The 72,089-nt window shown below is 44.4% G+C and overlaps 1 protein-coding gene across 1 annotated transcript; it reads left to right on the top strand.

Annotated features, from left to right (window-relative positions):
* The first annotated feature begins 2,754 nt into the window (after positions 1 to 2,754).
* LOC133111662 (synaptotagmin-9-like) lies at positions 2,755 to 59,156 on the top strand. The gene is made up of 7 exons (XM_061222184.1): positions 2,755 to 3,288; positions 29,841 to 30,207; positions 31,235 to 31,787; positions 52,913 to 53,033; positions 54,363 to 54,534; positions 55,696 to 55,825; positions 58,563 to 59,156. The coding sequence occupies exons 1-7, from the start codon at positions 3,141 to 3,143 to the stop codon at positions 58,635 to 58,637; spliced, it is 1,566 nt and encodes a 521-aa protein (XP_061078168.1). The 5' UTR covers positions 2,755 to 3,140; the 3' UTR covers positions 58,638 to 59,156.
* Positions 59,157 to 72,089: the final 12,933 nt, after the last annotated feature.

Here is a 72,089-nt window from a genome sequence, read left to right on the forward strand (position 1 = left end):
GCATTTGCTTTAGATGCAGTTAATTAGGCCCATGTGAATGAGAGTGGGGTGGGGAGGAGGAGGCCATGCAAATAGGCCTACTTCATATGTACTCTATGCTGCATATACACGTATTTGTTGGACTGTAATTAAATGAAATGCAAGCTTGTGATTGATGAAAAACGATTGAAGACATCCTGGGGAGACCCCTTGCTGTGGCCCATGTTGCCCATTGGTTTAACACCCTTGCTGATCAATGCGCTAACAAGCGGTGATGTTCCATGTTGTGTCTCATATCTGAATGTTGCAGCTATTGGGTAGTTCACACTCTCTTAGCAACCGTCCGCCATGTTTTCCACAGGCAAATGTGCATAATTATGTGGCTGCTGTATGGCTACTTCATCATTAGTAGCACCTTTTCATTCTGGTTTTAAATGCTGCTGTAGTATTATTCATGCAACAATAAAATAACTACATACCATTGCTATGGCGTCTAATGCTTGTTTATAGTTCAATTTCAACTATCACTCCGCTGCGAAGCAGTCATTCAATTCAAAATGAAAAGCTTTAACATGCACGATGCACGTCAATCACCTTGCTAAAATTTTGCCCAGGCTTTGTAAGCGAGAACAGAGTTATTTGTATTTGTATACAGAGCAACAGACTGCCTCCGCTTCCACATAATTCAGAAACTATCCGATGTGGGTCTTGATTTGCGAGAGATTTGTGTCCGTTCGAGAGTTCTGTCGGGGGAATGAAACTTGCACAATGGGAACTTACAAGTAAACATAAAAAATGCATCAACTCGTTTGCTCACTAGCTAGCGAGTTTGGCAGAACGACGTTAGTTTACTGTTGCATAGCAACTGCCCAGCACTATCTGAAGCCACAGGGAACTACTTACGATCTTGTAAATAATTCTTGTAATAATAAGAACAATAAGAATTTGTTAATAAAATACGCTTGTAATTGGATTGGGTCTATACTATCTACATCTTCATATTTGGTAACCGTTTTATAAAAGCAATAACTCACTACAGGACATGATAATGGTTGCTACAGGGGTTGCTATGATAAAATGAAAATATACGACTGCCTGTCATGAGTTATTGCTTAAATATAAGTTCAAATCAGAGTTCCAATCGTATGTACCGGCGAATTATACTGGTGAGCCATCTCAGAGTGGGCGGAGACTTTAATCTTCGGGCGTAGCCTACCAATCAAACACCAGGGCCACGTTCAGTCCCGACAAAACGTTTATTCAAACAGAAACGGTGGCGCGTTGAACATCCTGTTGCAAACCGTGGGCGGACTGACTGACATACTACGGTTTGCTCCTATGGCGTCTGAGAAGGCGTTCTCTGGGCTTTAAAGCATAGGCCTACGTCATTACTGATTCGAGCTACACTTCCGACACACCCACCAAACAGGAACAAACATACCTCAAAGCCTGTTGCAAAACGTTGCACACCGTTGGGAGAAAACTTATCGTTCAACACTCAAAACGTTTTCAGATGCCTGTGTCTAGGACACCCAGCGCACAGCATGCCGCTGCCAGTGAGGATTGCAAATGGTATGCCTTAGCCTTATTTTATATATCACACAATATTTTTGTTTTAATTTTGTCATTTCCCAGGGGGTATTGCTGTCTCATGTCCAGGTCACCACTGCAAAAAGGGATCACTGTTAAAATCACACGAGTGAGCTGCATTTCATTCGTAATGGAGTAATTATCTAGGTTCGCGGTACTTGCAGTTTAGAATCATGTAATCATAGCCTACATAAATTATGGTTATAACATCCATTATTTAGTCAACTTGTGAACCTAATGTAATTGCGGTCCAAGGTCTACAGGGTTGCTTTCGTTGTAGCAAGCACTCAAAGTTATGATGATGCTGCGTATGGGTGGCCAACACCTCTGTAATATAAAAATGCAAAAGAAAATTGTGACCTCATGATTTATTAATATAGCACTTCAGCTCAGGCCAGGAGGCCGACGGCTTCTGTTTTCACCTCCGGTTACATGACACATATATGGGGAGCTTTAGACGGGGGACTACAAAAGAGGGCTTTGAATGAATTCAGGTGCAATCGACTGCATAGGCCTACCTAATGCGATAACTTTATTCACCGCTTAACTTCAAACCTTAAACATAAGCATCGGTAGCGAGCGGGCTATAAAGTTAATCTAACACCGAAATCATCGAAGTGAGTGGGCTACTGTAGACGTGTGGTGAGTTAACGGTGCGATTAAACTGTAGCCTATTCGAAAGCAAAAGCATTTTGCTGACGAAAAGAAAAGCCCGGTTTGCAGCCGAATTAACACAACCGCTTTAAAAAACCGTTTTGTTTAATACACAAATTTCCCGTATTCAACCTTAGATAAATAAATATAGCCATTTTGCCAGACCAGAAAATCGCAGCCATTAAAAGATCATTTAATTTATCAGTAGATTCAACATCAAATGTCTTCATCTGATCTTTCTCCGATTGTAATGTTGTTTGTTGATGTCGTCATCGACCTTAGCCTACTGAAAATTAACTTATTTTAAAGGTCATGTCCGTGGCACATTAATAGTACATGTCTGGAAACCAGCGCTGCGGCACTTGCAGAACTACGGGTCCAAGAGAGACACTGGGAGAAGGAGCAGGCTCGATAATGAGATGAATTGTTTGTACTAGAAATCCCCGGGCGCTCACATTGAGAAGTAAAGCGAGTGACGAGCCAGCGCCATTCATGTAAGCACGGCGCGAGCGCTGCAGTTCAGCACCGGAGGCTCGTGGACAGCGCACCGAGATTCCGGGGTCGCACGTTTTCGTGAATTCAACCTGTGGCACTGTTTACATTTTGTGTTCCTTATTTTGAACTGGAGAGAAGAAAATACGATCTGGAGTTTTAAACAAATTTTAAAAAACTTGTTCGTTTGAGAGCCACGGCTTCGGCGTGAAAACTTGTATGCGTGAGAGGGGCAATTCGAAATCAGATTTGGTTGTGGGCTATAGGATTTAAGAACGCATTCTGGTCCTTCACTTTGGCTTTTCTGCGATGAAGTGCTTTTCGTGGTGAGCAGGTGTGCCGGGCGGCGCAGTTGTCTGACACGGCGGTCGGAGAGCAGTGGAGCTACCGAAAAGCCCGTCCATTCAGAAGGATGCTGGTGGGAAATGCCTGGAGACAGAGAGGACGAGATTTGTCAGAGAGCACTGGAACTCTTGTCGGATCTCTGCTCTAAGGGCGAAGTGCAAAGCGACAACTGTTTGGATTTCATATATTACTTTCGAGATCTTGCTAGACCGAGATATTCGGACTCAGGTAATGTCCGGGGTTTAATGAGGCTATTTAGCCTACTTTTTTACTTGCCTGTGATTGTGATTATGTTCATTCTTTTTCATTGAATACAAAATTGGCGATATCAATTAATTATGGGATGATTTATCATTCGCCCAGGTTAAAAGGAAGCCTTCCTTTCTTTCCTTGCTTTCCAAGACTTGGAATTAATAAACTCGCGAAGAAGCATCAGCATTTTCTCCCCTCTGGAGGTGCTGGCGCGTGTCCTCTGCACGAGAGCTGTAAAGTCTGTAAAGTCGAAGAGGGCGGAAGGGATATGCTAGGGACCCCACCCTTTCACAATAGGATTACAAATCAAAGTAGCCCACGGTGTACATGGGAAAGTAATTTGAGAATATGAAATAACGGTGGAAAATAACTCTAAAACACGCTTCTCAATTCCTACATAAAAAAACAAGAACTTAGAATCGTATTATAGGAAACAAATGAGTAGTTATGTATATGTATAGATCGTTTATGATGAGATTAAGCTCTTGCCAAATTACGCAGTGCACCCGGGCGACATAATGTGCCGTAATGTGTCTGGTTCACCTGAGATATTACGGCGAAGACAGCCATAAGTCAGCGGGACCTTAATCGGGGCGCAATTACGACAGCTCGGGTAATTTATTAAACCTCATTAGAAATGTCATAAAACATGCATGATCCTATGCAAGTTACAAAGATACAGTAGACCTCTCAGTTTCCCAGAAGACAATATGACCTATTTACAGGTCCGTTGACGCACACCATTGAAAGATTGTTATGCACTCATGAGCTTGCTTTTCAAACACGGCGGAGACACTTGACAATTGATGAGGAGGTCTAAAAAGCCAGGATACACTACTGAGTACACCTGTAAGAATACCAGTTTACTGTGACAACTCAAAGTTTTTTTTAAGCTAGGGGCCTCAAACTCCAGTTGGGCAAGTTTAACTCCAGTCCTGGAGGGCCGCAGTGCCTGCAGGTTTAACTCCAGTCCTGGAGGGCTGCAGTGCCTGCAGGTTTAACTCCAGTCCTGGAGGGCCACAGTATCTGCAAGTTTAACTCCAGTCCTGGAGGGCCACAGCATCTGCAAGTTTAACTCCAGTCCTGGAGGGCTGCAGTGCCTGCAGGTTTAACTCCAGTCCTGAAGGGCTTCAGTGTCTGCAGGTTTAACTCCAGTCCTGAAGGGCTTCAGTGTCTGCAGGTTTAACTCCAGTCCTGGTGAGCTGCAGTGCCTGCAGGTTTAACTCCAGTCCTGGAGGGCCGCAGTATCTGCAGGTTTAACTCCAGTCCTGGAGGGCTGGTTTAACTCCAGTCCTGGAGGGCCGGTTTAACTCCAGTCCTGGAGGGCCACAGTGTCTGCAGGTTTAACTCCAGTCCTGGAGGGCCGCAGTGTCTGCAGGTTTAACTCCAGTCTTGGTGGGCCACAGCATCTGCAAGTTTAACTTAAGTTAAAGTATTTTTTACTTCCTTTTGATTAGCAGCCAAGGTTGTCGAAACAAAGTGTGTCGACTCTCTCAATGGCATAAATTAAGCGATGAAGCACCAAAGCCAATGAGCCCTCCTGGATTTGAGTTTTGAGATCCCAGCTTGTGCTTGGACCCACAGAATGTCCTTTTGACACAGAGCAGGAGCGACCACAGCCCACAGATACAGTGTTATGACAGGGCCGTGCTTCACTGTCGCAGGCCTGCTGGAGGCCATCGTTCACAGGGCAGTTTGTTTACTGGGCCCGACCACAGGCTGGCTATTCGCATACTAGACAGAGCAGTGCCGTTTCCCGACTGGGAGGCAGAGTAGTGCCGCAGGTAGGGAAGCCGGCTCGTGATTTAGAGGTGGCTCCTTCTACTTCTGCTGCTGTCGTATCCTAGGCAACATTCTTTACATGAAATACTGAAGCTGGAAAAATAGTAACGTTCAGGAAAGTTAAAGTGACAGCACTTCGCAAGGAAATTATATCATTGAATTCAATTCAGAGCAATGGTCTAAATGTCCAACATTACATTCAGCTTCATGTAAAAGCAATAACTGATTGCATTGTATGTAAAAGTTTTACATTCGGCTAAATGCTACCCAAGTAGTCCCCTGTGGTCAGCACAGCACCATATTGCTTGGAGTATTGAGAAGGAACAACGCTGCCATTTGGCGTTTGTGTGATTATAGCATTTCATTCTTATGAAACCTGAGCAAACAGACTACTCTCACCTTTAGCTGACCCAGTAGCTTTTATCTTCTGCCCACACTCCCCAGCCCAAGGCATAGCATGCTATTTTCAGCGCTGCTGCTAATACTGATGCTTCGTTTATGACAGCCGAAGGCTGAGGGGGTCTGCCCCAGAAAAGCTCCCAGCCCTCTGATTAGTAGGATGCAGTTATGATGTCATTCACTATGATCTTACCAGATCTTTTGGATGGGGGTGGTGGTGGTGGTGGGGGGGGGGGGTTGTGTGGAAGCCAGTAAGGTTGCCATTGGACAAGTAAGATTTAGTCGAAATTTATTGTAGAGCGGCTCTGTCTGCTATTAATTTCCCCCCTCTGAAATATAACCCGAAAGGAACAAGCGATGGAAGACTCAATCACTCAAATGTTTAAAAATATTAACAATGAATTATTAACACAAATGAAAATCTCAAACAGATTGACAGGTTAGTCGATCAGTAAATTGGTGAAATCAGCCAAAGGTTGTTTGGATTTGGTTTGGTGCTTATTTCTGCTATTTATTGTCACCTGACTCACTCCCTTACATATGGGCTGATTTGATTCATCTGACAACGGAATATATAAAAAAAACATGCACTATAACAAGTTACACTTACGTAGGAACAATAATCAGCTTACATAGTCAAACAAAAGTAGGAAAAAATGACATCCTAGTGAACATAAGTTATTACAAGTAGTGACACACTATTGAAAACTGAGAAACAACAACTACCAACAACTACCAACCAATTATACCCCCACTGCCCCCACTCTCTGGAGAATGGAGAATGCAGGCAGTAATCAGGCTTCTGTGGGTCACATATTCCCCCTCCCTGTCTTTGTTCCTCTGTCAGAGTATGAGTAACCCTGAGCTGTAGAGTGAGTCTCTTTATATTGGAGGTTATTGTGGGGGCCATCACAGTCCTACTGAACCATTATTCTCAGGCATATCCCGGGCAGCCTTAATCCGTGCATTAATAAAGACCCACGGCTGAGACCTGCCCTCTCCCTGGACGAGCCGTCTCTATAAAAACACAAACGGTCAGACACACACCACACACACACACCTCCCCGTCTGCCGGCGGGAGGGCTTTGTGTTTCTCACGTTAATGAGTCCCCGGGGAGGGGGCAGCGCTTTATTGACACGTTTCTCCGGCCAATAAAAGCAGCTCCCGTTATTGGGCACGGGGGTTAAACGGCGCTCTCCCCGGAGCGAGGACACAGCCGCGCGCATTAATAAATCGCTCTGAGCGGCCCGCGTGCTTGGGTTTCATTTTTTGTTAAAAAAAAAAAAAGCCTGGCTGCACCCGGAGGAGTTTCTGTATGAATTAGAAACATTACATGCTCACACGCGTCCCATTTCTATTTCAGAGTGTTTATCGCTGAATTATTTAGCGCGAGCCGCACGTGTTTTCCCCCGGAAACCTCAAAGGCAGACGTTGGTGTGCTTTTAAATTCAGACCCCGTGAGCGCCTGAAATGGGGTCTGATCCCCCAGCTTTCACTGATGAGTACCGGGGATCAGTGTCAGAAGAGAAACAGGGGGGAGTAAGAGGTGAGAGAATGAGAGAGGGAGAGGGAGAGAGAGAGAGAGAGAGGTAGGTGTATGCGAGAAAGGATGAGTGGAAAGAAACATGAGATAAAAGAGAGGGCAGGGAGATTGGAGAGTTAAAGAGAGAGCGGAGAGAAATTTCCCAGAAGTCTCCATTGCGGCTCTAAGTGCTCGTGTTTCCTGAGTCTAAGCCAGATCCTGCTAGAGGCTATGAAGCATGAAAACATGGAGAGCTCCACTACTCACACTGCTGCAGCGTCTACACATATTACTGTGTCAATTACATTTGCCTATGACCCACACACATCCATTCAAACAGACACACACAGGCAAACACACACACACACACACACACACACGCACACACACACACAAGTGCACAGGCAAAGACATACACAAAAATCCACACACACACACACACACACACAATAATGCGCACAATCACACAAACACGAAACATTGCAATTAGCAATATTGTGAGCATTAGCCTGTCAGGTTATGTCTAAGCATAGTTGTCTTCATTTAGTTATATGTTCAATTATATAACAGATTGTTTTCATCGACAGTTGAGTCCCCGCCGGCCCGTTCTTCCTGTATATAAAAATAAACAGCCCAGCGCGGGTTTAACGGCAAACAGCTGAGATCTGACGCACCGCGCAGCCTCGTTTCAGATGTGCAGTGTGAGACCGGCCCCTCCTCCCCCCACCCTCCCTCACTCCCCTCCTCCTCCAGCCTCCTCCCACCCTCCCCCCCCCTCCTCCTCCCGCCTCCCCCCCCCCTCCCTCGACCTTTGGGACCAAAGTAATTTTTCCGCTGACGGGAAGCGGGGCATTTAGGTCACCGGCTCCAGGCGCACAGCAGAAGGGCTCCACGGACCAGGCCTGAAAGAGGGCCGGCGCACGACCAACAGCTCTGTGCCCAGAGACCCCTTCCCCTCTCTCACTCTCTCTCCCTCTCTCCCTCACTCTCTCTCTCGCTCCCTCTCGCTCTCACTCTCTCCCTCACTATCTCTCTCGCTCCCTCTTGCTCTCTCTCACTCTCTCCCTCTCCCTCTCCTCCTCTCTCCATCTCACTCTCTCTCCCTCTCTCCCTCACTCTCTCTCTCTCTCACTCTCTCTCTCGCTCCCTCTCACTCTCACTCTCTCTCCCTCTCTCCCTCACTCTCCCTCCCTCTCTCCCTCACTCTCTCTCCCTCTCTCCCTCACTCTCTCTCTCTCTCTCTCTGTCGCTCTCTCTCCCTCTCTCCCTCTCTATCTCTCTCGCTCCCTCTTGCTCTCTTTCACTCTCTCCCTCTCCCTCTCCCCCTCTCTCTCTCACTCTCTCTCTCGCTCCCTCTCACTCTCTCTCTCTCCCTCTCCCCCTCTTTCTCTCTCCATCTCTCACTCTCTCCCTCTCTCTCTCTCACTCTCTCCTTCTCTCTCTCCCTCTCGCCCTCTCTCTCTCACTCCCTCTCTCTCCCTCTCTCTCTCACTCTCTCTCTTTCTCTCGCTCCCTCTCTCTCTCTCTCTCTTTCTCTCGCTCCCTCTGTCTCCACCTCTGTGCTGGAAGATGATTGAAAGGGGAGTCAGTAAAGATATTCACAGCTTTCCCTCACCCGGAGAAGTAGGGGGTGCATACGTTGACTTCTGACTCAACGCCGGTGCACCCAGGGTTTAGTCATATGACCCTATGGGGCTGCACCCAGGGTTTAGTCGTATGGCCAGCGTAATCAGTCTGATGAGAGATTTTCCCCTTCCCCCACACACCACACAGGCCAGATTTCACGTCCTGCTATGAGTTCCTGTGATGGGCCAGGTTCCGGGAGGGCAGGGCTGTGAAACTGAATTCCCAGGGGGCCACAGTGTCTGCAGGTTTTTGGGGTTTCCTTCCAATCAGCTGTCAATGAAGGCCTTGATAACAAGGTGTGTGGATTCTTTAGCCAATCAATGACTTGAATGAACCACGGGCGAGAACATCCCAAAAACCAGCAGACACTGCGACTCTCCAGGACTGGAGTTTGACACCTGTGTCGTAGAGGGTCCTTCAATGGGCCTATATTTCTTCAGGGTGTCCTGTAATGAGGCTGTGTTCCTGTAGGGGGTCCTTCAATGAGCCTGTTTACCTGTAGGGAGTCCTTCAATGAGGCTGTGTTCCTGTAGGGGGTCCATTAATGAGGCTGTGTTCCTGTAGGGGGTCTTTCAATGAGGCTGTGTTCCTGTAGGGGGTCCTTCAATGAGGCTGATTTCCTGTAGGGGGTCCTTCAATGAGGCTGATTTCCTGTAGGGGGTCCTTCAATGAGGCTGATTTCCTGTAGAGGGTCATTCAATGAGGCTGAGTTCCTGTAGGGGGTCCTTCAATGAGGCTGAGTTCCTGTAGGGGGTCCTTAGGCTGTGTTCCTTGCGTGCAAAGTTCCCCGCTCACCACAGGACAGAGTTCTGATCCGGCAGGTGCAGCCATCGGTTTCCCGAGCACAGCTTCTATCGGAGCGAAAAAATAACGCATTTATTTTTGTTCAGCAGCATCACCAGATTTTGTAGGTGTTACATTGCCTGACTCCAAGTCCCCAAAGCTTTGAAATAATGAATTTCAAGAAGCTATTCCTTGCCTGACACAAGGACCACAGTAAAATATAATTCCTGGATTCCTGTGCTCGTTATCCTGAATACTTATTAATGTATTTTTAATACAGTAATATATTTAATGGTTCTTGCTTTGATGGATTGTAGCGTAGTGGTTAAGGTACATGACTGGGACCCGCAAGGTCGGTGATTTAAATCCCGGTGTAGCCATAATAAGATCCGCACAGCCGTTGGGCCCTTGAGCAAGGCCCTTAACCCTGCATTGCTCCAGGGAAGGATTGTCTCCTGCTTAGTCTAATCAACTGTACGTCACTCTGGATAAGAGCGTCTGCCAAATGCCATTAATGTAATGTAATATTATTTATGTTATGCGCTTCACAGGGTTCTAACAGAACATTCTAACACTGAGGTAACGGTCACTGCTGGTAGATAGCAAAGCAGTTCTAGAACACTGAAAAAAAAACAGCTTTTCAAAAGGTTACGTTTGCTTTTGATGAAAACTGTGTCATTCACAAAGAGGAGAGCTGTAGCTCTGATGCAGAGGTCTGTTCAGTAATGGCTATTTATGATTGACAGCCCAGTAAATGGGTACAGCATGGATGTTTAGAAGCAGATTGCTGTGTTACTCACTCCCTCCACCTGGCCTGTTCACGCTGCTCGTTGCTGGCCTGTGTTTTCGCTCTCTGGGTCCCAGTCGTGGCTGTGTCACATGCAGTCACTGCAGCGGCTAATCTGCCTCACCAGGGAGCAGTTAATCCAGCCGGTCTGAGGGAGCGATGCAGCGGTTAATCTGCCTCCACCAGGGAGCCGTTAATCCAGCCGGTCTGAGGGAGCGATGCAGCGGTTAATCTGCCTCCACCAGGGAGCCGCTAATCCAGCCGGTCTGAGGGAGCGATGCAGCGGCTAATCTGCCTCCACCAGGGAGCCGTTAATCCAGCCGGTCTGAGGGAGCGATGCAGCGGCTAATCTGCCTCCACCAGGGAGCCGCTAATCCAGCCGGTCTGAGGGAGCGATGCAGCAGCTAATCTGCCTCACCAGAGAGCCGTTAATCCAGCCGGTCTGAGGGAGCGATGCAGCAGCTAATCTGCCTCACCAGAGAGCCGTTAATCCAGCCAGTCTGAGGGAGCGATGCAGCGGTTAATCTGCCTCCACCAGGGAGCCGTTAATCCAGCCGGTCTGAGGGAGCGATGGCAGCAGACACACCCTCTCATATGCTCAGAGGCATGAGTGTTACAAGACTGTGTAAAATGTTCCTCTGTCACTCCCCACGCAGGGACAGCATGCATACACACACACACACACACACACAAACAAATACACACATGCACACACACACACACATGCACACACACACAAATATGCACATGCACACATACACACACAAATACACACACACACAAATACGCACATGCACACATACACACAAATACACACATGCGCACACACACTAATACGCAAATGCACACACACACACACACACACACACACACTAATACGCACATGCACACATACACACACAAATATACACATGGACACATACACACAAATACACACATGCACACAAATACGCACATGCACACACCCACACACAAATACGCACATGCACACATACACACACAAATACACCAACCTGACTGAACTACCATTGTGTATGCATACACAATTATTATTATTCAGTTTGTTTGTGTATGTCATTTACTCAAGTGATTCAGAAAAAGTGCCTTGCTCAAAGGATACAACAAGCCCTCCCATGGCACTGAAACCCACATGCCCATCCACATATCAATGTTTACTGTCTCTTAAAGGCTGCCGAGTCATCAAGGTAACCTATAGTACAAGTCACCAGGGTAACCTTCGTGCCACTTGGGTAATCCACACGTGACTGGGGTAACCTATGAGATCCTGTGGCGACCCACACGTCCGCGTAGTAACCGTGACTGAGACGCTTTAAAGATCCGTTACATGAGCACTGTGCGCGTGAGGCGGCCATGTTGTTTTTCCAGCTCCTGCTTTTCCCTCAAGGGCCTGGCTAAAAGCATCTTACAGTGGCCTGCTGCTTTCACCCTCTGGAGAGCGGAGGTGTTTTTCCATCTTAATCAGATTTGAGCCCCGTTCCTACTTGTTGCATGATTTTGACATGTGTTGCTCAACAAAAAATGAAGGGTTTGCTCGGTGTTTGGCATTTGTACTTCCAGGATGGTTCTGCGGTAATGGTAATGAAACAATTCAGTACAATTCTAGAGGTGTGTGACATTGAGATAAAGTGTTGGAATTGCTGATTGACAGGTGTCATCAGATTAAATTATATATAAATTAGGCTACACATCTAGCATACTCCTGCGTCTTACTTGGGGCCGCCTTGAGAAGCAATATGATTACTGTACTCTAACCCGTAGCCCAGCTCCTTGGTCTATACTGTAGTTTTTATCACATTCGTCTCATCCTGTTCCATTCGTCTAATCCTGTTTCTCAGTGTGAGGATTGGCTAGCTAGGGCCGCATTTCAAACCCCATTGCAGACTTACCTCACACAAAAAATTACATTGAAATAGCATTGAAATCTGAAAAAAATGCAGAAGACTGTAGGTGTTTCTAATCTTAGGCATTAGACAGTCTCAAGTCTAATTAATTCTGACTGTAGAATGGTGGAAGACCGAGTGACCAGGTTACAGCAGAAATGTCAGACCGTTTTAAAAAATACACATCATCTTTCTCCTAAACCACGAACATGGACATCAGGACACTCTTACAGAGCAAAGAAAAGTGTAAAACTGAAATGGGTAAGATGGATTTCACAGGGCCCCCATGGTGCGGTCTGCTGAATGTCTGTCATCTGTGTGAAGCAGATGACCAAGGGTGTGTCTGTCTGTCTGCCTGTCTGTGCATCTGCTTTAAATGCCAAAAGCCCACAAAGGCTGGCAGTCCCATTTGCTTTATATCAAAACACATGACCCCATGTCCAGCGCCTTTTCATTGCTTCATTGCTTCATTCCATCTTGCATGACACCAGCACCGTACACCACCATAACCAGTAAAGAAAAAAAAACACTAACCCAGTGATTTACTTGCAACATGTAATTACAGCGTTTTTACCCCAGTGGCTTTGTTAAAGGTTGCGTTTGTTTGCACAACTGTGGCTGAACTGTATGCTCACCGGAGTTCACCTGAGTAGTTTTATTCAGTAAGGAAACACCGGATTTAGCATCAAGAGAGACAGAGAGCGCAGCGGTACCTGCACAGATGGTAAAGTAATTTAGCTCATGGTAATTAAGCTTGTCACAGTTTATTTAAAAAAGGTTTGTGAGCTATACATTAATTAAACCACCCCCCCATCCCAATTTCAATTCAATTAGACTGCTTCTATTAGAGTCTGCTATACTTTGAAGGCAAATTGTTCCGTGGCTACACCACGGTGGAGAGCCTGGGAGACCTTTGACTGAGGCATGACCTCGCATTCATATCAAGCAAATTGCTAGAAGGGATGCAGTGATCTCTGAGCTTCCCTCGATGTATTCAGGATATAAAAAGGGCTGTCTTCACCGTTCAGTTATATCTCACACACATATAAACACACGCATGCTTTCTGGAAGTAAGCATTCGAATATTAAGTGCAGGGCTGCTAGCAGCAGGTGCTGTCACTTCCATGGAGATGGCTTGATTTATTCTCAGTATGCCAGCCTAAATTATGCCTTATGGACTCAACTTAATTATTAATCTGCTTGCTTACACAGTCGTAAGGTAGCTGCACCTAGGCTACTCCTCTCTAACAACTATTATGTGAACAGTACCCTGCTGTGAAATCCAGCTATGCCAGCTTGACCAGCTTGAAAATTGAACTGGTCAAGCTGGTCATAAGCTAGTCTAGCTGGGTATGAGCTGATCATGATCCAGCATGATATACTATTTTCTGGTGTAGAAGAGTCACTATAAGGTTGCGATATCTACAATTTACTAAACAGTCAAAATCGCTATTAATATGAAATTTGCAGGAATTAAGTCTCTCTGTCCTGTCAATGCATAGGTAAACCTGTTTATACATATGTACAATCAGTGAGCTCTTTTATTGGGTATTTATTAGACTTATGTTTTAGACAGCTGTAGCCTATCAGCTGTAGCCTATCCACATAGATGTGTTGTGTGTTAAGGACAATCATTCCACGGTCACTTAGATCATATTTCTTCCCAATTCTGATGGTTGATGTGAACATTAACCTCCCCCATAATTATCTAATCAGCCAATTATGTGGCAGCAGTGCAATGCATACAAACATGCAGATAAAGTAATAAAGTGTAATAAAGTAAAAATGTTCCTAATAAAGTGCTCGGTGAGTGTACGCCTGAAAATAATGTGTGTGTGGCCGCATGTGTGTGGCACATGCACAAACACACACACACACACACACACACACACACACACACACACACACACATACAGACTACAGACCACAGACATGCTTATTATCTCTCTACAGACAACAGACATGTTTGTGTGTTCTAGGGACTGGAGGTGAATGCAATGGTCTATATTCACAATTTAAAACTGGGGTAAAAACACACAGATGGAATATTAAAGCAACAACAAAAAATAATAATGAATGCAATAAATGCATACTCCATTTCTTTGAATGCGTAGTCCATTCTTCTTGGGAAACAGCATTCAGGACAATATAGTATTCTCACTGCGTGCCACTGATTGCTTCTGAGAATATCGCTGGAATCACGGAATTATCAGAATCGCCTGTCGGTGGAGAGGGGAGTTCAGATTCATTCTCTGTTCTTTACAAATAATTACGGAGCACTGGATTGGCTGTACCATAAAAGCCCTGATTCAGCGCCTGTTCTGTATGCCCAGCACTCTTCCAGAGGCCCCCATCTTCAAATGATTATCGCCTCTTTTTCATCCACTTCACACTGATTCAGTTGGATGTGCACAATAAAAGAAAATGGGAGCAAAGCTGATGTCTTTGATGAAGAACGACTGTGTTCACAGCCGCAGCGCGAAAACCGCATGTACAAACACACAGGCACTCCGTCCCTCAATCAGCCGCCAACGATTGTGAGTCCTTTCATACTCCACAGTTTAGTCATCCTGCATGGCCAAGCATACTGAAAGGGCAGCTACATCGATTCTGGACCATTGCATTCGTCAGCTTGCATTGGCCTCCCTGTCATCTTTCGTCAATAAAACATAACAGAATATATACATATTAGAACCACTCATTTAACGCTGATTGTAGAACGATATAGAGCAGAAAGGTATTGCTAAAATAACCATGCAATGGGCCTCGTGTGGTATATGCAGTTCATATTTTCAGATCTCTGATCCCAGAAATACCATAGTTTTGCTCATTGGAGTTGCTTTCGAGTGCTATGCTTGCTTGTGGTAGGAGGCAGGCAGATGCAGCAGTTGGTTCATATGCAGTCAGTCGGTACGGAGGTAACTTCTCTCCCAAGGGATGCATCTACAGTAGAACAGGAAGCGGGCTTTGTAAATGTATTAAGCAATGTTTATGATGTGCAATTACGACATGCCCAAACAGACAGGTTGTCTATGGAATCCAGCAGGGGTGGGAAATTCTAGTCCTGGAGAGCCGGTGGGTACACAGGCAGGTTTTGTTTCTACCGTTTACTCCGGCAGAATGCGGTAACTAGCTGTACACACTGACACCGGTGCACTCGTAGAATAGATCACTGTAGAATGTTTGGGGACACAAGAACAGTCTTTAGCTGTCCTTCATGCATTTCTGATGAAATGTAGCTAAAAGGTCAAATGGTTTAAATGTCGGGTTTGATTAAGCAATTAAGACCAGAAGTTTGCATGACAAGCAGAAATGGATATTGTACTTGCAGACCTGATTAAGGCAAGGAGATGCAGGCAGCTGTCAAGGGTGGAAAATTTAAGTACTATTTTTGGGGATTTGTTTATACGTTTATATACTTAATGCTTACTTTCACTCAATTACATTTCCTTACATTTTTATTTTACACCTTTAAAGTACTCGTTACAAATTTCACAGATCCAAATACAAACTTTTTTCTCTGGGCAAAATATCAATCCCTGTTTTTATTTAAAACAGCCAATCAAACCCATATCAATGGTTAATGAACCCATTCTGATTACTCATTGTGCAATGCCCGATTAGACACCAGTCATTTCTTCACTGCTGCTGGTGAAGAAGTACCATAGCTAGCTAGGTAGCTTAATGTTAATCTTAGCCTGTTAATAATATCATCTTGCTGAAGTAATTTGATTCATTGTGCATTAGTATGTTTAAATGCTACTATTTTTTTGATGCAGTCCAGACCTGGGAGTTAAAACTTTGAATATTTTAACAAGTTATCTGCAGCATTACATTCCAGTCCAATTCTAACAATTATCAGGAATTGTTGTGCACGGTAAAGAGTAGAAACTCTTAAACTTATGTTTAACTGATGTAATCTAGAATAACATTAAACTAATTTCAATGCAAAAAAATGTGTCCCCTGTCCCTTAATCTCTAGCAATTAAAAAGTTAACTTTTTACTTTTTAATACTTAAGTACCTTTAGAAATATATATTTTTACTTTCACTCGAGCTAGGTACTCTGACTTTTAATTGAGTGAGATATTTTACACAGTACCATAGCCTTCTTTAACTTAAGTGTGCTTCCTGGGTACTTTTTCCACCCCTAGCAGCTGCAGGCATATGTGTTGTGGTCAATGGAGATGATGAATAGCATCTCAAAGAGGCCCACCCCAGATCATTGGACACATTCCAATCACTTATTATATCCTTCCCTGTCTTCTTGTTCCTTGCCTGACCATGGAATCCATTGAGGTCCGCCATCTTTAACAAAATTCCAATCCATTAAAGCCCCTGTGCAGCCTCCCCTTTCTTACATTTAAATAGTTCCTTTAGTTACTATATATATATAATATATATATATATATATATATATATATATATATATATATATATATATATATATATACACATACAAAGGTTTTAGGCAGGTATGAAAAATTGCTGTAAAATAAGAATGCTTTCAAATAGAAATATTAATAGTTTATTTTTATCATTTAACAAAATGCATGAACAGAAGAAAAATCTAAATCAAATCAATATTTTGTCTGACCACCCTTTGCCTTCAAACAGCATCAATCCTTCTTGGTATGTGGATGATGTGGAGACCACGGCTCTGTGGGGACCATACCATCACTTCCAGGACTCCTTGTTCTTCTTTAAGCTGAAGGAATGTCATTCTTAATGACATTGGCTGTGTGTTTGGGGCCATTGTCCTGCTGCAGAATAAATTTGGGGCCAATCAGATGCCCACTATGGTATTGCATGATGGATAAGTATCTGCCTGTACTTCTCAGCATTGAGGAGACCATTAATTCTGCCAACTCCATTTGCAGAAATGCAGCCCCAAACTTGCAGGGAACCTCCACCGTGCTTCACTATGGCCTGCAGACACTCATTCTTGTGCCGCTCTCCAGCCCTTCAGCAAACAAACTGCCTTCTGCTAAAGCCAAATATTCCAAATTTTGACTCATAAGTCCAGAGAACCTGCTGACATTTTTCAACATTATAATTTGATGGCTTGATTCGATTAATAGCAGACCTTCATCCAGCCTGAACGGATGCATACTGGAACAACTAAAGTAAAAACGCCTAAAGTAAAAAGAGAAACTTGCATGGTTGCAGACAGAGAATAAAAAGAAAATACAACCTAGCGCAAAAATACTAGGTACGAAAAATAAAACCCTTGAGACACAGCTCAGGAAAAAAACCCAAACCAAAATACATTACCGGGGACAACGTCCCTCTACCACCGGCTCACACGAGCCCAAAATAAAAAGAAAACTAAGACCCTTGAGGAAGGCGTCAGCGAATCGCAGCACTAGCCAGCTGAACGCCTTCCTTACCTTTTTTAATCTTTTCAACAAATTGGAATTACACCCCAGCACAGTACCTGACTCGTAAGCGAACAGAGTCTAACGTGTGCTTTTACCGGCTTTGCGCAGGAGCGAACAGTTGAACACAAAAGCGTTGAAAGACTGTCAGTACCGGCCTTAAATACTCCTCCGTGGGAGAATTCCCCTGACGCTAATGAAGCTCAGGTGAAAACAATGAGCCCCAGCCCTCTGGTGGTCACACTGGGTCATTACCTCCCACCATGACACTGAGAGGACAGTACGGTTCCGAGTCCTAGTGTAACCATACAGATACAAATCGGAACCCTTGAAGAATACATCAACTTCCAATACCACAGTTAGCAGCTAGAATACCCCGAGTACAACAATACAATATCTAATACAAAACACAACAATATCTATATAACTATGTAAGTGCCATTATAGTCTATGGCATATAAGGCTGATCATGGTGGTGAGTTAGGGAGGGAAAGGTGTAGCCTGAAGAGATGAGTCTTCAGTCTGCGCTTGAAAGAGGTCAGAGACTCTGCCGTTCTGACATCCACAGGGAGGTCATTCCACCACCGTGGGACCAGGACAGACAGCAGTCGTGAGCGAGAAGTGCAGGTGTGGCGAGGGGGAGACGCCAGACAGCACGAAGTGGCAGAACGGAGGGGGTCTTGTTGGTGTATAGGTCTTGATAAGCGATTGAATATATACAGCGGCTGATCCCTTAACTGCCTGGTACGCGAGCACCAAAGTTTCAAATTTGACATGTGAATGTCTGGGAACATTGAATACCAGACGAGTTGCAGCATTCTGGATTAGTTGTAGGGGTCGGATGGCAGATGCTCAAAGGCCAGCCAGCAGAGAATTGTAATAGTCCAGGCGGGACAGGACCATTGCTTGGACAAGGAGCTGAATAGAGTAGGTGGTGAGAAAGGGTCGGATTCTCTGGATGTTGTACAGGAAGAACCTGCATGCCCGGGTCACCGTAGCGATGTTCTCGGAGAAGGACAGCCTGTTGTCCATCACCACTCCAAGGTTTCTTGTACTGTGGTATCCCCTAGTGAGATGGAAAAAAATCAGAGAAGGGAGAGGTTAGAGCAGGGATGAAGATTACCTCCGTCTTACCTGGGTTGAGCTTTAGATGGTGGTTGCCCATCCAGCTCTGGATGTCTCTCAGGCAGGTAGAGATACGGGAAGAGACCTGTGTGTCTGATGGGGGGAAGGAGAGAAAGAGTTGGGTGTCATCGGCATAACAATGATATGAGATGCCATGAGCAGAGCTAACAGGGCCAAGGGATCTTGTGTAAATGGAGAAGAAGAGGGGACTGTAACAAGGGGACGAGGGGTTGACACTCTTCCAGTCTACATCACCTGGGAGGACCAGCCAGAGAGATAGGATTTAATCCAGTCTAAGGCTGTGCCACAGATCCCTGTAGATATCAGGGAGGATAGGAGGATGGAGTGGTTGACCGTGTCGAAGGCTGCAGAGAGGTCAAGAAGGATTAGGACAGAGGAGAGGGAGGCTGCTTGTGCAGCCTGAAGGGACTCATTGATGGAGAGGAGTGCGGTCTCCGTTGAGTGGCCAGGCCTGAAGCCGGACTGGTGGGGGTCCAGCAGGTGATTCTGTGAGAGGAAGGAAGAGAGCTGGTTGGAGGCAGCTCGTTCAATGGATTTGGATAGAAAAGGAAGGAGAGATGGTAGTTTTGAATGCAGGAGGGGTAAGGAGTGGGGTGATGTAGGCCTTCTTGAATGAGGGAAAACAGCCAGAGGACAGAGAGGAGTTAACAAGGGAGGTGACAAACGGGAGGATGTCAGGCATGATTGCCTGAAGAAGGTTTGAGGGGATGGGGTCCAGGGCACAAGTAGTAGGGCAGTGGGAGAGCAGGAGGTGAGACATCAGCGTCTGTAAGGGGACAGAAAGAGGAGAAACAGGGGGCAGGCACAGAAAGGAGTGGTCGCGAAGGTCCTGCGGATATCTGCGACCTTCGTCAAAAAATACTGCAAAGTCATCAGCAGTGAGGGAGGACTAAGATATTGGTAGAGGTGTGCTGAGGAGAGAGGAGAAAATGGAGAACAGTTGACGAGGGTTAGAGGTGGAATTCTGAATTTGTATGGTAGTAATTTATTTTGGCAGTGGTGATAGTGGAGGAGAATGCCGCCAGGAGAGACTGGTAAGAAGACCGGTCCGATGGGTCTTTTGATGTCCTCCACTTCCTCTTAGCTGCATGTAGGCTGACCCTGGAGGAATGTAGAAGGTCAGAAACCCATCGACTGGGAGGGGAGGATCAAGCAGGCCTGGAGACAAGAGGACAGAGAGAGTCAAGGGTGGAAGATAGAGGAAAGCAGGGCGGAAGATGCGGAATCAGTGGGTAGTTTGGAGAAGGATTCAAGAGGAGGGAGAGAAGCGGTGACTCTGGGGGCAAGTGAGGAGGGTGACAGAGAGCGGAGGTTACAGCAGACTGAAACAGTGGGGGTGAGAGGGGGACAGAGGCGGAAATGAAGTGGTGATCGGACATGTGTAAAGGGGTAACAGTGGGGTTAGAAGAGGAGCAGTTCCTCAAAAAGATCATGTCTAGAAGGTTTCCAGCCTTGTGGGTTGTGGGGGGGTGCTGCAGGGAGAGGTCAAAGGAGTGGAGTAGTGGTAGGAAGGCAGCAGACTGGGAGGTTTCCAGGTGGATGTTGAAATCTCCCAGGAGGATCAGTGGGGTGCCATCCTCAGGGAACAAGCTGAGTAGAGTGTGAAGCTCATCAAGGAAACTTCCCAGGGCACCTGGAGGACGATAAACAACGACAATATAGAGTAATTGAGACAGCGTGGCATTCAAAGGTGGATAGGGATAGGTCAACGAGGGGAGACAGAATTTCCAGGAAGGGGAGATCAGCAAGCCAATGCCACCTCCACGCCCGGATGGCCGGGGGGTGTGTGAGAAGGAGGATGAGAGGGCAGCGGGGGTGGCGGTGTTCTCTGGTGTAATCCAGGTCTCAGTGAGGGCAAGGAACTGTAGGAACAGGAGGGAGGCGTAGCCAGTAATGAAGTCAGCCTTCCGTGTGGCAGATTGGCAGTTCCATAGCCCCCCGGCAACTGTGAAGTTGTCAGGGGGGTCAGTGAGGGGTAGCAGAGGTTGGTGGGGTTCTGTCACCATGGAGGGCCACATCGCTGGAAGCGGCTTCTGTAGGGGACAGAGCAGACTAATGGGGTACTGACACACCATACCATGCCAAATGACACACCAATATAACCTGCTAATTACCAAATGGAATCTAGCAATCTAATAATTAGCCAAACAATTGCAGCGTCCAAAGTATCTAACTGATTCTGATCACCTAAACGCACTAGATTCACTAACTATTATCACACACCGGGTCTAACTAACATGGCAATTTGACTAATAAAATCTAGCACAGCTGGAGCACAACTCACAAGATTTCCTTAATATCTAATGCTCACATGCAAAAAACAGAAACAATACTTTAGTTCTCTTGACGGTCTTCAACAGCTACACACGCCGAGTGGAAAAAAATGCACTTCTGTGGCAATGGTCAACAAAACAGAAGTCAATAACGATGGTCAATAAACAGGCTTGGATCAAACCAGGTAGACAATGGCTTGGAAACTCGCTCAAAAGTGCACTGAAAAACAGGAGGCAACAATTTTGCCAAGACATGACATGAAACTGAGCTTATATGCAGGTGTAGACAGGTGCAGACAATTAGCTTGAGAGCAGCATGCAAATTGAAATCAGGTGTGGAGGATTGACAAGTTAACAAGATAAATAGTCATCGTTAGTAATAAATCTACCCTGCCCTAGCGTTAGTAAATTAGTAAATGACATGCACAAGAAACGTAAGGTAGACATGAACACATGGTTAGAATGTTAGTATTACCCAATCCTGATCTAAAGTTAGTAGATTAGTAAGAAGACAAGGGAAAATGAAACAATTAGGGAAGTGTGAGTGACAGCAAGGGAGAGAGAGAAAGCATGAATGCAAGGTTTGCGGAAAGACACAAAAAAGTGTATGCTAATCAATAAGCGGAACAACATAACATGAAACAAACATAACTCGTGACATAACAAGTTTGCAAAACTGTGACATGAATAAACTATATAACGTGACATGACAAGACTAAAAAATATATTGTAGCAAGAACTAAACATGAAACGTAACATGACATGAAAATGAAACGTAACTAGAAATAAAACATAAAAACGTGGCGAGACTAGACTAACATAATACGTGACATGACAGTAAAATACCTAAGACAATAACTAAACATGAACGTAACAAGCATGAAATGTGACAATTCTGTTCATAATAGTACAATGAATTAGGGGTAAAATGTGTACTGCACAACTTTGTAACCTGTGTTATTACTAACTTTACACCATTTTTTATATATAATTGATCCATAGCTTTCCGAGACTTGGATCTTTAATCACACAACAATATGGCATTTTTTAAGTGGATACATAGCTAATGTTAGCAGCAGACCCACGGAATATGTATTTGAGAATTTGGTCATGGCTTTGAACTTGGGAGCGCACACAACATAAATATTCATACGTGAGTGTTTTGGCCACTGCACACTGGCCAATCCAAATTAGAAGCATTCAGGACATGTATGAAATAATTTTAACATCAATGTGTAAGTAACATTATTATCTTTGGACGCAATATAAGCATTTTAAAATCATGATTTTGACTACACAGGCTCTGTAAATGTTGTGACATGAGCACAGCCTTTTGGAAGTATTTTTTTGACGGCTTAGCCAGTTTCTTCTTGGCTTAATCTAGAATCTTAAAATCTTAGATCTTAATCTGAACCAGTTTCAGGTCTGTCTCCAGCACCACTCCCCTCAGCTCTGACCTGCAGAGAGGGGCGGCCGTCAACCAGAATGCACCACACCTCGACAGGGCATCTGCATTACCGTGCTGCTTCCCTGATCTGTAGATAACAGGAAACCAGTACGTCTGGAGAGACAAAAAACACCAGGTGACCCTAGCATTGTTTTCTTGGTTCTGAGCGATCCATAGAAGGGGGGAATGGTCCGTGACCACGGTGAAGTGCCGCCCCAAGAGGTAGAATCTCCAGAGCCTAATTCATTGGCAGACATTTTTTCCCCACTTGTTCCTGCGGCAACAATTTTCCGGCTTATGTAAGGGATTGGATGATCATTTCCTGAGACAAGACTGCACCCACCCCCATGCATGCATGAGGTGCATCCATTTCTACAATCATCTCCTTCAAGAAGCGGGCTGTGATATGGACTGGTGTGGAAAACAGTCAGGTTTGTCAAGTCAGATTTTTCCGGCACTGCAGCAAAATTGGGAATAAATCGCCGATAATAGCTGGTGAGCCCCACAAATGTCCTCTCTTGCTTTTTGGTGGAGGGACATGGCCCTCTTAATTTCAGGCTCCTCATTCACCCATACAATCACACACCAACGGCGATTGGCTGCCAACTAACCAGCTCATCAGGAGCATTTAGGTGTGTTGCTCAGCGAGGTCTGGAGGAAGTGCAGCAACACCGGCACTGAGCAGTGGAATGAGTCCTCATTCAGAGAACAGTCTCTGTCAACAATTGTACAGCAACCTAGCTGAGAGAGCTCCAGCCTTAATGTGGTTTGGGCTACAGACCTGTCACAGGAGGGAATCTAGCTCTTCAGAGGCCATAACCACAGCTGTAGGTGGCTGGGGTATGGGTACCATACTTGTAAGGGAGCTGCCATGGCATCTCATCAAAGAGTCTGTGAGGCAGTTGAAACCTTGGTCTCCAGTCCGCTCGAAGCCACTCGAGTCTGTGCTCTGCTGAATACGGTTAGTGTAGCTACTACTAATGGGATTTGTGAGAATGCATATAGGGTTGCTGGCTATATATATGCCAGTGTGCCCTGATCTTTACCTGCTGAGGAGAAGAGGTGGCCTTCCCCCTGCAGGGATTCAGATGAATGGCAGTAATATCACTTTGACTGGGCAGGAGTGAGCTCCTGAAGTGGTGGCACACGGTAACAAAGGGGATATATCCTGCTGTGTGGTCCCATGTTGGAGCGTAGACAAGCCAATCATCCAAATATAGGAGGACTTCCGCCTCTCGTGATTATAATGAGAACATGGCTGTTCCCATACACCTGGTGGACACCCAGGGAGCCAGGGAGAGCCTGAACGGCAGCACTCTGAACCGAGAGGTAAGACCCTGAGGGGTGAATGTCGGAACAGCCAGTGCACACTCACCACTAGGACGTGGAATCTGCATCCATTATGTTCATGAGCGCAGATCATTCCCTTTCTGAAACAGCCGGGAGAAAGCTAACTGTATTCAATGTGAAGAAAGAGAGAATTTTGAGGGAATGTTTCAGCCTCATTAGATCCAGGATTGTGAAAAATGCCCATATTTCCAGGATGAAGACTTAGGCTTCCACAGGGTCCTTAACTACAACCAATCTGACCCTGGTAGGTGGGGACTGCACATGCATGGTCTGGCAGTAAGTCTGAATGAGTGTGGAGATGAGCTCACTAAGCTTTCTGGCATAAGGCAATTATGCCAAATACACTGAGGGAAGCAGGTGCACTTTATCCGTAAGTGCCAGGTCAGAAGGGCATTGGTTGTGCCATCATCAGTCATAATCGTGGCCATGAACCAACTGCGAGCATTTATGCATAGCACCTTGTGGAATGGCATTTAAGAAGCCACAGGAGGAGCAAACACTCTGACCTCAACACTGGCACCAGAGCTAGGTAGGTAGCTGTCATATCCAGAGTAGGGGATGCCTGCCCTGCAGTAGGATTCATTAGAGTTCCCAGCCAGACATTTAGCCGAAACATTCTCTGGGACCGAAGGGCGAGAACCGGAGATGGTCTTAAAGCTAATGGCAACACAAACTTTGGCCAACAGAGCACTCCTAGGCCACAAGTAGTTAGAGCAAGAAATGCTAATAGCAATCAACCACTTGGAGGCTGAGAAGCAAAACCAAAATAGTTTCACTAATGGCAGTTGTCAGGGCGAAAAGCACTCCTGGGCCACAAACAGGTTATAGCAGAGTGCAAATCGCTGGAGACTGAGAAGCAAGGCCGGAAGCAATTTCAATAATGGCAGTGAACAAGCGGTACAATACAGATATAAGCTGGCAGGGTAAAAGCCCTACTGGGTCATGAATGGCTTGTCGCAAGAGTGATATAGTAAGAAACCACTAGAACTGAGAGGGGAAACGGAAATGGTTTAAAAAATGGCAGTTGGCAAGTAGCTCAATACGAACATGGGCTGAGATGGCTGTAAACAGTTATAGCAGAAGTCACTGAGAACATGATTCTATTAGATTCAACTTTATTGCCATTGCCTTCTGCTCCATCCATAGTACGGTGCTGAGGGACAAACTCCAGTTCTGAGGCCAGTGCCTTGATTAAGGGCAACAGCAGGAGGGCACCAAGGGGCAGTTTAGACTCTTTCATTAAGCTAACCTGCATGTCTTTGGACTGTTGGAGGAAACCGGAGTACCTGCAGTAAACCCACGCGGACACAGGGAGAATACGCAAACTCCACACAGAAAGACCATGGCGGGGCTCAAACCCAGGACCTTCTTGCTGTGAGCCAACGGTGGCACCCACTGCGCCACTGTGCGGCCATAACGCAGACGGCTGTCTTAGGTAATTGTAGTTACCGAGTAGCACAATATATATGCAGGCCAGCAGGGCAGAAGCCCTCCTGGGCCGCAAACACACTACAACAAGGAATGCTTATAGCAACAAACCACTTGCAGACTGATAAGTAGTAGTGGTAGACTAGTAAATCGGTCAGTATTGGAACCGAACCAAACTCTCAGCCAGCCGCAATACGGTCCGATGGAGCGAAGCACTGAAGTGCCCGAGGCTCAGGTGCTAGAAACTCATTAGATAACTAGCTTCCTGTAAAGTTAGCTACAATCTAGGTAGCATGTATGCAGACTGAAGAGGTGAGGGGTGCCTGCATTTCATTTGTCTTTTTTAACCAGTGGTCGGATGGGGAACGAGGGCGCTCTGGACTGACCGCAACACTAGCTAGGTAGCTGCAACGGCTGTGACCAGACTGACAAGGCCAGGAACATTTGGGCTCCAGTTGGAATTTGTTAGATTCTAGATAGTTCTGGTTGATGATGGACAGAGAACACTCTCTGAGACCGAGAAGCAGGGACTGGGCACAGTGCCACAGTCACTGGTGCAATACAGTTGATTGGCAGAGCTGAAGCACACTTGTAGGAATAGTGAATGGCGCCAAAGCTGAGAAAGTAAACTGGGGATGGTTTAGTTACAATCACATTAATACATTTTTCAGCAGCGTAAATCAAACCACGGGCTGACAGAGTGGCGGGACTCTGGGACTGTGATAATGGTAATTATCACACAGTACAGTTTCATAGCAGCTGAAGGAGTCAAAACGCTCCTGAACTGTGATAATGATAATTGTGTTTTAACCTGTAGCAATAAAGTTATTGAAAATAATCGATATTGACTGACTACATACAGTACTGTGCAAAAGTTTTAGTCAGGTGTGGAAAAATGCAAAAGAAGAAAAATCTCAATCAAATCAATATTTGGTGTGACCACCCTTTGCCTTCAAACCAGCATCATTTCTTTGAGGTACACTTGCACAAAGTCAGGGATTTTGTAGGCATGATTAACCAATTATACCAAACAGGAGCTAATGATCATCAATTTAATATGTAGGTTGAAACATCATTAACTAAAATAGAAACAGCTGTGTAGGAGGGTTAAAACTGGGTGAGGAACAGCCAAACTCTTCATGGAAGAATTGTGGCCAAAAAGCCATACCTCCGAAGTGGAAACAAGGCCAAGCGACTCAACTATGCACAAAAACACAGGAACTGGTATGCATAAAAATGGCAGCAGGTTCTCTGGACTGATGAGTCAAAATTTGGATGTAGCAGAAGGCAGTTTGTTCACTGAAGGGCTGGAGAGCGGTACAAGAATGAGTGTCTGTAGGCAACAGTGAAGCATGGTGGAGGTTCCTTGCAAGTTTGGGGCTGCATTTCTGCAAATGGAGTTGGGGATTTGGTCAGAATTAATGGTGTCCTCAATGCTGAGAAGTACAGGCAGATACTTATCCATCTGATTTATTGATTTAGATTCTGTTCATTCACTTCTTCTGTTCATGCATTTTGTTATTTGATAAAAATAAACTATTAACATTTCTATTTTTGAAAGCATTCTTATTTTACAGCATTTTTTCACGCCTGCCTAAAACTATTGCACAGTACTGTACCTAGCTGACGGTAGTTAGCACTAGTTTTTCTCTTTTAGATAAGTAGATACAACCTAAAGTTAGCTACCTGTATAACATTATATTGAGAGTGGCTCACATCTGACTGATCAGATTAAAAGTAGATTTTTGTTGGATTGTGAAAATAATAATGACTTATCTGCAAGGGTACTGTGTCCTGATAGCATGAGCATACGTCTGTCTAGAAATGGAGACTTTATCAATGTCTTTATCATGATTCACTAAATGCACAAAATAGCAGACTATCAGTTATGGTATCCTCACAGTGATGGGCTGCTGATAACAAACCATATGTAGCACATGTATACTGTTTATACTAATCAGTAGGGACACTGAGTCCTGCCGTATGTATACACCGCTGTAGCTGGTGCTTATAAAGACATGATTCAGCAAATTAAATGATTAAGAGCAGAAGTTTAAATGATTAAGAGCAGGGCACAAAATAGGTTTGGCCCTTGCTGTGCACCCCTAGTTTTAGGAATTTTCCAGATTTGGGAGTCTTTTCTCTAATGCAGGGAAAGATGTTTGCTTGTGAACACAAAGGCCTGACCATGAACAGTTCAGGGTGTTATCAGTCCGGGATAAATACGAGTAGAAAAACTTAAAGGAAATATGAAAAAAAAGCAAGGGTTTCCATAATGGTTTAAAAACCAATCAGTTTTATAAGGAGGTAAATATCATTTCAAATCAAACGTGATGGACTACAGAGCTAAAAGAACAGAAACTTGTGGTGATTGAAACACCAACCTTGCGGGTCCCAGTCATGTACCTTAACCAGGCTGCTGAAAATATGAAAATGACCAGTGTTATCCTTTAATGCATACTTTGAGTGTCTTATTAATGTGCACATTGTAGAAACTCTGTAGCTCTGTGAAATGCCTGCTGTTTGATTCCTTATGAAACCACAACCATGCTGTCACCTAAGCAACTGAGGAGCTCGAGCTTGTTACCACCGCAAAAATAAAACGATGGTTTAAAAATAGTTGGCAGGAGATGTACCTGTCACAGTAAAAACCGATGATGAGAGCGATTTAAGGTGCTTTTCAGTGGAAAGAGAGCACTGGAAGGCTGTAACAATAGTGAGTGATGTATTGGCCATTATTGGTACAGTAATGAGGCATACATCAGTTTCTCCGGCTACATATGAAGCATGTCAATAATTAATGAAACGGTGCCCTGCACTCACAGGGCTGTCACAATGGGGGGGGTCTGAAGGGTATTTTACACAGAGCTGGGGGGGGGGGGGGCGGCTGCTGTCACTCCCTCTCCCTGTGTGACTATGTCGCTATTTGCCTTTCTGTCCATCTCTCCAGTCATTTTCCTCATTTCATCTTTACTTTCCCTATCTTTATCACTGTCTATTTACAGTGGGGTGCAAACGTTTGGGCACCCCTGCTTTAAATGTCTGTTACAATGAATCTGTATGGGATCGAAAGCAAACCTGAACTCAAAATGGAGTTATACATGAGACCTTCCTGCAAATTTTAAAGCAAGATCGCTTTCTATTAAATGTAAAAATACAGTTTCTGTGAACTTTGGGAACCCTTTTGGATTATTCTTATTTCTATAAGATAATTACTAAGGCAGCCTGTCGTGTAGTGATTAAGGTAAATGACTGGGACACGCAAGGTCGGTGGTTCTAATCCCGGTGTAGCCACAATAAGATCCACACAGCCGTTGGGCCCTTGGGCAAGGCCCTTAACCCTGCATAGCTCCAGGGGAGGATTGTCTCCTGCTTAGTCTAAGCAACTGTACGTCGCCCTGGATAAGAGTGTCTGCCAAATGTAATGTAATGTAATGTAATGTAACTGAGGCCCAGACCCAGGTGATTCACTCATTAGGGCTCCAATGAGTCAGGAAAATGAGAGTAGCAATCAAAGGTCTATCCTGCTGGACAGGATAACAATGCAATGCACTTTAAACAACATGGCAGATTTGCCAGAAAGAATGACCTCGACACAAAATTAAGCATCTGTATGCAAAAGAAGTATAAGCAAGTATGCAAAAGAAAACATTGAGAAGTCTGAAGCCTTTTTGAACAATGTGCTTTGGACTGACAAAACCAAAATTAAAACTTTTTGGCCACCACCAAATGTATATTTTGAGAAAAAAGCCTTTCAAGAGAAGAACACCTTGCCAACTGTAAAGCATAGAGGTGGATCCATTTTGGCTTTTTAGCATTTTGTATTTTTGTGTTTTTCCCATTTTCTCCCAATTTGGTAGCCGATCGTACTCCATCTAATCCAATTATCGATGTTAGCTGAGGATACACCGACAGCGACCCAGTCCCTCAGCGGCCCGGATGGATCTACTGACCCTGAGAATGACAGGCCTTCCTCCAGCCAAATCGTCTCGCCCATGACTGATTCAGAGTGAAAATCTGTGGAAAAATCTCAAACATGCTGTACATGCAAGGAGGCCGAAGAATATTTCTGAGCTATTGGTGTTCTGCCAGGAAGAATATGGAAAAATTCCAAATGTGAGAATTGAAAGACTCTTAGCTGGCTACAGGATGCACTGTTATAATTGCCCCAGGAGGAGTTACAAAGTACTAACTCACTGTAAAAATTTTGAATAAAAAGTCATCTTTTTATTTTATTTGAAGGAATGTCTCATGTTTAACGTTGTACCATTTAGAGGTCAGGTTCGCTTCTGTTCAGTTAGATATTGTGAAAGACTTTTTGACTAGGGGTTCCCAAATGTTTGCACACTACTGTATCTTTCTCTCCTTAATTTTTATTGCCATGTTGTTCACTCTCTTTCTCTCTCAAATCCAAAATTATTTACTGGCAGAAGAGAAGTTAACATTACCAAAGCATACAGCAATATATGCGTGTGCAGGATGTAAGAGTGGTTGTCTGGCAGTTGGAAGGTTGCTGGTTCGATCCCTGCCCTCAGTGTGTCAAAGTATCCATGACTAGACACCTAACACCTGAGAGGCATTCATTTAAAGCATTCAGGATAAAAAGGCTATATTATAAATGCAGTCCATTTACCATTAATACTATCGATAATAATACTAATAATAATAACAGTAGTGGTAATTTGGCCTCTCTCTCATGGCGGCAGATGTGTCGGTGAGCCTGTTGTCCCTGGTGGTGACAGCCTGTGGCTTGGCCCTGTTTGGGGTGTCTCTGTTCGTGTCCTGGAAGCTGTGCTGGGTCCCCTGGCGGGGGCGGGCCCTGAGCCTGCTGACGGGCGCTAAGGAGGGGCCGGGCGACCCGCAGGGCGCCTATGCGGAGTCTGACACCGGCGGGGATGAGTACGGGCCGGACTGCCTGAAGGAGCCGGCGCTCACGCCCCCGCCCGAATCCGCCATGAAGATCAGCCACACCTCCCCCGACATCCCGCTGGAAGCCCAGGCCACGGACCGCCAGAACTGCGTCCACAACGCCCGCATGCAGCGGCAGATCACTGAGCCCACGTCCTCAGCACGGTCAGTACCCCACACTGAGCCCAGCCCCTCAGCACGGTCAGTACCCCACACTGAACCCAGCCCCTCAGCACGGTCAGTACCCCACACTGAGCCCAGCCCCTCAGCACGGTCAGTACCCCACACTGAGCCCAGCCCCTCAGCACGGTCAGTACCCCACACTGAGCCCAGCCCCTCAGCACGGTCAGTACCCCACACTGAGCCCAGCCCCTCAGCACGGTCAGTACCCCACACTGAGCCCAGCCCCTCAGCACGGTCAGTACCCCACACTGAGCTCAGCCCCTCAGCTCAACAGCACTTTATTATACCTTTCAAGAGTAGTTTTCAAGTTCTTGAAATATTTTACAGTCCTTGCCTTCAATTACTGGTGGTGACTGACATTACATCAGTCAGGGATTACATGAATAATATTTCATTTTTGTATTTTATATTTTGCAGATAGCACAAACACCCAGAGAGTGTTGAACATAGTTCCCATAGTTCCCGTATTTAACCCTCCTATTATGTTAAGAGTTTATGACCGCTTTTATGTTTGGGGGAAATTGACCCCAACAGTTTAAATAAATAGAAAATTATTGCAAAATAAAAATGACATTTGTGTTGTGTTGTGTCCCAAATGACTAGCCTTTTATCCATAAATATGAAAAATCTGTGAGAAACGTCTCATTTTAGATCGTGAGGTACACGATCCGAAAACTGTGATGAATCCCACATTATTTGTGTAAATTACGAAGGATTTAGGGTAAATTTAATTTGGCTCACGTTTGATAAATGAGGCCCATTGTTAGAGAGCCAACAAGAGAAATTACAACATGAGACAACTCAAAGCCCTGGCGAAAAGCAGAGTGCTGATAGCACTGAAAGTAAGAGGCACTCTGCCAGAGATGCATTTCATCGATTTTAGCTGAGGAAGGGAAGCTCAGGAACAGGCAGGTTTATTTATGTTGAATATTTTGGACACCACCACCTCCCCCCCACACCAGACTATAGGTGAGAGGACACTGACGCATGTCTCCCTCTCCGTTTGAAGGCACAACTCCATCCGGAGACAGATGAACCTGTCGAATCCGGACTTCAACATGGCGCAGTTCCAGCGGCAGGAGTCTCTCCCGGGCCTGGGTCTGAGCCTGGGCCGGATCAAGCCCGAGCTCTACAAGCAGAGGTCTGTGGACGGGGACGAGGGCCGGCGGGGCAACAGCTGCGGCCGCCTGCACCTGGTGCTGAAGTACGACTGCGACCTGGAGCAGCTCATCGTCAAGATCCACCGGGCCCAGGACCTGCCTGCCAAGGACTTCTCGGGCACCTCCGACCCCTACGTGAAGATCTACCTGCTCCCTGACCGGAAGACCAAGCACCAGACCAAGGTGCACCGCAAGACTCTCAACCCCGTGTTCGACGAGGTCTTCCTGTTCCCCGTGGGCTACGCGGAGCTGCCTATGCGCAAGCTCCACTTCAGCGTCTATGATTTCGACAGGTTCACCCGCCATGACATCATCGGTCAGGTGGTGGTGGACAACTTCCTGGAGCTGAACGACTTCCCCCGGGAGACGAGACTCTGCAGGGACATCCTGTACGTCACATCGGTGAGTGCCTCTCTGGGTCCCGGGGTCCGCTGGAGTAGAAGCTCTTTGTGGCCATCACACCATACATTTAGGCTCTATGTGAATTGTCTGGCAGTAATGGATATGCTAAGTTCTCATTTCACAAGGCAGTTAAACCGCGAACAAAAAGCACCTTCTAAAAGAGGCTTTTAGATGAGGAGAAATGCACTCTTGAGACTCTCCTTTGCAGTGTAGAAAGTTTTGCATGGTTTTAGAGGAGCTGAGCAGAATGAAAATGTCTCGCAGGGGAGATAGACTTCTCGAAGTTGTCAGGGGAGGAGTGCGTCAGGACGCGGCTCAGTTTACAGAATGTCTGCTCTGAGGTCTTTGAAAGATTTGATCCACGGATGACTTTGTTCTGACTTGCGAGTACTGTAAATGCAAATCGCCTGCACAGCAAGGCACCAAATCAATGTCACGTCACAGCATGATGAAGAGCTCCATTTTGAACCTGTCAAGGACACGGTGTAACACTGCGCTATGTTTGCAGACGTGGCAGTGGCATTAAGCACAACTGAAGGGCGGGAACCATGTGAAGCTCTTTCAACATTGACGGGCTTTGCATATCTGTGAATATGAGTCATCTGGGACAGTCTCTAAGCAATGTGTCGAAACAGAGAACATTCCAAGAAAGGATCAATAATCCTGTTTAAAATGGCAGGGCATACCACACCTGGCTCAAATACCTAATTGATTTGGATTCAAATAGTTTTATACACTTTACTGAGCTTCCCTGGTGTATTGGAACCTGCGAAATACAAAAGTGCAAACCCTGCCTCTTTGTCCTCTTAGTTGGCTGAATTGCACTACGCAAGATCAATTGAGCACAGAAACAAATACTCCTGACTGAAAAAACCTTGCCTATCTGAGGTCAACCAGCCACCAGCTGTTTATAAACATAGCTTGAGCTGTTTTTTTCACGAGGGCATACATATAAATAATTACGAAATTGTAGGTGCTGGTTGATGGTCAGGAACAGAGCAGTAGGACAGTACAGCTGAATGTGTATCAATCCACACCAGACTTGTCAATTACACATCTGTGTCTTCTGAATTGACAGTGATGGAAATTGATGGAATGACACAATATCGTTTCTTTAGACATTACTCCTATACAAACTACGCCTGCAGCGTAGTGGTTAAGGTGAATGACTGGGACACGCAAGGTCAGTGATTCTAATCCCTCAATAAACCACAATAAGATCTGCATAGTTGTGGGGCCCTTGAGCAAGGCCCTTAACCCCACATTGCTCCAGGGGAGGATTGTCTCCTGCTTAGTCTAATCAACTGTACGTCACTCTGGATAAGAGCGTCTGCTAAATGCCAACAATGTAATGTAATATTAAGTACAATTGTATTGCCAATTTCACTGTATTGGATTTTATTTACAATAATTGTCGGGTGTTGTTTGGGCGTCTGTAGTTTTATAGTTGTCCCATATGTTTGAACATAAAACATATACAGTAGATCATCATCCATGTTTATTATATGCCGCCTTTTTTATCCATTTTTAATAAGGGTGCCAATAATTCTGGTGCCAACTGTTTATTCATAATACAGACCATTTATAAGTAATGACCTAGACCTAGAAAATACGCTGCTCACACCCAAGTATACCAATTTATTTGGCATGTGTTGGAGAGTTCATCTTCATGATTGTTGACCTCTATAAACTGCTTTGATGGAGAAAAACTTCCTTAACAAAGTTAAGGAACAAGTGAATTGAATCCAGGCCAAACACAGCGCACCAAAATCACCGTGCTCTCTCTGTTTTTGGGGCCAGCTCTCCTGTGAAAGTTAGAGAATCGCCTGCTTGCATCAGCATCATGGAGCCACACTCGTCTTCTCTGTACTCAAGGAAGTTTTCTGCCCTTGTGCAAGGTGGACACTGTGCCCGTCACTGCCCTATTTAGCATAGTGGGTTAATGTCTCTGTCACACTAAAAATAGTAGTGTGCTCGGTTTGTCAGCCTTTCCCTCCCCAGTGAGACGGCTGAATGATAGCAGCCTCCGAGGCAAGAGTACAGAGTGATCTGTGGCCTCCTGGGCAGGTAGACATGCCGAAAAAGTGCAGGAGGAAGGAAGAAATGCCTGGGAGTGCAAAGTAAAATGTCCAGTGTCAATTAAACTCTGACAGAGTACATACTGTCCAACAGGGACTGTATGTACTAGTGTCAATTAAACTCTGACAGAGTACATACTGTCCAACAGGGACTGTTTGTACCAGTGTAAATTATACTCTGACAGAGTACATACTGTCCAACAGGGACTGTTTGTACCAGTGTAAATTATACTCTGACAGAGTACATACTGTCCAACAGGGACTGTATGTACTATGCAGGAGTTGATCTAAGGCTGAACATTTCACTGTGTATCGGTGTAGACCTGCAGTGTAGTACTGAAGACCATGTTCCGGAAAATGACTGGGAAACGGTTTCACACAAGCAACTTGCGGCCTTGCTGTATGGTACTGAAATTGTTCCCATTTCTTTGCTACTGCTGGTTATGTTTTGTTAGCTGTACTTATCCAAATAATCAGCCAGTCAACACATGCAAGCAAAATGGGGGGTGAAACAAAAACAAATGCGCATTAATACCTCTCGACTGTAAGAATGTTATTCCACAGCACTTTTGGACCAATCCTTGGCTTTCCTCAGTCCCTCTTTAGGAAGGTAGTTTGGCAGAATATTTTATCACTGGCATCCACAGCGAAAGAGCTGCTCTAGCGGGTGCAGTGATAATGAACAGGAAGTTGCCAGAATGTATCCACCAATCACCAATTGCAATGTTCAGACAGTTCTTACCAACAAACTCTGTGACTGGTGGATCTCCTCTGTTCCATCTGCAAGTCAGGTGATCATCACATCCATGCTGGTCTATCCAAAGTGCAGATTCTGTAGCAAGAACATTGGTAAAACTTTAGAATGAGGTTGCATAACCTGGCATGTACTAATGTAGTTGTTAATTATCAAAATACTGAACAGCTTTGTTTATGTATTTGTACATCATGAATACATGCTAATATGTACATTCGTTCATGCCAATTCATATTGAAATTAGAAAGCCAGTTAATGTGTCTGTTAATGCTTAACTAATTATAAATTTATCCTATGGTTTGCTTATGTATAAATATTCATATTTCTATATATATATATTCATATATTCATAGTTAAGAAATACTTTAACGAATGAAAAGTGAATTTCATGCTGAATGAATGCATTTGTATATCATTAATTCATGCTAACAACTACATTAGTTAATGCCAATTCATGTGAATTTCCATCTGTAAAGTGTGTCCAAAACATTTGAATTGTGGAGCAGTAATTGCCTGGGAGCAGACTGAGCTCTGGGACAGGAATGCTGGTGCAGGGTCCTGAAGACACCCCTCCCTGGGCTTCACCACCATTGTTTCAGCAACCCAGGAAGCAGAACCTGACAAAAAAAAGACATCAAAAACAAAGAAAAGAAATAATAAATGAAAGAAGAAGAAGAGCCAAGGAAGAAAGGAACAGGCTAAACGACACTGTCAGCGTAATGAGTTTCTCCACGGGGTCAAACCGTCTACATGGGGAGTCCTCATCGAAGGTCCAGAGTAGAGTATATCTACAAAGCCTGAGGGACATGGAGAAACCCTGTCCATGCCCCTGGGCCACATGTGGCCCCATTCAGCCCTCCAAACTAGGGCAGACCTCCAGAGGAATGACAGAGGATGGAGGCAGACCCACTCCAATCACATTCATAAATCACATCACAGGCTTGGGCCTGCTGTGTGTGTTCTTTATACAGTACAGTGAGAGAGTCGCTCTATCAGAGACAGTGAGAGAGTCGCTCTGAAAGAGACAGTGAGAGAGTCGCTCTAACAGAGACAGTGAGAGAGTCACTCTAACAGAGACAGTCAGAGTCGCTCTGAAAGAGACAGTGAGAGAGTTGCTCTGACAGAGACAGTGAGAGAGTCGCTCTGACAGAGACAGTCAGAGTCGCTCTATCAGAGACAGTGAGAGTCACTCTATCAGAGACAGTGAGAGTCACTCTATCAGAGACAGTGAGAGAGTCGCTCTATCAGAGACAGTGAGAGAGTCGCTCTATCAGAGGCAGTGAGAGAGTTGCTCTATCAGAGACGGTGAGAGAGTCGCTCTATCAGAGACAGTGAGAGTCCCTCTGACAGAAACAGTGAGAGTCCCTCTAACAGAGACAGTCAGAGTCGCTCTATCAGAGGCAGTGAGAGAGTCGCTCTATCAGAGACGGTGAGAGAGTCGCTCTATCAGAGACGGTGAGAGAGTCGCTCTATCAGAGACAGTGAGAGTCCCTCTGAAAGAGACAGTGAGAGAGTCGCTCTGACAGAGACAGAGAGAGTCGCTCTATCAGAGGCAGTGAGAGAGTCGCTCTATCAGAGACAGTGAGAGAGTCGCTCTATCAGAGACAGTGAGAGAATCGCTCTATCAGAGACAGTGAGAGAGTCGCTCTATCAGAGACAGTGAGAGAGTCGCTCTATCAGAGACAGTCAGAGTCGCTCTATCAGAGACAGTGAGAGAGTCACTCTATCTGAGACAGTGAGAGAGTCGCTCTATCAGAGACAGTGAGAGAGTCGCTCTATCAGAGACAGTGAGAGAGTCGCTCTATCAGAGACAGTGAGAGTTGCTCTATCAGAGACAGTGAGAGTCTGACAGAAACAGTGCGGGAAAACTGAGTGGTATTGAAGCAAAGCAGCTTTGTCTGTGCAGAGCTTCACGAAAAGGCATCTGTGTCTATGATGTTCGGCCTGGTATGCCCTGCCCGTACTTCTGTAAGCGAGTTCCCGTGTCAAACTCATGTCCCAGAGGGCCGCGGTGCCTTTGGCTATTTGTCGTTTCCTTAGGCTTTGGCACCAAGGTGTACAGACTCTTCAGCCAAACATCGACTTAATTTAAGCGCCTTTGTGCTGAGGCACAAAGCAGCAGTTGCCATGGCCCTGCAGGACAGGAGACAGACGCCCCTGTCCTGCTCAGGGCAGCAGGCTGCGGCAGCCCTTTGAAGAAGACGTGTCTGTGCCTGGCGACAGTGTTGATTTTTCATCAGCCTGTGCCAGTCCTGTTCCATTTATGTCCTGACCTAGGTCAACGGGAAAAAAAGAACTGACAACTGTTGTTTGCTGTTTGAATGATGAAAAAAAAAAAAAAACACCCTTCATGTTACGTTACTTTCTATCTTGTTCAAATATTCCTTGTAGTGTACAGCCAAAAAAATGTTTCTGGGCACTGCTTGAGTTCAGCCCCGGGGCCAATTGCCTCCAGTGTTGTGTATATAAACAGTGATTGAAAAGGCAACATGTGACCCACAGCCAAACATGCTACGGGACATTTATGCGCTCCCCACTGGCAGTAGCTCATGCATTCTGTATTCAAAGCAAATGCATGGGAATTCATAAACTGGCGGCGTGACCACAGATCCTATTACAATATATTCCTATCGCCCTCCCTCCTATTAAGTAGAAAGGTTTTCCTTTAGTAAAAGGAGTTTCTAGTGTTTCCTGAATATCCTGAATTTCCATTTGCTAACCAGACACATGTTCCACAGACTAATAGCTAACCACTATCTAGCTAGTGCTGCTATGCTAGTTATGTATGGTGGCAAATCAATGCAAAAAAAAAAATCTATGCGCACAGAATTTGAGGAACCATGTGTGCAGCCCAAAATTGTGCATGGTAACTGCTGGTCCGAGTAGCATATACACTTACTTATTAAGTAGACCTGTACAACAACTTGTTAACGCAAATATTTAATCAGCTGATCATGTGGAGAAACTAAATGCATAAAAGCATGCAAACGTGATCAAGACGTTCAGCTGTTCTTTACTCAAAATGTCAGAATGGGGAAGAAATGTGATTTAAGTGACTTTGACCGTGGAATGATAGGGTGCCAGACAGGGTGATTTGAGGATTTTAGAAACTGCTGATCTCCTGTGATTTTCAAGCATGAGAGTTTAGAGAGAAAAAACAACCACTGAGCAGCAGTTCTGGGGGCAAAAATGCCTTGGTAATGAGAGAGGTCAGAGGAGAAGGGCTAGACTAGTTGAAGCTGACAGGAATGTGACAGTAACGCAAATAACCACACATTACAACAGTGGTATAGGTAATATATATGTATATAAGTGGTAATAGGTGAATACACAACGAGGCAGACCTCTTAAGTGGATAAACTACAGCAGCAGAAGTGTCTCTGATAGAGCGACTCTCTCACTGTCTCTGATAGAGCGACTCTCTCACTGTCTCTGATAGAGCGATTCTCTCACTGTCTCTGATAGAGCGACTCTCTCACTGTCTCTGATAGAGGGACTCTCTCACCACTAAGTGTATATGTGTATATTTAGAGTGGTGAAACCTGACCTGGACTACCTGAGAGACACTGAGTACAGAGCATCCATTCAGAATTTAGTATTCAGAGGCCATGGTATAAGTGTGTATAACAATTGCTTTGTTTGTTTAACAAGAACATCTGTTATTATAGGAGCTAGGTAGAAAACAGTTTGATTCTTCAACTTATCTGGTCCCTTTCATGTAGAAATATCTCTCAGAGAAACAGATAACATCTCTAGTGAAGAGAAACACTTGAGAGATCATGAAAGCCAAAGACAACAGAGGGAGATCAGAGTGTGGCGTTTCCTCTTTGCTGATTTGGTTTTCTCCTGCCTTCACATTTTCTCATTCATTTTCTTTTACTTCACTGGATTTACCAGCTCGCTTTTTCAACTGGCTTGTCTCCCTCTCATTCTCTTTCACTACCTCTCTCCATACACAAACAGAATCACACACACACACACACACACACACACACACACACATACACTTACGCACACACACACTCACACACACACACACTCACACACACACACTCACAAACACACACACAAAAGGAGCTGGTAATACAAATGAATGAAATGTAGGGTTGAATTGGTATGAAATCCATTCATCCACATCCATTCCAGGGGAAGGGCGGAGTCAACTTAGCTGGTAAAGATGCAGCTCCTTGATTGGACACAGCAGAAGATCAGACCAAAGCAATAATATGGAAATAAATTGACAGACAAACTGGAGAATAACAGCATCCTACATGTGGGAAATAAAAACAGCATATGGCAGCATATCCTGCTAGATGTGTCCAAAACACATTCACAAACCCATAAGAGGGTATTTTCAAAGGGAAAGAAGTTGCTAATTTAATTCTATGCCCTCATTTTAAAATTGAACACATTTCCATATACATTGCAGCAGTAGTGTAGTCTATTTTTAAAGACCCCTTTCCCCCTTTTCCCACACTTTGTGATGCCTAATTGTATTCATAATCAGTGCTCCTTGCTGCAATGCAATCCATTTTTGGAGAGAGCGGACAAGCACATGCTCTCCTCCGAAGCATGTGATGTCAGCTGCCGCTTCTAATCACCCTGGAGTCTGTGATTCAGCTCCTGCAAAGGCTTGGAGAAACATATTTGATGTGCAGGTCAACAGTCCCATCAATGTACTGGAACAGTGCCTTCAGAGATACCAGACTGTGGGGCCCATACATGCACTAGAACAGTGCCTTACAGACACCAGACTGTGGGGCCCATCCATGCACTAGAACAGAGCCTTGACAGATGTGACTAAACGTGAATGTGTCTTCCTTGTGTTATAATGTGTGTGGGTGTGCGCATGCATGTGTGCGTGCATGTGTCATAAACTGTGTACAGTATGCATGATGGAGTTGACTGTAAAACACACACATGCTGGATATGCCCTATGATTTCACTGTTTCTTTTCAGTTTTTAACGGACTTTCAAGGAATCGAATGCTTCGGCAGGTGTTTCAGCATTTACAAATCAATCAGTTTGTGAAGACAGCTTTCTCCAGACATGTGCAGTAAAATGTAGTCACTTATGTTTGCTTCCATTTGCCATGAAGTCCAAATGTCCCACTGCACTGTTTGCTCAGTAACCTTTCTTACTGTGACTTACAGTCAGTTCCACTCAGAATAACAGGCAACCTGGCCTGCCAATGCACAAAAAATACTTACAAAAAACAAACAATATGATTACTGAGAGAAACTGAAAATGCTGAACATTTGAAAAATACTGTACTTTATTTGTGTTCCAATGGAACTAACCACAATCAAACATTAATTTAATAAAAAATAGATTTCACCAAAATCAAGGTTGCATAATTATTGGTTTATTGACCGGTGCATCCACCCCTGGCAGGGATAACAGTGTGGAGTCTTTTCCTGTAATGCTTCACAAGTTTAAGGACCACATTTGGTTCCTCTCTGCAGATCCTCACATGAACCTTCACATTCTTGGGTTTGCGCCCATCAGCTGCCCTCTTCAGTTGGATTAAGGTCTAGCGCCTGAGATTGCAGAACATTGCTTTTGTTGTCACAGAACCATTTCTGTGTGGATTTTGAAGTATGCTTTGGGTCATTGTCTGGCTAGAAAGTCCACCTACAGCCAAGCCTCAGCCTAGTAGTAGAGGCAACCAGATTGTCAGCCAAAATTGCCTGCTAATTACAACAACCCCGAAACATCACTGACCCACCACATTTCACTGCAGGTATGATGCACATCTCCTTTTATGCATCTCTGTAAAATCAAACTGGAAGCTAAACCGTTTTCTTCTGAGGAAAAATAACCTGGGGGGAGGTGCAGTCGCGTTTGACTCCATGGCCTTGTTTCTGGCGAAGGCGGAGCTTGGCAGTAGCAGGAACTGTATGGCGAGTCTCTAGTGCTGCTGGCAGTGCATTCAGTGTCCGCCATAAATATAAAAAAACAGAGTTGTAAAGGGCAGTTCATTTCTCACTGACAGACGGGAAGAAGAATTCCTAATCAATGGAAAGCAGATGATTTACTGACGGGGTGGTTGTGCTGTTGAGAGCGACCACTGCTTGCAAACACAAACAACGCGTCTATTTTTGCTCTAGAAACCACACTTTGCAGCTGCCTTCCAGGCTTTGGGAAAATAATATTGATATTTCCTTCAACAGCCACAGCGCTTTCGACGGAGAGCTTCAAAGCCTTGTCGCCATCGACGACGACGTGTCCGTATTTCCTCTTTAGTCCCCAGTCTTCTGCCGTGACAGCGACAGTTTAATCTATCGCAGCGGTGGTAATGGGATGATGGATGTAGCAGTCCCGTCCTGTGTGGTACATTTTAGGTCCAAAGTGCTGCCGCCTGACCTAATAGAGGACTATCAGCAGCTGCGATATAAAGTAACGCTGCCTAATGCAGAGAAAGGAATGCACCCCCCCCCCCCCCCTTATTTCTCAAAATGGGGGGAGGAGACCCTGTCTATTTAAAGGTACTTTACAAAGTGAAGAAGCCCTGGGGTGGGGGGGGGGTAATTACCCAGGATGCATTGCCTCTATTCAGCTCCAGCCCCATCCATTTCTCCAGGGCTCTTCTGTAATTTCATTGACCGAGTGCCAGCGACCGTAATCGCACTGCCGAGCAGGTTTAAGTGCTGGTGAGACGCCGGGCTGTTGTCTGCGGGCGAAAGCACGTGATTATTGGGGGCCTTCCTGGAGGAACCGGGCTCCGAGGAGAGGACCCAGCCAGGACATTTTGGAGCGCTTTGATGACCTGCAGAAGGTTGCTTTTTGAGACACCGCTCCTTTTTTTTTTTAACTGTTTCTCATTTGGCTGTACCAGAATGGTATATCCACGAGTCACAGTCAAAATGTCACTGTGCCAGAATATTTCCTTCACAGCAGATTTGACCTTTTGAATTCCATGGTAGGCATAACATTGTTTAAAAAATGAACAAACTGGACTGATTTATCACTGATTTATCACTTTCCAAGTGCTTTTGACGTCCATTCACGGTGAACTGCGATCGGCAGTCATAATGTAGAGATTCAATATGATGATCACGGCAAAATGAATACATCTGTGAGGTGTGAAACACCATCAGAACTGGCAAGTACCTCCAATGGTACACACTGACGGCAAAAACCATTTAAGGGTTTTTTAAATGTTTTTGATTCTACCACCAAGGGGTAGTAAACATAATGCTATGCGGTGTCCAGTACCAACTTGGGATACAAATGTGTTGTGGTGTGATTTTGACCCTCTGTAGCTGTATAAAATGTAAAAAAATTCAATTTTTTTCGAAAGATTTCTTGGTGAATGATTCTGGTGGCACTTTCCCATACACTTTCTCACAGAGTTTTTCATATTTGTTGATAAAAAGCTTGTAATTTAGGAGTCCGTGAGAAGTCATAGAATCTCAACAAAATAGGAGGGTTAAGACAGGATGCTTCTGTGATACAGCCTCCAGTCTTTTGCAGGGCTGCTACTGTACTGACGCTGAGACCTGCAGTAGATCAACTCATTTGTCTGATCAAATTGTTACTGATTTTGGATATGAACCAAAGTGAGTGCCCTCTGTTTGTCCAGAAAAGGTCCTGTTGAGTCATCCACTGGAATATGGTAGGTTTGTCATAATTAGCTGGCAAATGACAAACCAACACGGTTTGCAGCAGGGCTATGAAAGATTTCAAATACTCCTCCATTATGGACAAGCTAAATGACCTTTCGAAGGAGCCAGAAAGTGGGCCAATCAGAAACGGGACTCTTTCATTTCTTTGCGCTGTACTTGTATGAGCAGTTGAGCAATGTCAAGCACATATAAAAATACACTAACTGTGGAGACACCTGAGTCTCATTGATCTTTGTTGCTGTCACATATAAAAATACCAAAGAAATATAAAACAACTGAATACTTATAGAGGAATTCCACTAAAACATATTTCAGTTTTTCTGCAGAAAACAGTAAATGTTTTATGCACTAGAGTAGGCTTGTAATATGTTTGTGGGCTTGTTGTGTGATTTATCAGTTTTTTACATTTTTTACATTGCATGGGCTTATGTACGGTATGTATTAAACATCAGCAACAGCAGAGAAATCAAATGCACTGCAATATCGATTTATCAGTCTGAACATTTACATCTATTCCCATGTGGGGACTAAAAGGGTAGAGTTTAATTTATCACTGGAGATATTGGGTCCAGGTCCTTCATGACATCAAGAGGGACAGAATGGGCAACAAATGTTTTATCAGGCGATTTGTATACAGAGATTTTTTATAGAGAGCTTTGTAGGTAGAACTTTGTGGCAGCACGGTGGTGCACTGGATATGATCAACACCACAATCCTGACAGGAGCCTTTCTGTGTCAAATTTAGTTTCTTGACAGATGTAGTACTCATATTTGTTTGTTTTTGGGTGGTACGTTTTGGGAAGAGTTGAGGCGGGGTAGTGAGGCATAATCTTCATACTTTTTTCCAAAACATATTAAATATTAAAACATATTAAAACAACCTAAATGATGGAGATTTAGTAAAAGAGCAAACAGGAAGTTTAGCTTGTTAGCCAGCTATATCCAGCTATATCTAGTGTAGCCAGCTACGTATATCTAACAGAAAAAGTAATATGTTGGGTTTGCTAGTAGCTATGAGTGCCTGTAATTAATTAAGACCGGTAGCTAGTATAACTTAGTTAGTGGTGTCATGATGATATGACACATCTTATAAGAAATAATGAGCGGGTTTGAGTAGGGCTGGAAACACCAATGAGAACACATTTCTCTGTAGGGCAGCCTGTAGCGTAGTGGTTAAGGTACATGACTGGGACCCACAAGGTCGGTGGTTCTAATCCCGGTGTAGCCACAATAAGATCCGCACAGCCGTTGGGCCCTTGAGCAAGGCCCTTAACCCTGCATTGCTCCAGGGGAGGATTGTCTCCCGCTTAGTCTAATCAACTGTATGTTGCTCTGGATAAGAGCGTCTGCCAAATGCCATTAATGTAATGTGATTTCTGCCATGCTTTGTTGCTGCTTTTGTCCTCAAAAATAAAAGAGAGGGGTTTAATCAGAGCATTGACCAAATAAAGCTGTATCTGTTTCATGTTCAGCAGACCAACGTGCTGCGTTCTCCTGTTCCTTGTGGAATCAGTCAGCCAGATGCATTAGATTATAGCAGTCTGAAAGGCAAAATGCCTTTCCAGGGGTTCCAGGGGTTCGTGTGCAGGGGCATGCCCTATGGGGCAGCACAAAACGCCTGTGGAATTGGATTGGCCACCCCAGGTACCACTGTTACTTCCTAAATACCACATTGACATTGGCTAATGTAGCTGTTGGCAATAGTGTGCTCCCCTTACTGAGTATCTGACCGGCCCCGACCCCCCCCCCCCCCCCCCCCCCATGAAGAAATTCCTGGTTATCCCCCCAATTCAGTCCATGTTCCTTCCTTTTTTGGGGTGCTGTGAGGTCTCATCCACCCGATTGTCAAACAATCCACAATTAAAGCGGCAAAAAGGCGGTAGGTAATCCACCATTCATATGCTGATAATGGGTACCCACTGCACCCCACGTTGGGTCTGGATCGGGGCTGTCGGCAGTGATGAGCCTCTGGAGCCCATGACCCGGGGAGGAGTCCCTGCTCCACACAGAGAGGCCCCAGGAGAATTCAGTGACCTTTTCTGCTGATCGCTGAAGAGGCACCTGGGCCCTGAGAGACTTTGCCGGAAGGTTGCTGTCTGTTCCGTCACACCCTCTTCTCCCAGTTTTCAAAAATCTTTAATTAATTTCTCAAATCAAAGCTCAACCACCAATGAAACTGTAAAGCCTAATTTGCTAATGTTCCATTTCAAAACTCACACACTGAAGTTCAAAACCTATAAACTAAAAACATATAGGCTAAGATTAAAGTATACTATATTGAAATTATTATTCATTCATTCATTATCCTAACCCGCTTATCATGAACAGGGTCACAGGGGGGCTGGAGCCTATCCCAGCATACATTGGGCGAAAGGCAGGAATACACCCTGGACAGGTCGCCAGTCCATCGCAGGGCCCACACACCATTCACTCACACACACCTATGGGCAATTTAGACTCTCCAATCAGCCTAACCTGCATGTCTTTGGACTGTGGGAAGAAACCGGAGTACCCAGAGGAAACCCACGTGAACACGGGGAGAACAGGCAAACTCCACACCGATGGGGATTCGAACCCAGGACCTCCTTGCTGTGAGGCGGCAGTGCTACCCACTGCACCATCCGTGCCAACACTATATTGAAATGCAATCAAAACTATAAAAAACAAGTTTTTTATTATGGTTTTAGAGACAAGGATTTGTGGTACCATTCAACATAGATGATGGATACCTTGATATATCAGCTAGAGATTGCCAGGAATGGATCAGACATACACATAGGTTCTTTCCCCAGTGTATAGCAAGAGAGGACATAAGATGTGATGTTGATGAGATCATGTGTGTCATGATCTGTGATCATGTGTGTCATGAAGTCCCCAGCATTTTTGCCTGTTCTTTCCCTCTGCCTTTTCCGTAGTTCTCTTCTTTCATTCTTTTCACCTGTTGTCACTTCCTGATTATTGTGCACATCTGATTCTTGTTTCCCCTTGTTATCAGTCCTATTTATACCTGTCTGTTTAATTTGCTCTTTGCCAGATTGTAATGTGATTCTACCATTCTCACATTTTCTCTGTCTGATCTGCCTGTTTTGACCCATTTTGCGCACCTCGACCACCGCCTTTTGGATTACCCTTCACTTTGCATTTGACCCGCTGTGTTTGGACTTTATTTGGATTCCCGGTTTGCGATGTTGGATTTTGTTTCCGGTTTGTCTGCCTTCTCTAACTGCCTTTCTGTTAACAAACTTTTGCCTGTGACCGCGACCACACTTTGGATTACTTGTGTTATACCTACTCGCTTGGTTACCAAACCCCTGCCTGGATTACTGAACATGAACAGCATTGTCTACTATATTCCTGTTTGCCCGTGCTTGATCAGTGCCTGTTTGACCTGCAAGTCAAACACATTCAATATAGACCTTTATTGGAAAACCTTGAAGTTTCAAATTGGTTCCTTGGTTCTGCACTCTGTCAGAACAAACTGGCCAGCATTGAACTTGAAGTCTGAACTCTGCATGTCCGTTTGACTAACCTCTCTGACTCCACGATGAACACCCAGACCACTCGCCCCACGATGGCCCAGGTTCCAGAAATTACTCGACTAGCTCCCTCGGAACCCCGTCTGCCACCACCTGAATGCTATGCTGGAGAACCCGGGTCCTGCAGATCCTTCCGGTCACATTGCTCCCTGATCTTCCTCCAGCCTTCCTCTTTCCCTACTAAATGCTCTAGGGTAGCCTACGTCATCACTCTGCTGACTGGGAGTGCTCGAGAGTAGGGAGGGGGGGGGGGGGGGGAGGAGTCGTCGGACCCTCTGGAGTGTCAGTTTTGCCCTCTTCGCCTGAGCCATGAAGAGGGTCTTTGGCTCTGCCTCCGGACCAGCAGCAACGTGCCTACTCTTCCAGATCTGTCAGGACCACCGGTCTGTCTTGGACTATGCCATTGAATTCCAGACTCTGGCTGCTTCTGCAGGCTGGGACAATGTCTCACTGCATGGCGCCTTCTACAATAGACTGTCAGACCGTATCCTGGACGAACTAAGCACCTGTGATCTGCCCACCACTCTTGACAGACTTATTGACCTGGCTATCCATGTAGACTCACGCCTGATGGAGAGACGAGCTGCGAGGTGAGCGAGAGAACCCAGATACCCCAGAACAACTCTCACCCCACATCCCAGCAGTCTGCTCCTGGTGCATTACCCTGAACCTGCGCCCATGCAAGTCGGCTGTGCCAGTCTGATGCCCAAAGAATGACAGAGACGTGTATATGAGCGACTGTGTCTGTACTGAGCTGACTGTCTGCAACTGTCCAGGTCCTAACAGGCACCACTATTGATCCATCCCCTTCAACTTCCTGTTCCACCCTGTTTGCCACAGTCTCCTGGAAGGGGCTATGACACCAGGTACAAGACCTCATCAACTCCGGGGCTGACGCCAGTTTCATATGCCCCACTCTAGTCCATTGCCTGGCAGTTCCCACTTCAACCCTGATGCAAGCCCGATGGACTAATGTTCTCTTTGGCGCCCCCTTGGCCAAAGTCGACATCGTCACTTCACCTGTCATTCTACTGATATCAGAGAACCATTATAAAATCAGCCTTTGTTCCTGCGGTTTTGGGCAGGCTATAGCTGTTAGGCCACAACCCCCAAGTGGACTGGGTCCAAGGGACCATCACGGTCCTGGCTGCTATGCCTCCTGTCTCCAGTCAGTCCTCATCTACCCTGGCTACCAAAGAAACGCCCCCTGGCCTATCTTCTGTTCTTGCCATCTACGACAACATTGGTCAGGTATTCAGTAAGTCCCAGGCCTGCTCCCTGCTTCCTCCCCATTCTCCTCCCCCTCCTCCCACCCACACTTCCTCAGCCCGCCGTAACCTCCGCTCCCTCTCACCCTCTTCCTTTGCCAGCACCGTCACCGCCTCACTCCCCCCTCTCGAATCCTTCTCCAAACTCCCCGCTGACTCTGCATCTGCCACCCTCCTTTCATCTCTCTCCTCCGCCTTTGACTCTCTCTGTCCCCCTGTCTCAAAGCCACCTCGCACATCCCCTCCCAGTCCTTGGATATCTGACACCCTCCGTACCTCCAGGGCCAGCCTCCGCGCAGCGGAGAGGAAGTGGGGGAAATCCAGAGACGCTTCCGACCTCATGACTTACCAGTCTCTCCTGGCGGCATTCTCTTCCGATGTCACTGCCGCCAAAGCAAAATACTATCAAACGCAAATTCAGAACTCTGCTTCTAACCCCCGGAAACTTTTCTCCATTTTCTCCTCTCTCCTCAACGCACCGCCTCCTCCTCCTCAGTCCTCCTTCGCTGCTGATGACTTTGCTGATTTCTTCGATGAGAAGGTCACAGTCATCCGCAGATCCTTTACAACCACCGCCCCCCTCACTGTGCCCTTCCCCCCCTCTAGGCCCATCCCTTCCTTTTCCACTTTCTCCCCCCTTACAGACTCTGATGTTTCTCAACTCCTGCTCTACCACCGCCCTACAACCTGTGCCCTTGACCCTATCCCCTCTTCTCTTCTCCAAAATATCACACCTGACATTCTCCCATTCGTCACCTCCCTTGTCAACTCCTCCCTGTCTTCCGGCTGTTTTCCGGCATCCTCCAAGAGGGCTACCGCCCGGTATCTCTTCTTCCTTTCCTTTCTAAAACTATAGAACGAGCCGCTTCTACTCAACTTTCTTCCTTCTTTTCTAACAACAACCTGCTAGACCCCCATCAGTCTGGCTTCAGATCGGGCCACTCGACAGAGACTGCGCTCCTCTCCGTCAGTGAGTCACTTCATGCCGCACGAGCAGCCTCCCTCTCCTCTGTCCTCATTCTTCTAGATCTCTCTGCTGCCTTCGACACTGTGGATCACTCCATCCTCCTGTCTGCCCTGTCAGCAACGGGCATCTGTGGCACAGCCCTGGACTGGATTGAGTCCTACCTCTCTGGTCGCTCCTTCCAGGTTGCCTGGGCTGGTTCGGTATCGACACCTCGGCCCCTCGCCACAGGAGTTCCCCAGGGCTCAGTCTTTGGCCCGCTTCTTTTTTCTCTCTACACTCGCTCCCTTGGCCCTGTGATCACTTCACATGGGCTATCCTACCACTGCTACGCGGATGAGACCCAACTCTTCGTCTCGTTCCCGCCGTCTGATACGCAGGTTTCAGCCCGTATCTCTGCTTGCCTGAGGGACATCCAGAGCTGGATGGACAACCACCATCTAAAGCTCAACCCAGGTAAAACTGAAATGATATTCATCCCTGCTAATACCTCTCCCCATCTGGATCTCTCCATTTCCCTCGGGGATACCACACTCACGCCGTCACCCAGTGCAAGGAACCTCGGCGTGGTGATGGACAGCAGACTGTCCCTTTCCGAGAACATTGCGGCGGTGACCCGGTCTTGCAGGTTCTTCCTATACAACATACGAAGAATCCGCCCCTTTCTCACCCCCTACTCGACCCAGCTCCTGGTCCAAGCGATGGTTCTGTCCCGCCTGGACTACTGCAATTCCATCTTGGCTGGCCTCCCAGCGTCCGCCATCAGACCCCTCCAACTCATCCAGAATGCAGCAGCTCGTCTGGTCTTCAACCTTCCCAAATACTCACATGTCACCCCCCTGCTTACTTCCCTCCACTGGCTGCCTGTCATGGCTCGCATCAAATTCAAAACATTGGTGCTAGCCTTCCAAGCAGTTAAAGGGTCTTCCCCAGCTTATCTGCAAAAAATCATCAGACCCTACACCCCTGCCAGACCTCTTCGTTCAGCCTCCACAGGCCGCTTGGCACCTCCCCCTCTCAGAACCTCCACCTCACGCTCACGACTACTGTCTGTTCTGGCTCCACGGTGGTGGAACGAACTCCCCGTTGAGGTCAGAACTATAGAATCTCTCCCCACCTTCAAGCGCAAGCTGAAAACACACCTCTTCAAACAGCACCTCTCCCCATCCCTCCCTACCTCCCTGTGAACCTTAATTGTTGTCTCTGTGACTTGTGTATCGGTATTTTAGTTGGCTAGGTAAGCAGTGTTTGGATAGTTAACTTTGGTGACTTTTGCTCTGTTTGTTTGTTTGTTCAAAAAAAATAAAAATAAAATAAAATGGCCCTTGTCCTTATCTTTGTTGTACAGGTAGCAGTTGAAATTGTACTTACCTCTAGGGTCTTTCAGCGAACTTATCCCTGGTTATGGGTATGCACTTTGTTGTACGTCGCTCTGGATAAGAGCGTCTGCCAAATGCCAATAATGTAATGTAATGTAATATGACTGTGCCATAGACCTGCTTCCTGGCACCGCTCCCCCAAGGGGACATCTGTTCTTGCTGTCTGCTCCTGAGACCCTAGCCATGGAGAAGTACATTGGTGAGTCCCTCGCTGCTGGTCTGAAAAAAGACAAGTCATTCCAACTTGAATACTGAGGGCTGCAAGGTTTTTACCAAGCTGGATCTGTGCAACGCTTCTGGTGTTTGTCCGTGAGGGTGATGAGTGGAAGATGGCCTTCAACACCCCCAGCAGCTACTACGAGTACCATCATGCCTTTTGGGCTCACCATGGCATGCCTGCCCCCGAGAAGCAGTTCCCCCTTGAGGTGCTCTCAGAAAGAGCTCCAGACAATCCTGCCGCTGAAGAAGCCCTGAGGAGCTGTCCTGCACCTGATGATATGCCTGCTGACCATCTGTTTGTGCCTGAAGCAGTCCGGCCTCAGGTTCTGGGGTGGGCTCACTCCTCCCCTCTTGCTTGTCACCCTGGAGTCAGCCGCATGCTGGCTCTCCTGGTTTCTGGCTCTCCTGGATTGCCGGCTCTGGTGCAGCGGATTTTGTTGCCACCTGCCTGGAGTAAGCGTGTGAAAAAGCAAGCAAACCAGTGACCTCAGGGACTCCTCCAGCCACTATTGGTCCCACGTCGGCCCTGGGTTTTGTCACTGGTCTCCAAGGGGATGTCTGCGGTTCTCACTACAGGTGCATCTCAAAAAATTTGAATATCTTGGAAAAGTTATTTGTTTTCCGTAATTTAATTCAAAGTGACATTTCATACATTCTAGATTCTCGATTTCACACAGTGAAATATTTCAAGCCTTTTTTTGTTTTAATCTTGATGATTATGGTTACAGCTCATGACAATCAAAAATCCAGTATCTCAGAATATTCAAATATTACATAAAACCAATCAAAATAAGGATTTATAATACAGAAATACAGTCAACCTTCTGAAAAGTATGTTCATTTATGCACTCTATACTTGGTCGGGGCTCCTTTTGCACAAATTACTGCATCAATGTGGCGTGGTATGGAGGCAATCAGCCTGTGGCACTGCTGAGGTGTTAGGGAAGGCCAGGTTGCTTTGATAGCGCCCTTCAGCTCATCTATATTGTTGGGTCTGGTGTCTCATCTTCCTCTTGACAATACCCCATAAATTCTCTATGGTGTTCAGGTCAGGCGCATTGGCTGGCCAATCAAGCACAGTAATACCATGGTCAGCAAACCAGTTACTAGTAGTTTTGTCACTGTGGGCAGGTGCCAAGTCCTGCTGGAAAAGGTCAGCATCTCCATATAGCTGGTCAGCAGACAGAAGCATGAAGTGCTCTAAAATGTCCTGGTAGACAGCAGCATTGACTTTTTACATTTACAGTAATGGCATTTGGCAGACACTTTTATCCAAAGCGACTTACAGTTGATTAGACTAGGCAGGAGACAATCCTCCCCCGGAGCAATGCAGGGTTAAAGGCCTTGCTCAAGGGCCCAACAGCTGTGTGGATCTTATTGTGGCTACACCAGGGATCGAACCACTGACCTTGTGGGTCCCAGTCAGGTACCTCAACCACTACGCTACAGGCCCTTGATTTGATAAAACACAGCAGACCAAAACCAGCAGATGTTTTTCAATCGGCTTTGCTGGACAATCCTCTCAAGGCTGCGGTCATTCCTGTTGCTTGTGCACCTTTTCCTACCACATCTTTCCCTTCCAGTCAACTTTCCATGAATATGCTTTCATACAGCAGGCTGCGAACAGCCAGCCCTTTCAGCAATGACCTTCTGTGGCTTGCCCTCCTTGTGGAGGGTGTCAATGAGTGTCTTCTGGACAACTGTCAAGTCAGCAGTCTTCATGATTGCCCGGCCAAGTATTAAGTGCATAAATACTTTTTTTTTGTATTGGTCTTATGCAATATTCTAATATTTTAAGATACTGGATTTTATGAGCTGTAAGACGTAATCAAGATAAAAATAAAAAAACGGCTTGAAATATTTCACTTTATGTGTAATGAATCTAGAATATATGAAAACTTTTCCACGATATTCAAATCTTCTGAGATGCACATCTTTAGTTGATCGATTTTTCAAGATGGTCCTCTTTGCGGCATTGCCTAAGCTGCCCTCATCCAAGGAGACAGCAGAGCTCCTCTTCACCCACAGAGCTCCTCTTCATCCACAGAGCTCCTCATCATCCATTCCGTCTGCACGGGCTCCCCTAGAGCTGACCATGGATCCTGCTCCACAGTTCTCCAGCCGCATCTGGAAGTCCTTCTGCTCATTGGAGCCAAAGCCCAGTTGTTACCTGGTTTCCATCCCCAGACTATTGGACAGACCGAGAGGATGACCAGGAGCTAGAGAAAAGCTTTGCCTGGTTAATATGCACACAACCCGCTCCCGGTCTCCTCCAGGGGGCTTTCACCAGTTCCCCGGGCTATCAGACAGCCCTGTTCCCAGAGGAAGAGACGGACGTGGAAGTTCCAGCCACCTAACTCCCCATACAACGCGCCCACCAAGCCCAAACCACTGTGCTTTTGTCACTTTGTCATTTGTAATTGCTGTATATCAATGCAGCCTTGGGTTTACTACTTGTCCCTTGTGTATAATTTGTGCCACATTCTACACAGTAAACATGTGCCATTCTGATTTGTAATGGAAAGTTTGTATTAAAAAAAAAACTCATTACAAGAACAAAAGAGACAAACTAGAGATTTGACTTGACAATTTGTTGGTGCTGAGAGGTGTATGAAGAGTCAACTCAGTATTAAAAAATATTTGTTAGCAATTGTAAAAAACAAAACAAAAAAAACAACTGTCAATCAACACTGACCATGTACATTTTACTGAGTACATTTGACTAAATATAAACCCTGTTAGAGTTTAATTAACAGCAGTTTAATTAACTGTGGTTTTAGACAGACTAACCATCTCTTTCCAAGTTGTCATTGGTACCAGCAGTGCCATATATATGGGGGGCGGTATAGGTGATTTCCAGGGGCCCTCTGGATGGTAGGGTTTTGAACCCTGTGACATTATACTTCAACATCTTGTTGTCCTCAAGTCCTAAAATCAGTTTATTCAAGCAAAAGTAAAATGGCAAAAGACAGTGGTTTGAAATTCGGCACCTCACAGTCGGAGGTGTGAGGTGTCTGGGCCAGGGAGGAAATTTAAACAATTTAAAATCAAACGGAAAAGGCGGCGCACGGTCGCGGCAGCGCTATTTTGAGAGAGGTGATAATTGAACATCCGCTCTTAACGTGCGAACAGATGCTTCCTCGTTCCCGCGAAGCCGCGGAATTTATTTAGTGAAACTGGAGGACTTTCCAGATGCACGCTGTTTCGCGGCTCAGAGTCCTCTTCAGGTCCAGCAAATATGTTCATGTCAACATGTAAAGAGTCTTTGGTCACGTTTGTTTTTGTGTGGTTGTTTTTAGGATAATGTGGACCTGGGAGATCTGATGTTCTCTCTCTGCTACCTTCCCACTGCCGGGCGACTGACCATTACGATGATTAAGGCACGGAACTTAAAAGCTATGGACATTACAGGGGCATCAGGTAAGCCTACATTTATATACGAAGACATATTCTCATATTAACCTGAATATTCAAGCATTGGACGATGACAAAAGTCAATTACAATAACCCAAATAAGTCAATATCTCAGTTATGAGTAATCATATTAATGCTGAATCACTGAACCACCCAGGACATGCATCACATAGGAATTGTGGGTCATTGTTCCCTCACTCATTTTGTCTGTTGCCATGGCCTATCCGAAAATGTGCTTCTTTTTTTTTCAAGACTTGTTTTCTTAACTCAGAGAAAAGAAAGTGATTTCTTGCAATAAGAAAGCACCAACAGAGGTAATGTCTTTAAAATGAGTTCTGAAAATGATGCAAATGGGGATGAAGACTATGATTGATTGCAACAAGCTGTTTGGCAAAAGTACAAAAAAACAACACACGGTAATGCAAAATTATACATTTACAGGGAATATGGTCGATGAATAATACATAAATACATTTACATAAATACATTTATGGATACTGTGATTACCATGTAAACAGGAATACCAGCTATTGTCATATTCATTGGTGCATGTGAACAGGTTATTTAAGTGGATGAAAGCGTAGTCCGTGACATGCTGGGTGTCTGTTCACACCTCACATGCTTTTGTGAAGTAACCATGACATTGCTGTAACTCCGACATATTTATTGGTATCAATATCCATAGCAGCACAAATAATCCAAGCAGTACTCAGAACAAAAGATACAAAAAAATAGAGAAAAAGGTACAAAAGCTTGTCACTGGGCTGGTACCCATCAGATTAATAATTCAACTTGCAATTTGTTTTTGGTTTGTAAAAGGTACTTATTTCTACCCAGAAGGACGTCGCTATACCTTTCAGGGAAAATCTTGGAAATTTGTTCCTTAAAGAACAAAAATGTACCTTTACTTATTTTTTGAGAGAGTACCGTGATGTAACATTCTTACACAGATGACAGCTTACAGAACACTCAGAATTAACAACAATGCTGCTACTTCATTGCAATAACAAGGCATTCATCACACGGACTGACAGTGGTATTGTGTTTTGGCAGTACTCTATTGTAAAGCAGGACCATACATTCCGATGCTGTTGTTCTGCCCTCTGCTACACAGAGCCCAACAGCAACATTACAAGAGTACATTGTGTGTTATATTGGCTCTCGCCTGCCAGTATAGCACTTTTCAAGGTGATATTCACAATAGTACACACAGAGGCTGGTTGTGTGAGTACAGACCGTCTTCATAACCTCAGATGAAGGGGTGTACAGAAGGGTATTACAGCATGTTGTATAGTCCTAAACACTTTCCATTCCTACTTGGTTCTTCTCTTCCAGACCCCTATGTAAAGGTTTCACTAATGTGCGAAGGACGGAGGCTAAAGAAGAGAAAAACATCCACAAAGAGAAACACGTTGAACCCAGTCTACAATGAAGCCATAGTCTTTGATGTTCCACCAGAAAACATTGACCAAATTAGCCTTTTAATAGCTGTGATGGACTATGATCGGTGAGAAACCAGCCCTTTTTTTTTTTTTTTTTTTTTTTGTTACATTAAATATTAACTTCCCCATTTGGAATGTTCCCTCTCCTCTTCGTGTAAAGGTTTTGGGCAAAATCATTTTTTTTTGCAACCCCCATCAGCCATGAGCCGAAAGTACAACTGATCCCTCACCAGGGCCCATATTCCGTACAAACACTGTAGCCAGGTGACTGACAAGCAGCAGTCACAGTTTTCCATTCTGACTTTGCCGGAGCGTTCATTTAAATAGAACTGTAAACAAGCTGGTGAAGTCATAGCAGTGCTATATAGTTATTTTATCACTGCTATTAACCAATTCGATCATGAGATTGGTCCTGCCCATTTTATAATTATTGTTTAGTAATATCTTTTTTAGCAACAAAGCATTAGCTAAATCTAGCTTTGTAAATAGTGTCTGACTCTGACACTCACGCTGCTGCGGCACTACTGGTCGTTCCTCTCGTGACGTGCTTCATGATTGGTTAAGGTAATATATGTTTTGTCTATCACGTAGCCCTGTGTTGTAAAATCAGTCCAAAACAAACACTCAACTTAAGACGAGACTTGACATGGTCAGTTTCAGAAACATGAGCCGACACGAGCAGATGCTCTAAAACTGCATAGTACACGCCGCTAAGACTCTCTTCAAAAAACTTTCTAAAACCATCCCGTCTCATCTCAAGTCAGCTGTTTGATGAAGAATGGGCTTTATGTCACACTTTCTGTGCGATGGAGTATAAATCAGGCTTAAGCACTTTATGAATATTTATGTTGTGCTCATGAAAGAAAACAAGTGCACTTACATATACTTGTTTTATTATTATTGCTAGCTTCATATATGACAAGACCTTTATTGCTGCTTTTGGTTTTGTTTCACAACAGGCTAACTTACTCTACAGGGTCCAAGTTCTTATCTGTGTGATCACTCTAGCACTTTGAACTGTGCTTCCCTCTAGGAGAACTTCAGCACACTTATACCTGCTTATGCACTTTGTATTACATGACTCTGGACAAGAGCGCCTGCTAAAAGTCCTCACTTGTTGTTAGTGAGCGGTAAAGCTGATACAAAGGTTAGCATTGATAGAATGCCCAGCATTGCTGCTTACGGCAGGAGTTTAAGAGGGAATATTCTCTGACTCCTCTTCACAGCGTAGGTCACAATGAGGTCATCGGGGTGTGCCGAGTGGGCAGCACGGCTCCGAGCCAAGGCCGGGACCACTGGGGTGAGATGCTGATGTACCCCCGAAAACCCATCGCCCACTGGCATCCCCTGACAGAGGTAAGACATCAGGGGGCCTGTTCTCTGTGCAGGCACAGGTGTGTCTGCCTTTCTGGCACCCAACTGAGAACTTCACACTCCGTGTCCTGAGACTGCCAAAATGCAGGTAGCGACCAAAGGAACCAATCTAATCTATCACACAACCGTGTGAACCTGCAGTGGACCTTTCACGGTGACAGCTCTGACATGCTGTCTCTTAACAGAAGTGCCATCTATTGCAGTGTTTCTCAATTCCATTCCTCGGGATCCACTTGCCAGAAGATTTTTGTTGTAACGAGGAACTCATTATCTAATCAAGGGCATTTCGGTGATATGATTGGTTCAGTCATTAAATCAGGTGTGTGAGTTTCTGGTTACAACAAAAATCTTCTGGCAAGTGGATCCCGAGGAATGGAATTGAGAAACACTGATATAGTGCATTAATTGTTCAGGGGTGGACAAAAATGTACCAAAATGTATTTTGTTATAAATTACAAGGTGCTTAAACACCTCAGGCAAAGGTTCCTTTGTAGGTATAAACAATACATAAAAGAACCAAGCAACTTCGGTATCATATGAAATTATTATAATGTAGGCTAAAATACACAAAATGCAGACAAGACAAACTTTTGATGAATGTATTTTTATATTGAAACTATGTTTTATGGTAAATGTATTTTTTCACTGAACAGTAGTTTATTGGTTGCCAAGCAACGGTATTGCTAAGGTTAGTATCCCCACTGCACTAGAAAAGCAACGGTACTAACGTTAGCTACTTGCAATAATGTATCCCCACTGCACTAACGTTAGCTAGCTAGCTTGCTCACGTTACACCTGATGACACTGACACACAACTAATTTTTCTGACACTCATAGAGTCATAATTTGAGTCGCCAGGGTTTGGCGGTCGTGCTGGTATTTCGATGCGAGGATGTTGCCTTAGTTGTTAGTTATTTTCTTCATTCCTACTCTTTCCAAATCCCTGAGAAGGTCAAAGAACACTTTAAAATCACTCATTGTGTTTTACTTAGGTAACGTTAGGGTACTTGTGGTAAAATGATTATAACATTTCAGTTACAAAGTAGATAACAGTCATCTACAAACGAGGACTAATATTAAAAGACGTGTGAACATTCAATTTAGCCATGTGTATATCATGGATATTGGCAGGACTGGAACGCAAACTGACCAATAGAGACAAAGTGGACCTATCTGTTGTATAATAAATAATTAATACAATGTGTAAGATTAATACATTGCACTCTGGTGCATCGCATCCAAACACATGCCACTCCTTTGCATGTAAACAGGAAGACGTGGCATGGGATAGGACCTCAATGGGGCATACAGTACCTTTAGCCGCATAATTATCTTGGGTTTACTTCAAAGGTTGGAAAATGCCTACAATCTGCATGAACACCATATCAGTCGAGGCTAGAATCCACAACGTTTAGCTTTTCACAGGCTGCTCATAAAACGTACTCACGCTGCCAAGTTAATTCAAAGGCTTTGTTTTGAATCCCCCCCCTTCAGTCCCCAACTGTCTTTGGTGTCATTTTGTTCTATTTTTTACAGGCAGACGTATATTTTTTGGCAAACAGTGGAGTTTGGAGGAAGATAAATAAATAAATAAATAAATAAATAACTAAATGTGTGTGGCAAAACTGGGACCCTGAACCATTCTGTTTGGCTCATTGAGTCTAAGCATACTTATCTTCTACTTCCTTAAGTTGCAAGTTTAAAACTTCCCAAGTATTCACAAACACAGAAAATTCAATTAGATTTTTTCTTTTTTTCTGCAGAGGATAGAATATTAATGGTGCACAGACAAGTGATTTGAGGACAGACGGGGAGCACAAGGGAATTCAGAAGCCAAGAAGGCAATTTTCAAAAATAGAATCAAATCTTCAAGTCCATTTTGGAGCACAGATGGGACACAAGGTCCCCCTACCACCCACCCCCGACTCCCTAAACCCACCCCACCCGCCTGTGTCAGAATTAAGTTCCTCCATCACATACCCTGGTCCCCTGTGCTGATGATGCCCAAGACCTCAAGAAAAGACAGCGGAAGAACTAACAGGACACACAAGCCTGGGGGTTTTCAGTCAGCCCACACTTTTTTTTCAACCTTGTCAAAATTGACCTATTATAGTACTTTCAGGGAAGCATTCAGATGAAAATGCAAACTTGACAATAAGTTAGTTTTGTGAAAACTCTTTTTATGTGACACTACCCCTGGTGCAGACTACACTTTTTCACATTTCCTCAGCAGATTTCCTGAATAAGTTTTCATGAGCCTGCCATTTTGTTCTTCCATATAAAATGGGCTACTGGTCAGTTTGCTTTTCTCTTTTTTAATCTAAAGCCTGCATTCAAGTGTTAAATTGTGTCTCAACACATGTCCGTTAAGTTCCCCATTGGACTATAACCTGACATGTGTTCACATATTCAAACCTATATTTGCCAAGAAAGTTAGCTAACATTACCTAAGTTTGAAAAGGTAGTGTGAGGTAAACAATAATGGCTGCTAATGAGGCATTAATCAGCTAGATAGCATTGTTAGACCCGAGTCGCATCCGTTTGTATTAAAAAGGCATCAGTGGCGAACAAAATGGAATGTTCATTTGAAATCGTTCAACAGTATCAGTTTACTGTAAACATGGTTTACCGTAAAATGTTTACAGTCTTGAACGCAGGTGAGCATCTCGCAAACTTCTCCATCCGCTTCAGCTGACCTCGTATGTTGTGTGTTCCACAGTGGGTGGGGCAAGGGACCACAAGTGGGAGCCAAGGAGGGTCCTGCAATTCTCTGAAACCTCCACCGTCTCCATAGCCACCAGGGTGGTGGTGGGCAGGGTGAATGCAGAGCAACAAGGGTTATGGCAAACATGTACACTCTTTCAGAACCAGACGACTTGAACTCCACCCATTGTGTGCCTAAGGAGAGATCTCTTTGCATGGGGATATTGCGTCAGTTGCATGTTGAGTGGCCATTCCTCACTTTTTCTATTAGGTAAAAAAATAAATAAGTAAAATCTGAAGATCAATACAGTTTCGTCAAGGTTTAGTTTGAAAGTAAATGTCTTGATGCCTGTTTTTTTTTTTGATCAGCTGCATCTTACATTGTTATTATTAAAGGCTTCTTCTGTGTTGGAATTCTTTGAATACAGTGTGCAGATTATTTTTTTGTTGGGAAGTTTCAGTTTTTAATCCTATTTGTTCAGATTTTTTAAATCAAATATGTGACAAATTATATGAACACATGTGAAATGTAATGTGAGTATTTATTTATTTATAGAACTAGTATGTAAAATGTAATTTCAAATGTTATTAATAAATATTTCTATAAAAACGAAGGGCCCAGTGTGGAGGATATTTATCATGTATCGTGTGTGTGTGTGTATGTGTGTGTGTTTTCTGGTGATCAGACCAGAACAGAAAGAAGGATTGGGAAATAGAGTAGGGGATGGATGGTGGAAATGACAATTGAAGCTGAGTAACTCCAAACCCTATCTGCCTATCTAAAAAGGTGGGTGTGAGGTAACCTGGAAGTGGTCTCGTTTAAACAGTCCATTGTGATTTGCAGTGAAGTGCATTGTAAGGCCAAGACTTTTACCTGAAGCACAACTACTAAATCTTTGCACTCAAATGTTATGCGGGTAAATCTCTATTAACCTTTTCGCATGAAAGTTCTAAAATGATTTGTTTATCAATGTCAGCTAAAGTGGTTCCACGGGTGAAAACATCATTGTTTGCGATATTACTTGCATAAAATTATATGTGATCCGATTCTAGCAGACATTGTTATGGACACCCATGATGTCCATTTGAGGCTTGTACTGATCACGATATGCTAACATACTACGACAATTACACACTTCACACGGTCACAGCAATATAATGTCTTCTGGTCAAACCAAAGACTACGTGACTAAGATTATGCAATTGTTTTCTCACTTTATCACCCTAGAAACTTTATGTGGAACTGATAGGGGTTTTGTTGTGAGGAAGTGCAACCTCTCGATGAGCACATTATCTTTGGTTGGTTGAAGAACAAGATGGCAGCGCAACAAAATATTATTGGTGAGTGTTTATTCAGGTATTTTAACCTTGGAGTGGGTTTGCTGGTTGTGTGATACATTGTAAATTGCAATCATTATTAGAGCATATATGTTCTGCTTTGTTTCAGCCCTGAAGTTGGCTCATTATGACAGAATTAACAGTCTAATGATAGCTAGCTAACTGGATAGCGACTCAACTGTTGCGACTTCAGGGGGGTGAATCACGGAACCCTTCCAAAACTGGTACATGCACTAAGCAAAAACAATACCGATGCAATACCACATAATTTATCATGTGATGATCGTTCATTTACCCTACTCAGGAGCGGTGCTAGTGGAGAGTGTAACATTAGTCAGAGCTAGCAATTTTGCAATATTTTACTCTGGAAAATCCCTCCAGGAACACGGCTATGTGCACAGTATGCAAGGCTTTCGTTGAGGGGGCCAGTTTCAACACCAGCAATGTTATAAAGTATTTGAAGGCGCATCACGCAAAAGAGCACAATGGGTTCATCTAGGCAAAAAGGAACTGAGTTGTAAACTCTAAAAACTGCTAACCGAAACCGATAATTATTTTCTGAAGCTGAAATGGTAAACTCAGTTTAAAATAAATGTGCGTTCATTACCAGGCGCATTTACATTCTTGCATGTAAATGCTACAGTTCACATTCTAGCATCGGAATGCTACAGTTTTATAGTTATCAAATAATTTCTGTAGCTGTCGGTTGACTTATGGCTTATTGTAACTTTATGTTGTTTAAGGTTCACAGAAGATCTGTGTTTATTCGTTGACACGCAAATTCACTACTGGCAAACTGAACGGAGCTCTCCACTATCCTGTATCTAAGCTACATAAAAATAAACAAAGTAATACATCATTGGACAAGTGCTGCACAAAATATTACAATAGCCTATGCTGTTTCCTTTGTAAAATAGCAATCTGTGGCCATTTCAGAGGGTTAAGAATGCAAACACCGCAGGGAATTGAATGCTAAAGTAGTACTATAGTTATCAAATAATTTCTGGGCATCTGAAATCTGTAGCTGTTGGTTCACTTATGGCTTATTGTATGGCGTTTCCTCATGTGTGTTTATTCGTTGACACGCAAATTCACTACTGGCAAACTGAACGGAGCTCTCCACTATCCTGTATCTAAGCTACATAAAAATAAACAAAGTAATACATCATTGGACAAGTGCTGCACAAAATATTACAATAGCCTATGCTGTTTCCTTTGTAAAATAGCAATCTGTGGCCATTTCAGAGGGTTAAGAATGCAAACACCGCAGGGAATCGAATGCTAAAGTAGTACTATAGTTATCAAATAATTTCTGGGCATCTGAAATCTGTAGCTGTTGGTTCACTTATGGCTTATTGTATGGCGTTTCGTCATGTGTGTTTATTCGTTGACACGCAAATTCAAAATACGGACAAACTGAACAGCGCTTTCCACTATCTACATAAAAATAAATAAAGCATTATATTAAATATTATCATTAGGCTATTTATCCATCGGATATTTAAAGTGAAAATTCCCTGCTTTCAGTGAAAAATGGACCACGTTAATCTCATCACCACGATTGTCCCGTGCCATATAAAATGCATTGGCAAAGTTTACAGATACATAAAAATATATCAAATTGTCCAGAGACCTGTATTGGCATGAAAGTAAAATCATTAGTCCAGTGGTCGCCTATTGTAAAATAGACCCAGTGTTATCATATTATCTGACTTAACTATTTAGATGGCCCAAAATAAAGTTTGAAAATTAAATGAAATTTGTCTTTTTTTAACGCACAGGTATCGGTTGGATACTCTGATTTATTTTTCATTTATTTTGTCGGTTTTATAAAATGGGGGGAGAGACAGACGAGGAGGACGAGAGAACAAAATCAGACAAGCAACTAGCAGCAGCCAAAAAAGAAAAGAAAAAGAAAACGATATGCAACGTACAACTCAGACTGGGCAAAAAGAGAGAACTTTTCTGAATGGATAATGGCGCGTTAATTGTCCCGGTTTTTCACACATCGAATGTGCCAAACCTACTGAGCACTGTGTGTGCGTGCATGTCTATATGTGTGATTTTATGCAAGGCTCACGCTGAGGTAGGCTAGCGATTCAGTTTTGTTTAGCCTACTGCCAAATCTCTCCGGCAAACAGCCTGCTTGTGAAATGAACAGTGCTGCTGACAAATGGCAACTGTCAGCAACTGATAAACAATACACAAAACAAAGATGCTATGACAAGATACTAGCTAAGTAGTTATATCCTTCCTCTACAATCGGAACAAGTTCACACAATACTCTCTTGACATGCACAGGAGAGAATTGAGGAAAATGGCAGTAGGCAGTCATTTATACTCATCGAAGGGAGGAACCACAGAGGAAGATGGACAGCTACTACAGCCAATGTAAAAAATAAATAAATTCTCAGATCATGGATAATGATCCAATTACTTGAACACTCCTGCTCGGAAAGAAAGTTAATAATCGTTACGGGTACTCAAGTACTCAGCTCACCCGAACTGGCTAGTCTTTGAAAAGCCCTAAAAATAATACATGAAAAATAATGAAGCAAAATAACAATCTAGTGTGCTGAAGGAAGGATTTGTATAACCCAGGGAGCACAAACTAACCAGCGGGGGGGGGGGCAAAGTGGAAGTCAAGGTGAGCGAATCAGGGTCACATAATTTACAGAGGCAATCAGTCCAAAGTACACAAGCAAGTTTTGAAGAGCTAATTTCCACTGGTGAGTGGCTTTTCCGAACAGAGCCGAGACGGAAAGGGCAGCTGAATTATATATATGGGACTGATATGATTTCTTAAACATTGTAGTAATAGCACTGCTGCAATAGCAGCAATGCACTGTTAGAATGCTGTAAGTCGACCTTTCCCATTTTGCAACATGCTAATTTGTAAATAGTGCCTGATGAATTCCCTCTTTCTTCCTGTTGAGTAACTCACAGTGAAAGATGATAAGTGTCAGGAAACAGAACAACAAACCCAATAGCGAGACCACAAAAGTAAAAGTCTTTATTAGCTTTATCGAAGATCAGACAGGGGTTGACAACCAGCAGAAATGGTACAGAATAGGCAGTTTGTAATCAATAGTCCAGACAAAGGTTTGATGTCCAGGCCAATGGTTACAACACAGGTAATCCAGAGAATGGTGAATCACAGGCAGAAAGTCAAAAACAAACACAGTCCAAACAGACAAAGAAACAAAATCGAAAACCAAAAGCACTAACCGATAAACCAAAGGGAGTCCAAAAAAAGTGGGTCAAATCAAAACAGAATGGTAACAGAACAGAAGTCGTAAACAAAACGGGTCGAAACACAGGCGATCAGACAGAGCTAAACACTGGAGCGTATGGCTAAAGCACATTACAATCTGGCAACAAGTGGAAGAAACAGAGGGGTTTAAATACACAGGTAATGAGAGGGAAATACAATCAGGTGTGCAAAACAATCGGGAAGTGGGACACAGGTGAAACAAATGACAGGCAATGAATGAACTGACAGACTGACTACGGTAAACTCAGAGGGTAACAATAAACAGAAGGGACAAAACAGATGACAGGAAACACAGAAACTGACAAATAGAGGCATTCTGTTATGTATGGACCACATTTTTAAGATTAGACTGGCAGGTTGTGAAGAAAGAAAATTACAACCAAAGTGTTAACAGCCAAAATGTCATTTTTAATTTGGTTTCCATGCTTATTCTTCTAGCAATATGCAATAAATGTTCTGCATACATATAGTACTGTGCAAACGTTTTAGGCAGGTGTGAAATGCTGTAAAATAAGAATGCTTTCAAGAAATGTTAACAGTTTATTTTTTATCAATTAACAAAATGCATGAACAAAAGAAAAATCTAAATCAAATCAATATTTGGTGTGACCACCCTTTGCCTTCAAAACAGCATCAATTCTTCTAGGTATACTTGCACACAGTTTTTGAAAGAACTCGGCAGGAAGGTTGTTCCAAACAACTAGCCACAGTTCTTCTGTGGATTTAGGCAGCCTCAAATGCTTCTGTCTCTTCATGTAATCCCAGACAGACTTGATGATGTTGAGATCAGGGCTCTGTGAGGGCCATACCATAACTTCCGGGACTCCTTCTTCTTTACACTGATGATAGTTCTTAATGACATTGGCTGTATGTTTGGGGTTCTTGTCCTGCTGCAGAATAAATTTGGGGCCAATCAGATGCCTCCCTGATGGTATTGCATGATGGATAAGTATCTGCCTGTACTTCTCAGCATAATTTTGACCAAATCCCCAACGCTATTTGCAGAAATGCAGCCCCAAATGTGAAAGGAACCTCCACCGTGCTTCACTGTTGCCTGCAGACACTCATTCTTTTACCGCTCTCCAGCCCTTCGGCGAACAATTTCTGCCTGGGAGAGACCTTGCTGATGCAGTATAACTACCTTGTGTCTTGTTGCTGTGCTCAGGCTTGCCATGGTGTATGACTTCTGACATTAAATTGTCTTCAGCAACCTCACCTTGGAAGCAGAGTTTGGTTGTTCCTCACCCAGTTTTAACCCTCCTACACAGCTGTTTCTGTTTCAGTAAATGATTGTGTCTCAACCTACATATTAAATTGATGATCATTCGCTCCTTTTTGGTATAATTGTCCAATCACACACCTGACTATATGGCTACAAAATCCCTGACTTTGTCCTAGAAGAAGGGTGGTCACACCAAATATTGATTTGATTTTGATTTTTCTTCTGTTCACTCACTTTGCATTTTGTTAATTGATAAAAATAAACAATTAACATTTCTATTTTTGAAAGCATTCTTACTTTACAGCATTTTTTCAGACATGCCTAAAACGTTTGCACAGTACTGTATATTAATAAATGATTCTATAGATAGGGCAAATGATTCTCATTTATATATTAGAATTTAGCCCGAGTGAATGACAATTTTGTTTACATACTGGCATGTAAACATACAAGCTGCACATTCAACACATTTTAAAACACATTTTTATAGCATTTTATTGCCATTTATCTCCCAATGTCAGATACCCATGCGTTTTCAACCGGCTCCTAAAATAAATCTGCTCAATTTAGTTAGCTACAATGTAAATCGTTTGCTTACATATCACTACCCCTGAGTTAAACCCTAAAATTGTTTAAGATTGGTAGTGCCATTTCAGGTTTCGGATCACAGGAACCAGTAGCAAACTTGTTGCATTTCCAATAAGGGTTTTTATTGGCAGATGGGCACAAACAAGCAATGGTCCAACACAGGCAAACGGGACTGTCAGAGATAAGGCAGCTCATAATCAAAAGGCAAAGGTTTGTGATCGGGGCAAACAGACACAGAGGGGATCATCCAAATCGTAGTCAAGAAAATAGGCAAGAGTTTCTTTTACATTACATTATTGGCATTTGGCAGACGCTCTTATCCAGAGCGACGTACAACAAAGTGCATACCCATAACCAGGGATAAGTTCGCTGAAAGACCCTAGAGGTAAGTACAATTTCAACTGCTACCTGTACAACAAAGATAAGGACAAGGGCCATTTTTTTTTTTTTTTTTTTTTTTTTTTTTTTTTTTGAACAAACAAACAAACAGAGCAAAAGTCACCAAAGTTAACTATCCAAACACTGCTTACCTAGCCAACTAAAATACTGATACACAAGTCACAGAGACAACAATTAAGGTTCACAGGGAGGTAGGGAGGGATGGGGAGAGGTGCTGTTTGAAGAGGTGTGTCTTCAGCTTGCGCTTGAAGGTGGGGAGGGATTCTATAGTTCTGACCTCAACGGGGAGTTCGTTCCACCACCGTGGAGCCAGAACAGACAGTAGTCGTGAGCGTGAGGTGGAGGTTCTGAGAGGGGGAGGTGCCAAGCGGCCTGTGGAGGCTGAACGAAGAGGTCTGGCAGGGGTGTAGGGTCTGATGATTTTTTGCAGATAAGCTGGGGAAGACCCTTTAACTGCTTGGAAGGCTAGCACCAATGTTTTGAATTTGATGCGAGCCATGACAGGCAGCCAGTGGAGGGAAGTAAGCAGGGGGGTGACGTGTGAGTATTTGGGAAGGTTGAAGACCAGACGAGCTGCTGCATTCTGGATGAGTTGGAGGGGTCTGATGGCAGACGCTGGGAGGCCAGCCAAGAGGGAATTGCAGTAGTCCAGGCGGGACAGAACCATCGCTTGGACCAGGAGCTGGGTCGAGTAGGGGGTGAGAAAGGGGCGGATTCTCCGTATGTTGTATAGGAAGAACCTGCAAGACCGGGTCACCGCCGCAATGTTCTCGGAAAGGGACAGTCTGCTGTCCATCACCACGCCGAGGTTCCTTGCACTGGGTGACGGCGTGAGTGTGGTATCCCCGAGGGAAATGGAGAGATCCAGATGGGGAGAGGTCAATCAGAACAGGTGGAGAAGCAAAACGAAATCCAAAAATCGCCAGCCGAATGTCCAAGCAAAGTCCATACACAGCAGGTGAGAATCAGACAGAAGGATAATCCAGAAATCAGTGGATGGGGATTTAGACAGATTATGGGAACCCCACTTCTTCCATGGAATACCTAAACTCCACTGTGACACAGCCACCAGGAATAATGGCAGCATACTAAACAGCTCATCTTTCTTAGTTAGTCTTTAAATGTGGAAAACTGCAGACTGTAGTCAAACAGTGAAGTTGTGTTCAGTTTGCGTTCCTGTCCCAGGTTGCAGGGAAGATGTGGGTACTTGTGTTCCAGGTAGTAAGGAGAATGCAGGTACAGGAACCCCCTCCTTATTGAAGGGTGTTGAGCCTGAACACTCATGCGGTGCTAACACTGAGACTGAGAGTAACCTTTCTGTTCCATGATCAGTGTGTCTTCCCCAGAAGCAGGTGCCCCAGCCTTGTTTCAGGGAACAGGAACACATCCCATGACCCCCTTTCAGGCCCTGGGTCACCCAGAGCAACTTCAATAACCAGGTCTGCCATCTGTCTTCTGGACATCCAGCCCAGTTTGTCTACAGTGGATTTGGCTCCAGGAGACTCATGCAAATGACCCTCTTCACACACTTGTTCTAATATTGAACCACTAGTTTTTTTTGGCAGTTAAAAATATTTAAAAGAAGAGAAGTCCTGAAATAAATGTTCTTTTAGTGTTACTGTGGAGGCTGACATGTGCTCATTAACACACAGATTTGCCTAAAACTTGTAAAATGTATTCAATAAAAAAAAAAAAAATTCCCATAATATACATAAGCTTACAATGCAATGGAAATGTTCTCAATTTCAGCAAATAGCCCATCTTAATGAAACTGGTGGTAAAATCCCTTAATGAGGCTTACACCATAAGAGCTAGGCTGAACTTAACTAGTACTAACCAAACGCGTAAACTCTCTGTATAGTTACTACACTTTAGATTAATTTCTCGGAAAATAAATTAATTCTTATTTTCTTCTGTTCAAGTAACATGAGCGCTTGCCAGACATCTTCACATTGGCTCTATAGCCAGATCAGAAACATTCAGTCAATGACTCACATAGTGTAATACAACATTATAAGTTACATAGTAACATTGTTAGGTAAAGACTAAAATTATTCAAATGATATTAATTTAAGATGAAAAAACGGGTTATTCAGTTGTCATGTTAGACAAACCATTTGGTGAAGCTGCACAGCTCAAGGCACCGGCGACCAGGTTCTGGACAAAATCAACATGAAGTTAACCTGCAAATGAACCTAAATAACCCACAATTATGACATGTTCAACTCAGCAACTTGTTTACAGAAACAACCCAGCTGCAGCTGAAACTTCACAAATATTTTCACTGAAACATGTTACTTCATACTTCATATTTATACTTCTATTATTTCAAAGAAAGTAAAAAAATAAATAATTCTGCCAGGTCTCAGGAGGATATGTGGGTCTGCAGGCGGAATGTGCTGAGCTGAGTCTGCGGTAAATGTCACCCCCCACCCCCCTCTGGTGTTTGGGAATAAATAATTCAGTGCCCATTAAGAGGCATGTGTTCCGTCTCTCTGATGGCCTTTAATAGGATTAATAGGATTTCCTGCAGTCCCACCCGCCTGCTGTCAGCTGTGCGCATCTTTATCCGGGGTTCCGCTGGCCTTTAGCCTGACACCTGCGTGCCATCCCCTGCTGGGGGCGGGGGGGACACTGGGGTCAGACCAGGACTCAAACCAGCGCCTTGGGAAGAGGAATTCTATGGGACTGCCATGGCAGGGACACGATTAGGGGAAGCTACGGCTAAATGATAGCCTCTTTGCTCCATCTATTCCCTTACGCCAGGGCTGCCAAATTCTGTTCCTGGAGATCTGCTATGGTAGATTTTCATTTCAACACCTGAGAGTAGCAGCTCAATGGGATCTCTAGCTGTTGAATGAGGTGTGCTTTGTTAGGGTTGGAGCGAAAACCTCCAGGAGGGTAGATCTCCAGGAACAGGGTTGGGCAGCCCTGCTCTTGCTGTTGAATGAGGTGTGCTTTGTTAGGGTTGGAGTGAAAACCTACAGGAGGGTAAATCTCCAGGAGCATCTTTGGCATTTCAGGCTGCTAAGGGGACTGCCCCACTTTACATACAATTTGCCCCTCTTTACATACAATCTTTAATTGCTCCCTACTCCCCAGCAAGACCACTCCGGTCTGCCAGTTCTGGTCGCATTGTGGTTCCCTCAATACAAGCACCTGGCGGTCGAGCTGCACGTCCACGCCTGTTTTCCGTTCTGGTTCCTCAGTGGTTGAATTACTTGCCTACTGCTGTCAGGACAGCAGAATCCTTCCCCATATTTTGATGCAGACTAAAAACACAGCTTTTCAAACTATACCTTAGTCCTCCCTCCTGACCCCCCCCCCCACCCCCGCCTCCAATATCCCTTGTCTAACCGAAAAAATAAATAAAGGTGATGACTGTTTTCCTTTTGTTTAGAAGAGCCCTTCATGTGTATTTTACTAGTTATGGATGTGATGCTTTGACTTGTGGAAGAACCAATGCACTTGTAAGTCGCTTCGGCTTAAAAGCATCTGCCAAATGACTAAAATGTGAATGTAAAATGAACAGGGTTTGGCAGCCATCACTGCTGGACTCCCTGGCTGCCCTATCCTGAATAAAATACCGGGTTAGCTTGTTGAATATTTATTTAGACAAAATTACAAAGGGACAGTTGTTTATCATTTATTAAACAACTGAATAATAAAAAAATAATTAAAAAATATATATATTATTTGATTCAGCTGTTTGAACACAGCCAGCCCTGTTGAATATAAACTTCACTTTTGAACTTTCACATCAAAGTGTCAAGATTTGGCAAGTACGCTATGCCACGATCAAAGGACATTCCAGGAAAGGAGAAATATATCAGTCTGGAAATGGTTATGTTACTGGTCCGACAAGGGTGCCAGAGCTGGAAGTAACTAGAATTGATAAAAGAACCAGACGCAGTTTGTGTGTGGAATATTCTGGTGCTTTCTTTAATCGATTACTTTACTTGGCTTTCACCAAACCTGAGTTTCATTATCTCTGTTGGTTTAGAGCGTAATATGTTTTGTGTTTATTTGTCTCTAACGTTAACTGCGATTGTAGCAGGTTAGCTCAGCTAGTTCGCTAGGAAAGCGAAGACTCATAGCAGGTTACCACGAAAACGCTCCCCGATGACGTAACCCTGAAATAAATAAAAAACCGCCGTTGCTCTTGTCGAGATGCCATTGCCTCTTTAGCTGACTGGTAACGTCTTGACGAGTGCGAGGCCGGGGTTCAAATCCCACCTTGGAACTCAGGCAATCTCTCTCTCGTTACACGACCACCTCGGGGAGCTAAAGACTGAGCCGTTCACAGTCTCACTACTCCTCCAGGGGTCAGCCTTTGTTCAATTACGGATATTTGGGCATTAACCTCACTCTGCTTGCTGATCGACGAGGGGCGAAATTAAAAGCGAAACATGGGCATGCATGTCCTCTGAGATGGGGCAGATGCACTCTACAGGCGATTGTGATGCTGTTGTTCTGGGCACAATGAGGCAGTAACATACATAAGAGGGAATCCACAGATTGCCTTTCCGTTGCGGTGAAAAGGGAAAAAACAAGGGGCGGGGGCTGAAACAGACAGTTTCTTCCATCCTGGACACCACACATTTTATTCTGGAAGATTCTTTTGCCATTCTTTTGAAGATTGTTTGCAATTCACTGCCTGTACAACCAGTACAACTATGGCTGCAGTATCCTAAGAAAAGCAGTTCACTCTCAAAGCCCTTGGCAACTGTAAACACTGCACTGCGCAACACAAAGAGTAATAAATGGACAATAAATGTGATTACGGTCTAGAGATCAAACATTTTCATTGGGATTTTATGAAAGCAAATTGATGGTAGGTGTGCGCTTCTAATGGTGTGTCGGTTTATTACAGACACTCTCCCTTTGCCCATTAACCTGGTAATTACTCTGCCAAGCCCGCAGCGAGGCACTAATCCCATGAAAGCCAGAGCTGCTCTCTCAGAAACCGGCGCTTTATCAGTCACACTCACGACGCACACGATGCAGCTTTTCAAAATGGCCGCTCAGAGGCCTGAATGCATCCCACTACCTTTCACTCCACCCTCCTTTACTCCTCTCCCCCACTCCACCCTCCTTTACTCCACTCCACTGCCCACAAATATTCCCATAGGCAGTAACAGATCGTACACGTGGTCAGCCCTTTTTTAATGGCCCATTTAAAGCTACAGAATAGCTTGTAAGTTTCAAGCACAAGTTGCATTGTAGGTTACAGTAGCCTGTTAAAATGCAAACAGCTAATAAAAGGCCGGTGTAAACCTCCCTGCGTCCATGTCTTCTGCCCGCCCAGTGCTGGGTCATGGTGGGTGACATACAGGGAGATATGTTACTTGTTTGGACACCCTTGTGATTCTCATCAGAGAAATGCAACAAAAAGTGCAAATTATTTATGTTTTTAAGTTATACTTTATTGATGCTGTGGGGTAATTGGTCCTCTGCATTTCACTCAACTTAGATACTTTGCACTGTGGCTACACACTGCTCCTGAGCCTGATGACCAACTCTGGTGCTTTGATAAAGGGCGATTCTGATGGTTGATGTGAACACTAACTGAAGCTCCTGACCCGTATCTACATGGTTGTATGCATTGCACTGCTGCCACACAATTGGCTGATTAGATAATAGCATGAAGAAGTAAGCGTAATAAGGTGAAAATGTTCCTAATAAAGTGCTTGGTGAGTGTACATGTCTTGGTATGTGAGGAAGCTGGAGTGCCTGGAGGAACCCCACGCAAACACAGAGAGGATCTGGGCTGGGACTGGAACCCCACAGAGAAGATCTGGACTGGGACTGGAACCCCACGCAAACACAGAGAGGATCTGGACTGGGACTGGAACCCCACAGAGAGGATCCGGACTGGGACTCAAACCCCACTGAACTGTAGGGTAGAGTCGGAGAGCTCAGGTTTATCACAGACCATTATACAGTAGGCATATGAAGTGAAGGCACTCATTTAAAATGATGACTGGTTTGCAACACCTTACAATCAACTTGGTCACAACTATGAAAAAGAAAATGAATGGAAAATATTAACATAATAGAATGGGATGTAAGTATAAAATACAACTGACTAAAATGCAGTATTCCGGGTGAAAAAAGCACTGCACATCTATCAGACACATATATAAATAATTACAGGCACTGAATATGAGCAATACTTTGTGGGGAAAGACACATTTCAAGTCAAAAGCAAGACGCATTGCAGATAGTGACAGTTGATGATGAATTGGTTAGCATTTTCCAAAATCATTCTCATGCCCATTTTCATGCCCATTCAGCGAAGCCTTTCTTTGGGGCACTAATGTTATGAGCTTTTAAAAAACCTTTTGCAGATGTATTTTTTACATATTGTAGTATTCTATATGTTTTCTATCTGTCACGTTTGAGTGTATTTGCGTTCAGATAGGCATTTTCCCTGAATATAGTGCTACTGGCGGGTTACTGAAGGGCCTGGAGATTACTGGTAGGTTACTGAAGGGCCTGGAGATTACTGGTGGGTTACTGAAGGGCCTGGAGATTTTGCAGACAATTTCAACTCGTATTACTGAGAAAGGTCCTTGTTTCAGCCAGTGGGCCTGCATCATGCTTGCAATGCACACACAAAGCCCCCTTTCTCTCCTGGATGTGGGTGGAAGCTGTGTTGGCAGGAGGTCCTGGAGGACTGTTCTAGTGTGTGGATGGGCTTTATGGTCTGGTATCTGTTA

Source organism: Conger conger, chromosome 15 (genome assembly GCF_963514075.1).
Source record: "Conger conger chromosome 15, fConCon1.1, whole genome shotgun sequence".
Lineage (NCBI taxonomy): Eukaryota > Metazoa > Chordata > Actinopteri > Anguilliformes > Congridae > Conger > Conger conger.

What these genes read in the sequence shown, in the direction of transcription:
- LOC133111662 (XM_061222184.1), top strand. Translation starts at nt 3,141, where the DNA reads ATGCCTGGAGACAGAGAGGACGAGATTTGTCAGAGAGCACTGGAACTC. An exon ending in ACCGAGATATTCGGACTCAG is followed by an intron (nt 3,289 to 29,840) that starts GTAATGTCCGGG and finishes TCATGGCGGCAG; the next exon opens with ATGTGTCGGTGAGCCTGTTG. An exon ending in GGACATTACAGGGGCATCAG is followed by an intron (nt 53,034 to 54,362) that starts GTAAGCCTACAT and finishes CTTCTCTTCCAG; the next exon opens with ACCCCTATGTAAAGGTTTCA.